At 40.0% G+C, this 72089-nt stretch overlaps 2 long non-coding RNA genes across 2 annotated transcripts; one reads left to right on the forward strand and one right to left on the reverse strand.

The window, feature by feature from the left end:
• Positions 1-26535: 26535 nt before the first annotated feature.
• On the forward strand, positions 26536-33140 carry LOC143138382 (uncharacterized). The gene is made up of 5 exons (XR_012990186.1): positions 26536-26895; positions 28068-28148; positions 28468-28500; positions 30638-30911; positions 32730-33140. It is a non-coding gene; the product is annotated as an uncharacterized LOC143138382 (long non-coding RNA).
• A 3273-nt stretch (positions 33141-36413) lies between these two features.
• On the reverse strand, positions 36414-46328 carry LOC143137531 (uncharacterized). Its single transcript, XR_012990006.1, has 5 exons — positions 45967-46328; positions 44713-44793; positions 44369-44401; positions 42004-42280; positions 36414-38148 (listed from the first exon to the last, which is right to left on the reverse strand). It is a non-coding gene; the product is annotated as an uncharacterized LOC143137531 (long non-coding RNA).
• Between the last annotated feature and the right edge of the window lie 25761 nt (positions 46329-72089).

A 72089-nucleotide genomic window follows, 5' to 3' on the forward strand; every position in this document is an offset into this window, starting at 1 on the left:
CTATACAGAGAATAACATGGTATTTAGAGCCACCTGAGGGATATGTTACAAAGTGGTTAGATGGTTACATAACCAGTATGATAATTCATGAATCCTATTTAGTGTTAAGTTCAAATAGTCCAGTGTAGGGGTAGGGGTGGGCGATATGGACAAAAAATAATATCTCGATATTTTTTGTGATTTTGACGATAACGATAATTAGTCGATATCCTTTAAAAAAATGTTTTGTTAAAGTCTGAGTTACTTTACCGCTAATTATTTATGAATAGCATCAATACAATAATAACCAATAACCTAACCTGTGCCTTTTTAACCAAATCAACCAATGCATTGTCACATTTCCAATTCTGCCCCAACTTGGGTGTGTGGCAATGACATGGTCTAGCCAGCTACATTAGAGAAGATGAATAGGCCTAACAGTTTCCCAAGAGAAAGTCTGAGGCTGAAGTTCCTTTCAAACCTTTACATAGGATTCACTGTAAAACTAAGCAGACCAACAGAGTACATATCAGTTATTTCCTTCTATGTTTTGTTTATGAGCACTAGCCTTCCAAGAGGCTACCATTCAAAGTTACAGAATAGAAACTAATGCGTTAGCTTATGGCTAATGTATATGAGAAATCCCATAGAGATGCTAACGTTAGCATAATCGGTAAACGTAGATATTTACAGCGAACTTCAGTCCATTTACAAAAGAGTTAGGCCTACTTGAGAATAGTTCTTTGTGTACAACTGACTATTAAAATACTCAAAGGCTAATGTTTTCTCTCCATATAATACCGTGTAGGAAAAAACGTGACTGTCTCAGCAATGCTACTTGAACAGATACTTGACAAAAGTAGCCGCATAAAATCCCAAGTAGGCTACCAGAGCCCTTCTAAGGAGAGCCTCCCCACTCTCTATTAATCCCATACAAACTGAATTTGGCTGCAGTTCACCAGAGTTCACCTAGATGGCGATCACGGGCGAGTCCAAAATACATGGGGTCCTATGGAGCTACATGGCTACATTTGTTGTTTTCACCTATTTAACAACTGAAACCCTCAGATTTTATTTTATTTTTCGCAAAATGGATATGGATTTTCAATCAAAAGTGAAATAATCCGGGAGTTATGTCCTTTCGTTTTCTTACAGGTTGGGTCATTGTTGCCCATCATAGATATATACACTAGATGTCGCCTTCTGCTTCTCAGCATGCGTCAACACCGCCGCCATCTTTGTACAGGGATCTGAATCGCTAAACTAGTTCTCCTGTATTGTCAGCGTTAACTATTTAGCGACGTTTGGCCATCCCCAGCGATAGAAAACCTTTTTAACGATTAGCGACAAATTTGGGAACTTCTCACAATGATGGCAGATCGGCTTCTTTGTTGTTGAAACGTAAGAAAATCATCTTTCTCATGGCTTTGTCATTTATGAATTCAGCTACATCTCGTTTGCCCATGGCACTGACCCATGATTATAAAAGTAACGACTGGCGTAGCCTATGTAGTAGCAGAGGTAAATGTTCTACAGATCTACAGCAACTTCTGGTGAGATTACAACTTACATGAGTAAACGAGACGAGGGGTATGTGGCCTCAACCAGAGCCTGTCTACGAAGAGCCTGTTTACTTTCATTGTATCGAACCTGGTTGCAGTTTACTCATTGTTCCTCTAGGGGCCGCCGCTAGCTAGTGCAGAATGAATGGGAGTCTATGGGGCTAGACGGGTAAAATGTATCTTTATTATCGTCTTAAGCTTAGTTTTCTGTAGACTCAACCATAAATACATGCCTGTCAGTTGGAACAACCCAAAAAGTTAGATAATTGCTTGAGATTTTGACGATTTATGGTGATTTTATTTTCGCTAGATCTTTGCCCAGATTGACGCTAATGCATTATAGAGGAGTGGATCACTGAAGCAAGATGGCGTCTCGATTGACGCATTCGTTCCAATGAACAGCAGTAGTCAAGGCGACATCTAGTGTATATATCTATGGTTGCCCATAACACGCTAGCATTGATGCTATGCTATGCTATGATCATGCTAATGAATGACGTCATTGGCACGTTTGAAAGGCTTTTTAGAACAATTAAGTGACTTTAAAAAATATAATACTCAACCAAGTGTATTGTCTTTGCCTCCCCTTTCGAATACAATATTCAAATTACTTGAAAAAAAATTATATCCCGAGAAAAGTGGATTTTGAGGGGTACAGCTCCATAGACCTCCATTCATTCTGGACTCGCCTGTGAGCAGTGACGGACTGGGATTAAAAAACGGCCCTGGCATTTTCACCAACCAGCGGCCCACACGGGGACGCGCATGCACGCGCATGGATGTGCTCGAAACACACAGATATAACTTCACATGCATGGACATAACACGTTTGTAGCCCCATTGGTGATGAACTCTAACTTTAATATGCATAAAGACTGAACCAAGAACATGGATATATCAATGCACAACTCCAAAAAAATGAATGCAATATGAAATATGAAAATGAAAAAAGAATAGCCTAGAATACATGGATTTCTATGTAACTTCACGAAAACATGCGTGCGCAAGAGGCAGAAAGCAGCATAGAACAGTGCTCTCCATGAAAAGAACAAAATAAGTTGTGCTGAAAATTGCACCAATTCGAAATCACGATGTTTAGAGAATGTTCAATATGTTCAATATTCCTAAAGGAATGCATGTCTTCGCCAAAAATGACAAAATACGATGTTAATGCAAATGAACGGCAAACTCTGAAATATAGCCTGAAATGAGATGCTATTATCATTGAGACAACAGGGGACCAGGGGTATATACAAAAATACGATTGTAGCTTACAGCAGCCGACTATTTAAGTCAAGTTTATAACGTTGTGGCACCAAGCGTCTTCTGCCCCACGGCTGCGCGCGAATGTAGTTTTGTTGATAAACGGGAAACCCATCAGAGCAGCCGCTCCACAAACGTGTCTTAATTAACGTCATGCATTATAGGACCTATTTCTCTGTCGCCATCAGCATAAAGGCCTCCAAATTATCCTGTGACAATCGTGTCCTTAGGCGATTCTTGATGAATTTAAGAGTGGAAAACTCCGTTTGCATGCCACTTGAGTGACAGTGTTAGTAGGAATTCATTTGGTAACCATATATAGTTGTAGGCACAGGTAAAGAGGTTTAACTGCTGGAGAAGGAAATAGCAACATATTGCACAATTCTTGCAGGTAGCACATTTCTTGCTCACCAGGTTTATTTCTGTATCTTCCTATATATCCGCGGCATCATCAAAGTCCGACGCTTTGACTGTATAGGCCTACTCGTTTAGAGGAGACTTTTTCAGGCTGTCCCAGTGCGTGGCGACATGTGTCAATTCCGACACAACACCTTCACTAAATTTAAGCAGACATTCTCTTATGTTTCGAAGTGCATTTGGGGGCAGTTTATTAGCTTTTATAAGGGGAAAATTCCGAGGATCAAGGCATGCTAGATCGGCAATTCCCGGTGCTGAAGGTAGTAGACGCATTCGGTTTTGAAATTCCCAGAAGTCCTTGCTTCATGTAGCCTAACTTTTTTAAACCAATAATAAAATAAAATATACAGGCAGCATATTTATTGTATTCCAATTTCAAACAATGCACTTTTAAATCATTTGATTGAATAAGGTTACAAAAGAATGTAGACTGATGTAAATATTGAGGGTCACCATGACTGTAGTGTAGAGACTCATGTCTGGTATAAATACTGATCAGTTTCCAGTTATGAAGGAGGAAAAGAGAGTTAGAGATAAATGGCTTATTCGAAGCCATGTAACACTATTGATGCTTGATAATGGGTCGAGAGATAAAACCGATAAGACGAGTAAAACCGTCTTTACGATAAATGGGCCGCATAAACCCAACAAACATGCCGCTTGTGATTGGCCGGCCCAAACGGCCCACGAGGGGCCGCGGCCCTTCTGGCATCTGCCCAAATGCCAGACCGTCCAGTCCGTCACTGCCCGTGAGCGCCCCTAGATGCAGTACCACACCGGAAAAGTTCCGAGAGTGAAGGTTCTCTCCTTATTATGACCACCGCGCAGCGAAGCGGCGGTCATATAGGTTTAGTCAGATTTTTTTTTTTTTTTTTTTCTTTTTCGCATGCCCAAATTTCTGTCAATGAGTCCCGGGACACTGAAAGACCGGGGTAGACGAAACTTGGTGGGCATGTAACCCCATATGGATAGCATGGAACCATCGTTTTTCGTTTTGATCTGTAGCCCCCCCGCTGGACTGCACCCCCCGAAAGGAGGGTAGGGCAGACACAGTTTTCTGTGAATATCTCGAGAACCGTAAGGTTTAGGAGGACCATTTTTTTTGGTAAGTTGATCTCAAGTGGCCATGTCAACCCATTCCATAACCACTCATTTCATGTATAGCGCCACCTAGTTAAACCCAAAAAAGTAAAAATGAGGTGTTGTAATCGCAGGTATCTGTGACCTAACATAGTCAAAACTGCACGAAATTGGAAGTGTAGGATCATTATGACACCCTCTGAATGCACGCCAAGTTTCGTGGAATTCCGTTCATGGGGGGCCACACAATAAATTAATTTATGTTACTATACACCAACTGGCCTGTAGGTGGCCGGAGACAGTTTTCTGTGAATATCTCGAGAACCGTAGGGCCTAGGAGGTCCACCTTTTTTTTGTATGTTGATCTCAAGGGGCCATGTCAACCCATCCCATTACCACTTATTTCATGTATAGCGCCACCTAGTTAAAAATTAAAAAGCAAAAATGTAGGTGTTTTCATCACAATATCTCTGGCTGACATGGTCAAAACTGCACGAAATTGAAAGTGTAGGATCATTATGACACCCTCCGAATGCATGCCAAGTTTTGTGTACTTTCGTTCATGGGGGGCCTTACAATAAAATAATTTATGTGTACATTTAGTGACGTACACCAACAAGGATTCCCGGGACACTGAAAGACCGGGGTACACAAAACTTGGTGGGCATGTACCCCCACATGGATAGCATGGAACCATCATTTTTCGTTTTGATCTGTAGCCCCCCCGCTGGACTGGACCCCCCGAAAGGAGGGTAGGCCAGACACAGTTCTCTGTGAATATCTTGAGAACTGTAGGGCCTAGGATGACCATTTTTTTCCCCTATATTTGCCTCCAGGGGTCATGTTAACCCATTTCATGTGCACACATGTGCACAAACAGATACACACGCACACACACACATTCACAGTAATCATACGTATGACATATACTCACACAGTAGACATATGTACGCTTCCATGCACAGGCACATACGCAGGCACACACACAAGCACGCACACACACACACACACACACTCACACACACACACACCCACACACATAACATAAACATAACACAAACAATCAAGAATTTCTCAGAATTATGAACAGGCAAGATGGAGGTGGGGTTGTATAAAATGAATTTTACATGTGAAATCTATGAACTAATCATGTTTTGGGACTTGTTGTCTAGCAGATACCAGTGAGAATTGAGTGTGGATAATGCAATTTAGTGAGACAGTTAGAATCATATAGGCCTTTCAGCGTGATTTCTTTTTGTGGAAAAAATGTGCTGGACTGGGCGGCGGTCATATTTTGTACCGCTCTGCGGTACATCTAGTTAGACATTAGGCTTGTTCGTCTTGACTGAGTCTGACTTTCGTCTGACTTTCTACGTAAACGTGATCTTCAGAGGCTAGCCGGGAGGAGCTACAACAGAGGGCAGCTCATCCCGGACAGAAAGGCTACAGTCTGCCTGACGTGACTCGCGGGAGATATCGCGGAATGTTGTTTGCAATAAACACAGCAGAACTTTCATTACTCATTAAAATGAGCATGATGACTGACGAAATAAATTCTTATGATGTAGTTTAAATAAACCACTGTTGTCATACAGTTAACAGGCCTGCATTGTAGCACATAAATTCAATATCAAGTGTTTCCCCTATATGTGTGTCTATCTATTTAGCCAACAGCAGAAAATAACAGAATATCCAAACGTTTTCAGTAGGCTAGCCTACCATTGTTGCAGAAATCACATATAAGAAGGTATCCCTTCGATTTCTGTTTATTTTCGCATATTCCAACATAAGGAAGCAGCATGAGACTGCCGTCAAAATCGTCATGAGATGGATGAGGACCTACTACAAGCCTACAAGTGTGTTAATGACATCATCATGACTTGATTGACTTGAAACAGAAACCTTTCCTTTCCCACGGGATAAACGGTAAATGGCGGGACAAACGGTTGTCCATCAATTTCCTGATAGGATAGGATACAATAGGATACCCAATAGGTCCACCGACTCTATGCACGATGTGATTGGCCGGACCGAAGTTTGTTTTTTCCACCTCACAAGCCAACGGAGAGTTGCTAGACTACCCTGGCTGCAAATTACATTTGCTGCCGCTAGGGTGCGTCAAGATTTCTAGGCTGAGATGTATCTTTTGTCGACGTTCTCCAGTGCCCATGATAATGAGACTGTCTTTGTTGGTGTCTGGTACCCTGCGAAGGGCAAGCACCAAGACATCTGTGTGACATATGTAGATATGTGGGGTTTTGCCAAAATTATTTACTGCTACTGCCACCTTTGTGTGTGTGAACTGTGACTGGCAGTTTACATAGTTCAACAGCTTTATGAGCAAGGTAGAGGACGAGGTTGGCTTTGGTTTCCTTTGATCCCAGGAAAGCTTTAAAGTCTTTGATTGATGTAGTCTTGTATTTTGTATTCCTTATCATGTGCTTTTCCCATTGTATGGACCTGTCTCGTCCTGTCTTTCATGGAGTTTGTGATGGCATAGTTGTTAAATAATAAGTAGCCTATATGTCATTGTAGCCTCGTGCCTTACTTTCAACATTTTCAAAGAAGCATTCTGCCAGATCTTAGCAACAGTTTATGTCACTTTTCCTGACAACCATCTCCTGAACAACAGCCATGCCATCTATTAAGATGCCATCAAATGTGTGTGTTAATTGCACTGAGCTACTCTCTGTAGATTGTTCAGATGATGCTGTTTCTGAAACCAGTCACAATTCATGGATGAAGGCAGACTTAGCTGTAGTGGGCAGCATTAGGCTTGCATATAATCAACAAATTCATATGTTCCCACAATTTCCTGCAAGTCCTGTTAACAGAATTATTGAAGACAAAAGAGCTCATTGTGGACTTCAGGAAGTCTAAAGCTAGCACACACCCCCATTCTCATCAATGGGACTGAAGTGGAGTGTATCACCAGCTTCAGATTTCTGAGTGTCCACATCTCTGAGGACCTCCCTTGGACCCTCAACACCTCTACCCTGATCAAGAAGGCTTACCAGCGTCTCTTCTGTCTGAGGAGGCTAAAGAAGGTCCACCGCCTCCTCAGATCCTGGTGAACTTCTACCCCTGCACCATCAAGCATATCCTTACCAACTGTGTCACAGTTTTGTATGGCAACTGCTCTGCCCACGACCGAAAAGCATTGCAGAGGGTGGTGAAAACTGCCCAACGCATCACCGGTTTCTCACTCCCCTCCATTGAGGCCATCCAGGGCAAGTGATGCTTGCATAAGGCGTACAGCAGGTTCAGAGGAAGCTTTCCTGCAGCTGAACTCTAGCTCTGCATCCCGGTGACAACCAACCTACAAAGCCCCCCCCGCCCAATGCCTCCTTGCCTGTGCCTGTTGAGGTGTCCACGACCATAGCAACCTTGACAGAGACAACAAAGAGGCAGACCCCCCCCCCCCCCCAATATATGTTGTTTATACATTGTTCACATTACATAGCCATATTTATTCTGCTCTTATAAGGTTACTGCTAATATACACTGCACATATTTATATTACTCTAAACCTCTCTACCTTATATAAATCAACTGTATACTACTGTCTACACTGCACTAAATTTGTTGACCTGTCTATGCACCACCTGTTTATACTTTCTATATCACATTGCACTTTTCTCCTTTTTTGCACTTCTGGTTAGACGCAAACCACATTTCATTGTCTTCATACTTGTACTCTGCAATGACAATGAAGTTGAATCTAATCTAATCTAATCTAATCTATTGTAGTGATTGCAGAACATTACTTTAATTCAAATGATTATTAGGTTATGTGAAGGAAATTTTTAATCAGTCAATGTGTTTTTCCGGGTATGCCAATAAATAGCATAATGGTGGTTACACCCATCACTGGTTGATAATCATGACATCTCATGTCACCCATGGTCATATTTATTACCTAAGCCATTAAATTCTATTAGAAAATGTATGTATATAATGATAATACCTCACATATATCCATTTAAAATGTTTAAAAAGGTGATTATTTGCAATTTTTGGTGATATATCCGCCATCTTGGATTTTGGACCTGTGCAGTCCGGGAAAAAATTGGAAACAGGTAGTTTTGCAAACTATAGGGTCTGAAGAAGTGAAAAGTCATACTTTGCAAAAAATCTATATGAAATGTTCCAAACACCTTTTTTTGCTACATATCGCTCTGCACTAACTTAGGAATTATTTCGTGTTGTAGACTCCCCTGTGCTGCAGCAGCCCTTTCACCAGCTAAGTGTGCCCTACTAATCAGCAATCAGAGTTTAGGGCCTGTGACTCAACGCTGTTACTCAGGTATGTTGCCACTCCACGTATCAGTTAAATGATTAATGTAAGGCACATTTTTAAATAGACATTTTATGTATTTCAGGGAGTGCTATTTAGCCGTGGTACGACCGCCAGTTGGCTACATTGGTGCTGAATGGCTGCTGCTTTGCTTAGACGTTTTCCACGCTACGCTTGGTCTTCGAGGGGCTTCATTGCGCCCGGCTGCTCGAGATGTCGTGGCTAGCTTAAGTTATCCGGTGGCTAGCTTGTTACAATTGCTTGCACTGTGTTGGATTTCTTATGCCTGTCCTTGTTGTGTATGTGTGTATGCGTGTAGAGTGTGTTTGATGGACTGTCACCACTTTATTTGTTTTGTTCTATTCTGCCTCGTTACATGTGCGTTGTTGTCTTTGTTTGTTTATTTATTTGAACCCTTGTCTAGAGGCCATCATGCTGTTGATATCCGGATTGGCCTGTTTTGTGATTGACTTTTTGTTTGAACTCTTTTGTTGCCCTGGGTTGTCCACACTGGCGGGAGACCCTTAGTGTGGCGGTTTTGTTTCTCTGCTTATTATTGTGTATTGTCTCTGTATGTTTATTTTGGTTTATTGTGTGATCGTTCACCCCTTGTTAGCCCTATACCCTGGGCTCTAGAACGGGTGGTCTACTAGCTACCCGGTTACTCCAACTTGTGCGTGTGTGAACATCTGTAACTTTCACCTGTTCCCTTTCTGTTTAGGTGCTGAGGGTTGCCAGTGGGAGCAGTGCCTTTGTGGTGGTGGGTCCCCTTTGGTGTGCAGTGGCTGTGTGTTCACCAAGTGTGGCTGTCTCCCTTGTGATTTGGGTTTGTGTGTGAACTCGGCATGTGTGAGTGGGGTGCTTTCTAGGGATGCTCATTGCTTGGGCCACAAGTCTCCCACCAGTAAGCTTCAGTCCTACTCTCCCTCTCTCTTCTGTGTGTGCGTCTGTGCGTTGTTTATGTGTTTTTGCCTCGTGTGATTTGGTGTGCAGTGCAATTGCAGGGTATATACAGAAATTCTTAAGTTGAATTTAATACCTTTTAATACCTTTTTTAATACCTTCACAATATTGTTTAATACCAACACGACTTCGAGCTGCATCTAGCGGCAACCTTTCGAAATTCAGTGTTGGGGGTAACTAATTATAAAGTAAGATTACTGTCATTTTTGTTACTTAACTTTCTGAGTAAGAAAGTGTAGCAATGCTTACCATTTAAATCAAGTAAAACATTTTACAGTTACTGGATACTTGGTTCCTTTTTTGCTTCAATAAAAACACTGGCCTATACACAATTATTTGTTATTTAATCCTAACCCAAGATAAAAAAGTTATTTCATTGTTATGTGTAGGAAGAGCACACACCACTTCTCCAGCACTCTTTCTTTCACTATCATTCTATCTCAATCAAGACAAAATGACAAATGAAAATAAGAAAAGGTATACTGGACTTTCTTCTAAAAAGGCCCACGACCATACGCAGTACACACACACACACACACCCTTGCTGTCTCATATAATTTGCCAGTCAAGGTATCACATTCAAAAATAGGCTGTCACATTTTACAAAAATACTAATTATTAATTGGGTGCTGCTGGAGAATGTGGGCCCCATGTGATAAAATACTTTTGGGCCTGCATGCTCCCTGTGACAAAACATTTGAAAAATAACCCCTTAAATGGTGACTTCTGGGGAATTTTGTGGAAACTAATACAATACATTACAATACAGCCTATACAAACCTACACAGGTTCTTATATTCAACTAATTTTAAGCAAGTCTATTGGGAATTTGATCTCATCACATACTACATCAAGGGAGTAACCCTATAGCTCCTGAGCAATCTTTGAATAATGTAAAGGTAACACCTGTTAAACTAACCTTAACATGACATTTACTGAGGGTAGAAAATGTTAAATCATATAGCCTAAACCTTATCTTATAGCCTAAACAAAGCAACACTGTCAGGCCTATATTTAACCTCTATTCTGTAGTCAAGGCAGGGGTAGCTCACTGCAAATAACCCCTTATAACATGTGCATATGTTTACATGTTATATTCTTGTTTTTTTCCCCTTTCATTTAATTATATATTTGTTTGAATGAAAAGGCCTTTTGCCTTTATGGGGAAATTTCTAAGGGCTATATTTTACAAACGTGTCACACAACGTTGCTGTCTGTGCGCTTATTCAGCTCATAGAGCTGCTGTTCAGTTACTAACCTATCGGCCAATCAGAAAATAGGATTTATCAACCAATCAGGAAATAGTTTTGCTTTGATGTCGGTCCGCAACGTGGAGACTGCTGGTCCGTGGAGTCGTGGAGTGAAATTAGGCCCGGTGCTTCGTCTGATAATTTGCTGCGCAGTTGATCAAGATACCACGGACCGACAAAAAAAGAAAACAAACGTTTCTGCTATCGATGTCATTAAACATGGAGCCATACAATAAAGTGGTGCTATGAGCGTTCATTCAATGCAGGCGTCTGCGCGAGAGAAACTGAAACTAATCGATAACGTTGGTATCAAAGCTCCGCTTCAACCTGTTGAATGCTATTTAATTGTTTAACCACACTTAATAGAACAACGTTGAGTATTGTATAGTCAAATTTGAATATAACATGGCCAAAAGCTATTGTAGCCTTCTTTCTATCTGTTAAAGATCAACAGATCAGTGATTTACGCCTATCTGCTCGCCAAAAAAGCTGGTATTGTGTTTCCTGAATCCTTACATTCAGGCATTCAAATTAAACTTCATTAAAAAAACATGTTTTTTTTTCTCCATTTCCTACCAATGTATGATGCTTGCATGAGGGAAACATCCCAAAACAATAGCACCCATATAATTGTTGCTGTTTTGAGAAGTATTTCTTTTCTTATGCAAGCATCATGCAACCATGCAAAAGCAATGAAAGTAATTATATCTTACATTAGTAAAGCAGTCCTCTGATGTGCATGTCACAAAACATTTAAGTGAAAGTGCATGTATAACAATATAGGCATAATAATGATTGTGATAATGATAATGACAATTTGATTTGGAGGGAGTGGGGTTGGGTACGTATAGATGAGCCCTATGACCCCAAAGTCTGCCATGACTGGGCCTCAGGTCAAAGAAGTTTGAGAAAGGCTGGTCTACATAACCTGCATCAGATTGAGGTTTGCAGTGATGCGCCTGAAGGCACGAGGAGGACCCAGTCAGTTACGTCACAATATGCACATTTGTTTAAATTCATACCTACGTAATCACCATGACCAAAATTGTACTTTTTTTTTACTTTGAATCTTGAAAAAATATATATTGACCTACCTACCGACCCATTTATTTATTTATTTTTTTGGCTGTTACTGCAAACAATAATATTTTTAAGGATGGCCTCATGACTGTGAAAATGGCTGACATTGAACCACAGTGCTTTAAATGGGAGCCCCCAGTATCACACTTACAACACCACTCAAACACACACACACACACACACACACACACACACACACACACACGGACAGAACCACCACTGTTCAAGAGACCATTTTGGGGCTAAATGTGCTTTTTCTCATTTGGTTGTTTTCTGTTTGTTGAGAGCAGAATGAGCCACTGCTGTTCAAAGGGCCCATTTGGGTGAAATTATTATTAGAATTTATGTTATTATTATTTATTATTATTTACTATAGGGTTCTAGAATAAATAAAACAGTGTGTTTGAAATAATGGAATTTGTGCTCTCTCATGAAGCTGGGTCGATGGGACATGGGGAGGGTGGGTCTGTTGATCGGGGGAGGGGGTGTGGCGCCACGAGTAGTTCAAGCAGACGTAGGACTTTCATGTACTTCGATCAGGGGGGAGGGGGCGTGGCACTGTGCCAATGCCACGCCCCCTCCCCCCTGAGAAACAAAGTCTCACTCCTTGCAAACTTCAAAACTTCAGCCCTGGCTGGTAGCGTAGACATACTGATAGCTTCAATGACGCATATTTATGTAGAGACAGAAGCCCTACGTGGCCAATGAGCCAGGCAGTCTTCCACCTCTGATTACGTCCCATTCTTGTTTGCTGGCTAGTAGACTCTAGAGCGGTGGAAAACGGCTCTGGTAGACTCCATGTGACCTGACGGATAGGCCTGCAATTAACACAAATGGAAAACATCATAGTTAGTGGTTCGAAAATGTAATACCTCGTCAGATGATGTTTATTACTTTTTAATACTTTTAAATGGCCTTAAATTTGGCTAATTTCATTTTGTGTTGCCCCCTGCAGGTAACCCCCAGAACCTAGTCAACGTCAGCCGTTTCTCAGACGTAACCCCAGGCCTAAGCGGTTAAAACCTACGATACCTCCCTGGAAGTTATTGTAGATGGCAGGGACCTACTGTCGAGTGCAGTCGCACGACTTCCCTCTGCGGCGCAGATAACCCAAAACTCCTATTATTAAATATCCCCCTTGGAAGTTGATCAGGCTTCCGTGGTGGATTTATTGAGATGTCTATGAAATAAGGAGCGACTACGCCTAGGTCTCGAACAGTTGGCTAACGTGCGAAGATGTTTGACCCTAGAGTTTATCTAGAGACACAGGTTATAGGCTACTTCTTGCTCAGGTTTTATAAGGATGGAGATTTAGTTACCGTCCAGCAGCACCTAAGTCCAACTAACCCAAGTCTTAGAAAGAGCAGATGAATAACCACAGAAGAAACCAGTTATCTTACCCTCCTGCTGGTATTCGTAGAAAAACCCAAGAAAAGACAAAAAATACTGCTTGAAGAATGAGATGCCAAGGTTAAATGAGTTCTTTACTTTTCAGCACTCTGGAGATGATAACAAAATGCGGCGTAATATCCACTTGCAGGTTACAATGTTGTAGAGAATATAAAAAGAGTAAATCCACAAAAGAGAGTACAATAAAAATAGTAATCCACAGATGGAGAAGAGAATACAATAGTAAATCCACAAATGGAGAAAAAGGTATAAAAAAGAGTAAGTCCTCAAAAAAAGGGAAAAAATCCGCTGATAGTCGTTCGGCAGTCTCTTTACTGTCGGAGTACAGTGCGATCCCGGCAACAGGTGGTGCGGAGTTCCGATCCGCGGCTTCAGCCTGGCACAAAGTTCCAACACTCGGTTTCTCAACGAAGTACGGACAACGAATCCTGACAATCAAGCGTAACAGCAAACAGCACGTAGCAGTAGAAGAAAAAAAGAAGAAGCAGCCCCGATTGTCTAGTTCAGCCCTTATTTATACTAGGTAGACTTGACCTCCCCCACACATTCCTGAGACAAATCAATCCTATTTTCCCACGACAGTTTAGAAACTTCTAGAAGTTCCCACGAGGGCTGGGAATATTCTCACGTTAGCTGGGAATATAGCTGGGAATATTCTCACGTTAGCTGGGAATATAGCTGGGAATATTCTCACAATAGCTAATACATTCCAAAAGTCACTGATCTTAACCAACTATTTAAAATGACACGCATTCACATCCTTCTCCGGGTTACATTTCGGAGATGATACATCACATTCAGGTTTACAGATAGTTTCCAGAGGTTACACAAACAGTTTACATTCAATGGCTATTATCCATGTGACACATTACATTTAGCAACATACACTTTACAGTCATCAAGAGATCGATTACATTCTTACAGGTTACAAACACTTATGGCATTAACCTTCACACAATGCAATCTGAATACATTCATTTAAACAGTTTAAGGCATTTTACTCATTTCACAGTTTTGAGACATACATAACTCTCTAGACTTTACAAAGTCATGCTACTAAAATACTTGTACTGATACATTTCATTCATCGCACTTTATTATTTATTATGAGGTCATTGTTTGCAGTTATGGTTCATCATCCATTCTTTTATTCACATTCAATAATCATCAAGTATTTCTGAGGTCAGGGTGATCTGGTTTAGTAATCCTGCACATTGTTCAACATCTGCTTCAACACATTCATTCACTTCCACGCTTTCAGGTGATCTTAATTCAAGAGTAGGTTGCAAAGTAATTGGTTTAACATTACGATTCAATTCCTGGTCAGTCTCTTTCCTAATTTGTCTAATCATATTTTCTAGATCATAGAGGTTACCTTGATAGCTAGCGCTGAATCTAGCCTTTCTGCGTTTTCGCCTTGTAAGACGTATTGGTTTTGTGCTACCGCTCTGTGGTCCATACGGTCGGTGTCCTGGCGACACGTCAATTTACTACCTTTTAATACTTTTTACAACCCCGCGGAGACCCTGAATTGGTTGCTGTGAATTCATATGTTTGCTGTGAAATCCAAACGCATGTTGAGTGAGTTACTGTGTGTGTGCTCCTTGGTTTTTATAAATAAAAAAATCTATATTTTTGTACTGGACTACTGTCTGGCTAATCCATCAACGAACCTGAGTGCCTTGCTTGAATAAAATAACATTCTTTGGGTGCATGTCCCATTGTGGCGTAGTCTGCTACTTGTCTGGGCCTGAGCCCTGTTACCTGTGTTACACCAAAGTCCTTTTAGGCAAGTCCCTCCACTCGACGGCCATTTGACAACGCTTTTTGGGCACTCGTCGGGCATCCATTTCGGCAGAAATGCGCGTGCGCAAGGATTCACGACACCAATCTTGCTCCAGCGGCGAGATCACAACACATGATTGGCACAATGTCTTTACAACACACCATATGATTGGCTCAATGTATTCACATGTCGACGTTTTGCCGAGGAAGGGGTGGGATATGTGTAGACAACGGCCATATTGGCATGACAAACTTGCCCCATGCATTTCTATGGAGTATTTTTTTGAGTGCTGTGTCTCCACATTAGAAAGTCTCTGGTTACATTTGCCACACTGACTAATGAACTATTAACATAGCTGGATTTGAAGCATGAGCGTAAAATTTCAGCACTGCTGACTGATATGGGGTCAGAAATTTTCCAGTACATCAAGTGTTTAAAAGGTAAATGTACACAAAAAAACTAAAGTAGTTATTTTACCATAACTTTTAATCTTCCCTCATTTTACTACACTGCTACACTGACGATGCATACCCAAAACACCTGACCTGTTGTCATGGGTAGGAGCTAGGGATGTAACGATTACCGGTATAATGGTAAACCGCGCTAAAAATGTTGACAACAATTACCGTTTTCTTTTCAAATATCATAATTATCACGGTTGATTACCGCGGTGTGGAAACCGTGTATTTAATCCTTCCCAGCTTCATCCGAGCCTGCATTTGACATACAGTAGGCCTGGTACAATGGAACAAAACTGGTACCCTACTGATTCTGTTGTCTAATTGATGGTTTTAACTACGATTCGGATTAGGCTACACCTGATTTTAAAAGGCGGAACTTTTTCACCGCAAAATGTGCACTGTATCATGTAGCCACTCTGCATCTTTATGTGCGCGTCCACATTAAATCCATTCCACTCATGTTATTAGGAGGAGAATACAGTAGCCTAAAGTTTTATTTCAAACGCTTACTTTGGTCTCACTCATTGGATCCAAATAACAGAAATAGCAAACCCAAGTTATGGTAGGATAAGTTAAGCTATAAGCATATAGCCAATTAAACATGAAGAAAAAAGTGAACAGGAAACTTTTTGAAACTATTTCAGCTTGTATAGGCCTATAAGTGCTTTCTGAACATATTGAACACACTTTTAGAAATACCGTGATAATACCGAAAACCGTGATAATTTTGGTTTGCTATAACCGTGAGGTTAAATTTTCATACCGTTACATCCCTAGTAGGAGCATAACCCTTTTTGGAGAAAAACTCCTACATGGTTTGTGAAAACAAACAAAAAAAATATTTAAAATAAGAATTGAGATTGAGATTGCAGGCTTGGGGTCCTGATGTTGATATGTGGATATGATTGTTGACTAGGGGGGTATTCCAAGTGTGTTGTTTAGTGATAAACCTGGGTAGGTTAACTCACAGTAAGTGGTAAACCTCCTACAACAAGAGCCCTGTGGCATTGTTTTGTTAGGAGAATGAAGCCATACAGCTCTTCAATAAGGAGGTTTACCGCCTACTCTGAGTTAACTAACCCAGGTTTGTCACTAAACCACATACTTGGAATACCCCCAGAACACTCTGACATTCAGAATATTGGCATTTCATCTGTTGTTGACCCAGAGCCATATAAAGGTAGAGTTGCGACAACTCCATTGACGCTAATGTTCCATTTTTTTCCAACAATGGCAGCTAATGGAAGCCTCAAATAGTTCCCGGAAGTTAACAATTAATAACAGCAGTGCAGTTACAGCAGTATAGACTGTTTGTAGCCAACATTTCAGACTCAGATTTACATTCCTTTGCCTCATCCGAATAATAATAATAGTAACAGTCATAGTAGTAAAGTAATAGTAGGCTATCAATAGCCTAATTATAATAATAAACGATTTATGTATCGACTATGACTTTTCTGCTGCTCAGTCTTTATCAGTTCCTCATCAAATAAATTAAAAGAGGCTAAAAGCCCAATAATTGTGCCACACGTAATAGCCGAATATAAGATAACCCTTGCCTATCCCATTTCAATTAGGCAGCACTACACCACCACGAACAAGCTGTCATTATGTGTTTGCGTTATAGGCCTACAACTTTCATGACGTGACATTTCTTGGGCATTTAGCTTCACCATCACGTCAAGTTGTAACGCATGCGCAATGCTCATCTAGGCTATGGATTTAAGTGGCTTAAAGTAGGGCTGAACGATTTATTGCATTTGCGATAATATCGCGATATGATGAAACACGATTTTCAAACCGCAAAGGCTGCGATTTGTAATATGTGACGTCACCAAAACGCATTTATACTTGCGCTTGCCGACGCGCCACCGACTCTTCTCACTGACCACTGAAGAAGCAAAAAGCGTAAACAAGAGGACCAGCTAACAGTGTCAAGAAAGGTCTGATCAGTAGAGCTACTTTGGTTAAAAATAAACCTCTTCATTACCTTTTGCTCGAACCTACCATGTCCCTGGTTCTAGTTCATAATTCCCCTGTGCTGCTACTCTGGCTGGTAACTTCGTTCACTTGTCCAGCTGACGATTAAAACTCCAAGACTGTTTAGGCTGCACAGCAGCCATTCACCTGTGCACTGGGGACTTTGTTTACTGGAGTACAGTGACAGTGGGGGCATTTGCGATATCCAAGGGGGTTGGCGGCACAAACATTTCATCTCACAGGTAAATTAATTGATGCATAATGTTATCCCAGCTGTTCTAACATTAGCTTACCAGCTAAGGCTCTAGGCTACATACATGCTGCTAACTGCTGCTAACTTTGCCTGTTTAAAGAGTTTTGTCTCCGCGATTGGCTTTATTGTGATATGAACAAACTAGTTAATTTGCATGCATGCGTATTGCGCTGCGGTCTTGATGATGCTAACCTTTAGTTAACACCGAGCCGAACGGTCATTCGGCCGCATTTATTTGCGCTACAACAATCTACAGTAGTTTGTTCCGATTCACGTGCAAGTAGCCTACAGAGGAGAGGAGCGGGTCTGTGTGTGTGTGGGTCAGTGTTGCGCGGTCTGCCCGAAATTAAGCGGTCGCCCGCGGATGACCGCGGTCACCCGCGGTTATGAGTCATAAACAAAATATTTTAATGATATTCGGGTCATTTGCGGGCGGGTCAGTTAAAATTAATTAAATATATATTTTCTACAAATAGGCCTACTTAAAATATCACGAGAAGGCTAGCATCAATACAGTTAAGCATCAATACAGTAAAGTCAACAGTAAAGAAGCTGAAGACGCGAGTTAAAATAATAAAGACACCCCTTCAGTAAAAGCGATATAGGCTATGGGAAATATTGGGAAAAGTTCTTAAAGAAGATGACAGTAGTACAAGTTATGGTCTATGTAGGCCTACTTCTTGTGAAGCCATTTAAAAGTATGACAGCCAAAACGGGCAGCCTGCAGGAATAAATGTTATGGCACAGACTACACAACCATATCTACCGGTATGTAGCGATCTCACCCTCAGACAAGATTCACCTTTGGCCAGGACGGCCATTTATTGGAACAGGAAGACTCAGACGTACTCAGACAACTACATAGGGCAACACAGGGGTAGTCTCAGCCGCACATGCTACACACAATAAGGGTTTACCACACACATCAACACGAGGATAAACACACGAGGTACAACTAAAGAGACTAACACGCTAACAAATACACAACATGGTAAACGCAACTACAACTATTATAATCGACATTACACATTCTAGCATTCACTCGCACTGCATTCTGGGAGACACTCATTCAACGTTAGACATGTACATCCACCGACGCTACAGGTATATATAGGTTCGCGCATGCATAAAAGTTACCTTAGTTCGTTGTGTTTGTGACTTTAAACAGTGGATGTGCTTTAGTAAATGTGCTTTGTGCTTCATTCAGCATTATAAACCAGTTATTACGCTAACGTTTTGACCAGCAATGTATCTCTCTTGCCTACCTTGCCTCACCATTTCTGTTTTCGAAAGAAAGATGTATGTCCATGGCCTTCAAATGTTATTCTAGTGTTCTAATCCTTGGTGGTTGCGTGCGTGCTAGCGCTCTTATTCTCATTCTCTCTCCTGCGCAAACATTAAGCGCTTTCAGACATACGTGTAAGACCGGAGGTTCTGCCGATGTTAAACGGTGGGGCCGTATATCTGAACGACATAACCGGTCATATGGAAGTCCGAATTCATCCGGTGTTTATACTACCCCCGACCTAGTATTTCCTCCGGACATTATGTAAATGTGCTGTGTCTGAACGAGGCGTAGAACATGCGGTTAAAATTCACACCTAGTGAGAGGGCGTGTTGGTGACGTTTCTTTCGTGCGTCCATGTGGTTAAATCTGACTTAAATGCCAGTGTTATGATGGAGTGGCATAGTGCTGTCCAGAAAATCTCCGACATGGAAAGATGCAGACATCACGGAGCTACTGTCCATGAGGGCATACAACATTTTGATAAAACACATGAAGGGAATGGCACGTTGTAGCCTACAACTGCATGGCAAGGCCAAACGAATTCAAAAGACTGAATCATCATAAGCAGAAGGCGCTGAAAAGGCAGTAGCCTACAGCGACGTCGTTGACGACAATAACAGGAGTATTTAATAAATTGTTAGCCAACACGGTTTTCTGTTCATTGATAGCCTTAGGCAGAATTAGGCTACAGAAAAGAATACAGGATTTTTTTCTCTCCCGGCAGTAAAGACAGTAGATTCGTGTTTAAAATTAAATGAAAACTAAAGGTAGGCTATAGGCTAAATGCATATGACCATCCAGAGGAGGCTGGTGATCTGTCAAGAATGATGAAGATCGTAAGATACAGATGGTTTTATTGTTGCTGTCATTATTACCACAAACACGAATTGACAACGAAACCATGGCGATCGTGGGTTATATCTTGCCTGTTTATTAGGCCATGCACAGCCCTGTCAGAACTCCGTGTAGCATGCATACTGGCAGTTTTCATAAACCATCACCAACTAGTTCGCACTTTGGATATATCGTTGGATTGTGAAAAGCCCAATTTCGAATAACTACAGTACAACAGATGAGGTAGGATGCATCTTTTGCAATTAGAATTTCGTGTTGGTGAGACCTGTTGCCTATCAGTAGACATGTCATCTCGAGTTCCACGACAGCTTAGCTAGTGCCACCGAAATATGACACTGAAATCCTCTCACTATTGGAGTCGCTCAGATAGAAACAGCTGTAACGTGGTTAGGACACTTTTGCTGTGGAGTGGAGACGCCATAAGTTAGGTGTGGTTTTGACAATCAGAAAAGCAATATACTGAAATAGTTTAATGATGTAAAGTCAAGTGCTGGTCTGGTGTGTGTGCATGCAGTTTTTATTGATGAGTCGGAGTGGCAAAGGCATTATAAAACTTCTCGCTCTTAGGCCTACTCATACACCGCGTTGAAATGGCGTAGCTGTCTAAATTCAAATCATATCATGCTAAGGGAGAAATCGTGGGACATCCATTATTTTGTTATTCAGCACCCATGGTCAAAAATATGTTCCCGCGCGCCTGCTTTACGTTGAAAACAGATAAATGTGTTTACTCGAAGCACACATACAAATACTGTATGTGCGCACTTACGTGACTATCCTACTTCAAGTATTAGCCTACGCACAATAGATTTCTCTTCTTTAGCCTATAATACATAGGCTACACTTTGTAAACAAAAAGCAGCTGTGACAGGCAGCGGCCGCATATATTCTGCGTCATATATCTCGCATCTTGTGAACTCTAAGCCCCCACCCCTCACTCGACAACCACACGGAGATTCTGTAATGTGCGTGTATGTCGTTCACACATACGTCCATATAAGGTCAGTATTAGGTCCGCAGGTTAGCATCATATCTGAATCATCCGAAGGGTAGGACCTCCGTTTGACAAACCTCCGCATGTACTCCGGAGGTTATATCTGAAAGCGCTTATTATGTCCTGCATGCCTACTACTGCGTGTTCTACTGCACAAAGTTTCGCAAATAAATTAGTTTGTTTTACAGAAATGGCCTACTGTCACACTGCATGCAGGCTATAACCAAAAGCACACATTTTGTAAATAAGCGGGTCGGGTATAATTTTGCAATTTAAAAATCCAACATAAATACAAGTACACACACAGTCACACACACGCACACACATATTAACCTTTTTTAGGCCCTCTTCATCAGTGGAGGTATCCTTAGGAAGAGCCTGAGGGCTGAGAAATTTAAGCAAAGCACCTTGAGGGAGAAAGAAAAGATATGTTAGCATTTCCATATTTTGATATTTAGAAGGGATGCAGCTGCTTTCACAACTACCAATTCTTACTGTAAAAACATCCCAAGCTAATGTTATAAATTGACCTAGGCCTACTTGTAGCTTAGCATTTAAGCATTCTGCTGTTTGAGAATTAGACAGACGCACCTGGTGCTTTAAAGACAGTAAACAGCTGGCTTGCATGAATACTACTAGACATGAAAGTTCCAGTCTGCTTTGATGCACGGAATTTATCGTGTGGTTTTCCTAACCCCCATTTGGTAAATAGATTATCACGGTGGAATAGTTAGTAGGCCTATAGCAGAGAAGCTATGCCACTTTCATCAAAACCTATTACAAAGCTATAGCAATGTTATGTCATTAAATACGATAAACAGTGATTCTGGAACAGATCTGCGTCTTCCTTATCCCGTTAATAAACTTATTACAGTAACCATATTCCGTCCGTTCGGGGAAAAAAGTTGCGTTAACTGTTCTAGTTTGTTACAAGCAGCATGGGCCGTCAGGCAGGTAGTTAACATAAACATTTTTTGCTAGGCTAGCCTTCCTGCTGCGACATTACACCATTTGTACAAGACAAGTAGAGCTATTTTATCCAGTGTAAGTTATCACTTACCACTATCTTGTTTTTTCTTGTCATCAGAGAATGTCTAATAAGGGTTGTCATCCTCTTCATTTCTCTGCTGGCTTCCGGACGCATAACTCCGCTTCATTATGACTGCTGAGGTTTTATATTTTCGCGGCAGCAACAGAGACCACAAACCTGGCTGGCTGGCTGCTATCAGCGACTACTGAGAGGGGCCCCCTTGAGGGGGATCCCGGTATTGCCGGTAACAGTGTCGTTGCACTTTACTGCATTGACTATCAAAGGGGCGCTCACAGTTTGTCGTTGCATTTTATTCTTAACCAGTCGTTGTCTTGGGGCCCCTGGCCAGCTCGGGGCCCCAAGCAATTGCTTGGTTTGCTTGCCTTCTAGCGACGGGCCTGGCAAGACATAGCGACTTCATTGTGACATACTCTTATCACACACACACAAAGACAGGGTGCAGTTCCTGTCTGTCTGGGTGCACACTTAACTTGTACTCTCTGTTCTTAGAACTCAGCACAACAATATTTCTGCTTACACAAATGGTTACAATGATAATAATTTCCTTACAGTAACGTAAATGTTTCTTCAGTTAGGAGCAGTAGCCTACTGTTTTTTTTTTTATGTTGCATTCATTTTCTTTGGCAAAAACTAGCCTAATATGCATGAGAACCTTTATAGATTTGAGGGAGCTGCAGCTGTAAGCATTAGCACGGTCATATTAACACAGCAGGCACTAGCCCAGTGAAGGATTGTGTAAACCCCATCCCCAGAAACCAGTTTCAAACCAAGCTTGCGCTGATATGATGCATGATCACTGATCAAATTGCTATTTTCTGACAGGATGAGCACAATCATGCAGGTTCTCTGAATCTCAAGCTCTTTAGCCCAGCATCTTAATGCTGTATTCACAGCACGGTGAATGACAAACGGTGACAAAATGCTGTAGTAGCTTACATGGTATACTATACAACTTACGTGATACACTAGGCGGGTCAATATATAAAAAAAACACCTAACCTCAAAAAAATGGATACAAAAGGTTTTTCAACTGATTATGATAACCTTTAGATGTACTTAATAACATATTAAAAATCTAGTAAAATCTGACCCCAGTAAAGGGGTCATTTTCAAGATGGCGTCCAAGATGGCCACCAGAAGCTAATTTGGGATATCTGAAGCATTAATCAGCCTAGGAAAGTGTTTTTTGCGTTTAATCAGATTTAGAGGTCACTGATTCATACATGTCACACTAAAGTATCAGTTCATAATTTTCAAAGACTTATAATTTTCAAGATGGCGTCCAAGATGGCCACCAGAAGCTAATTTTGGCTATATCTGACGCATTATTCAGCCTAGGAAAGTGTTTTTCGTGTTTAATCAGATTTAGAGGTCACTGATTCATATACATCAGGCTAAAGTATCAGTTCATCATTTTCAAAGACTTAGAATTTTCAAGATGGCCACCGGAAAATAATTTTGGCTATATCTGACGCATTTTTCAGCCTAGGAAAGTGTTTTTTGTGTTTAATCAGATTTAGCGGTCACTGAATCATATATGTCACACTAAAGTATCAGATCATCATTTTCAAAGACTTGTCCTTTTCAAGATGGCGTCCAAGATGGCCACCAGAGGCTAATTTTGGCTATATCTGAAGCATTATTCAGCCTAGGAAAGTGTTTTTCATGTTTTATCAGATTAAGAGGTCACTGATGACTCTTCATCTCCACCTTTTTTAGTGTTCTTATAGTAGGACCTGAGGATGCATGATGTTTTCTCTCTCAGTGTCACCATGCCTTCAAAACATTTCCCTTCTGTGAAACATATGTAATTCCCGTACCGCTCCCTCAGTTTAGCTTTCAGATACTGATTACCGAATGGAATGGAATCAACCTCAATCAAATACTCTTTCATGTTAGATCCAAGTACAGAGACAGTCAACTGTTCTTAATTGTGTGCATTTCTGCAAGACACTCCGCTGTTCGTGTAGAAGATATGGATTACCTTGCACTGCTGCCTGTGGAACGTGCCAAAATGAACAATGTGACAATCCACACAAGTTCCTTTCAGAGGAGTCAGAGGATGATGAATAATGATATAATAATTATTTCTGATCTACTTATAGTTTAAGTGATGATAGATGCCAACAATTATTGATCTACACAAATATACAATGCATGCCTATACAGTACATGGGTCATGGTTCATTAAAGTCATAAAACAGCCACTTACTCTCAAACTCTACTCTACATATGGTAAAAGCATATACCCTGTACATGAAATATAACATTAATCAACAAAATAACATTTCCATCTTCCTCCACACCAAGCATAATACATACTCTATTCTGTATAGACAAATATAGTGTAAAGCCGATACATTTTGGCATGTTAAGTCCAGGGAAAACAAATTAAACACCCTAAAATATGTATTTTCTGAAAGCATATAATCTGTAGATAAGATATAACACCATTTTAAATATGTCTCATCTTCCTCCATGAATGCACAATACAATGCCCTCTATTCTGTATAGGCGAATCTAGTGTAAAGGGGATATATGTTACAAGGATACAAGGATACAAGGACGTTTATTGTCACATGGATATAGTTACTGGAAGTAAGAAATGCAGTGAAATTATGTCTGGTGTCAGCCTATTTGTGTATTTATGGGGGGGGGGGGTAGAAAGTGCAGTAGAAGAGGGGTTTAGTAGATTAAGTGGCAAGGGCTGCATAAGAAAGGTGGGGGAGGATTGGGATTGGGGGGGGACACCAACAAGGAGCACCCAAGAGCAACAGGGGCAAGGAAAAACTCCCTTACCAAGGAAGAAACCTTGGGCAGATCCACGGCTCAAGGGGCTAACCCAACTGCCAGGGGTCTTGTTGTGTGTGTTGGGGGGATGACAGGGGAGATAGGATAGTGTGCTGTGTATGTGGGGAGAGGGCAGTGTGCAGTATGTCTGTTGGAGAAGCTTCCTCATGAGACAATGTGCTGTGTATTGGGGGGGGGGGGGGGGGCAGTGTGCTGTAAGTATGTTGGGGATGTGTGTTGGAGAAGCTTCCTGATGAAATAATGTGCTGTGTATGTAGGGGGGGGGGGGGCAGGGACTTACTATTGCAAGCAGAGTACTGTATGTATGATGTATGTGAGTGATGACAGGGAAGATGTGTGTGTGGGCGGGAGGGGAGTGGAGCAGTGACTGTGTGTGTGTGTGTAGTGTGTGTGGGTAGGTGGGGGCAGTGTGCTTTAAATATGTAGAGGATGTGTGTTGGAGAAGATCCTGAAGACAATGTGCTGTGTATGTAGGGGGGGGGCAGTGTGCAGCAAGTATGTAGAGGAGGCTTACTGTAGCAGTATGCTGTATGTATGTGAAGTGATGACAGTGATGATGTAAGTGTGTGTGTTGGGGATGGGGGTGGGGTGGGGGGGCAGAAAGGCTAGGCAATCAAGGACATGGGTAGATGGAGGAGAAAAATAATAAATAAAAAGTTCTATGGAGATGTGCAAAAGTTGGAGAAAGTCAGATATGTGTGTGTGTGTGTGTGTGTGTGTGTGTGTGTGTTTTGACGTGTGATGAAATAAGAAAATAAATAAAAGGTCTGTAGCATAGGGAGAGGGATGTAAAAGTGCTAAAAGTCTTGTAGGTGTGGGGGGGGGGGGGGGTCATGAGTGCTGAGTAGTGAATGAGTGCAAAGTCAGTATAGTGTGAGTTCAGAGTTGGGAAATGTTTGAGAGTGTCAAAGCGAGCATAAAAAGCATTAAGTTCATCAGGGAGGGCTTTACTCACATTCATCATAGGGGACTTTCTTTCAAAGCCAGTGATGGTTCGGAGTCCTTTCCACACTCGTGCTGGATCACCCTCCAAGAAATCAGCTTCAACTCTGTCTCTATAGCGCCGCTTAGCATCTTTAATAGCTCTACGTAAACTATAAGATGCTGCTTTGTAATCCGTCATATCCCCTGAAATAAGCCCAGCATTATAAGTCATGGTGCGTGTCTTTAATGCCGTTCTCACTTCTCTATCCACCCATGGCTTCTGGTTAGGGAAGCTTCGGATCTTTACAGTTGGGATGATGGAATCAGTTAGCATATTGATGTAACTCAATGATTCTATTTAACACTTATTGCAATTCTGAAACCGCAGCATCTGTGTTGGCTTGTGGAGGAATGTAGACAGCGTTGAATATTACCGAAGTAAACTCACGGGGCAGGTAGAAGGGTCGACAGACGATCGCTAGATGTTCTAGATGAGGCGAGCAGGACTTTGAGAGAACGGTGACATTTCTAGGATCACACCACTTGCTGTTCGTCATGATGCAAACACCGCCACCTTTCGATTTTCCAGATTCCTCAGTCCTGTCAGAGCGAGCAGCAGAGAAAAACGGGACATTCTAAAACGCTTAACGTGAAAAAGCTTAACGTGGCTTAAGGTAGGAAAACAACGATGAATCATCACCAAATTTCGCATGACCATATGTTGTCATGAACACTTAAGTCTGTCAAAAAAACTAAACCGAAATCCAACGACTATAGAAGATATCTCACATTAACGTTTTCTTCTTCATTGGCGCATATGGCGCAACCCAGTCTCACGTCTGAACGTGTCACTGTCACGTTAATTAATCTATTGGGACGTGTTGTGTAACACGTTTCCTTGTTAAAAAACGTGTTGAGCAAAACGTAATTATCGTGTTACTATCACGTTGTATTTCGCTTTCAACGAGCCAACAGAACCACGTCATCTGTCAAAAAAGCCTGACCTCACAAAATGGGGAGAATGTTATTTGATGCTTTTGACGTGCAGTTTCACACTCTTAAGCCTGTTTTGAGTTGTGGATTAGAAGGAGCCACCTTCTGGCTAGCAGTTTGAGAAGCCTGAACCCCAGAATCCAGAAACAATAACCGAGCAGGGACGGAGAAAAAAGAAGAATCCAAATGGGAAATGAGGTGAGCTTTGCTACTGCCGCTAGCATGATTATTTTGCTAGCAATTGAGCAAAACGTTTTAAAGTTGATTTAACATGAAATAGTAGCCTATGCATGGGCAATACTGTGAATTCAGAGTAGGCGTGCACAACTTATAATTTAGCTAACGTGCATGATGTAATGTTACATTAATCTGTAAAACAGCTGTTGTCTGTGTAAATTAGCGTAATATTGTTAGTGTGGGCTACAGCTAACAGCTGGGCCTATCAGCCAGGCATGTATAATCGATAATCATGATGAACGTGAATAGATTTCGTTGGGAAAACGCGCATTGTTATAGGCCACATATCAGGTATAAAACAATTGTATTCTGATACAGCAGTTCTCCAGATGTTAGATATACACTTATATTATAATATAATATTGTATTTCTTTAACCTGATTAAGAGAGGGGTTTAATTCAATAGAGAATTGCAATGTGTGTAGTATTATATTAGATAATAATATAGATATTAGATTAGGCTAGATTTAGATTAGATTCAACTTTATTGTAATTTAAAAGAGTAGGCTACAGGTACAGAGCCAATGAAATGCAGTTGACATCCAACCAGAAGTGTAGTTAGAAAAATAGGCAAGTTTTCCAGATGACATGTGTACAGAGACAGAAATAGCCTATACAGTGAATATGGAATGTGTGTCTAGCCTGTGTCTAGCCTGTCTTGTGTCTTGTCTAACAAAACAAATTGATAGTAATACATACAGTAATAATGATAATAGCAGTAATTACAGTAGGCCACTCGCACTGTTGTTGGTGACGTGTCTGTTTCCTATTGTTCCATGCCACTCTCCTACTGTCTCCTTTACTGTCCTGCGCCACTCGCCTACTATATTTTGCCTCTTGCCTACTGTCCAGCACCATTCGTCTACCGTCTCCTATGCTGACCCACGCCACTCACCTACTGTTTCCTAACTGTCCCATGCCACAAACTGTAACATTAAGCTGACACAATCTTGCTGCACGGTTACTTATCTGCATGCAATCACTATTGCCAGCTGTTATGAGTAAACATTATATTGGGACACCAATATATTTCTGATTCATGGGCAGTGTATTTGCTACTGAAGAAAAGGAGAACACATAGTAATTGTTCTTGGATGGGTATTTAGAGTAAGGTTTCTATTGATCTTTTTCAGATAAGGCCTCTTCATTTTCAACTGTGAAGGATCTACATGGACTTGGTCTGGATAGCCTTTCCTGTTTTGATGAGCCAGTCGGTATGTATTAGACATTCTTTAGGATAAAAGGATAAAAGGAGCCATATGTTATCAAAAATTCTACACCCATATGTAGAAAAGCTTTGTTGCTGTTTGTTATTGTTGTTGTTGAAAACTACGTTGAATGCAAAGAGATACATATGTCCCTTGAGAGGAGAGGGATGAGTGTGGATGGTTGAATTGTCCAACAGGCATAAAAATCTGATTGTGTATGATTGTGTTTGTGTCTGTATATGATTTTTTTGTACTTGTTGCATTTTAAGCATGCTTATATACTTTACGCCATGGTGGTCTAAATTGTCTTTATTGCCACTTGCAGGGTCTAGAGGAAAAACCCTATATGAGCCCCAGGGTGAGTAGTGTATAATTACTTTATCCCAAGCTTGATTTTCGTAGAAAGGTGTTCAAACCAAAGTCAAACCAAAATCTTCTAAAATAATAGATAGATAGATAGATAGATAGATAGATTTATTATTTGTCCTTTCGGAAAATTGTTCTGCGCCATACAGTAGACAGTTAGACAAGACTGAATACAAGACGGAATATAGACCAGAATTTCCCTCACCCCAACCGCCCCCACCCTACCACACCCCCACACATACACAACATCTGGGGCCGTATTCACAAAGAATTTTAAGGCTAAAAGTAGCTCCTAAGTGGCGAATTTAGGAGCAACTCCTAAAAATAATGGGCGTGTCACTCCTAACTTTAGGACTCCTAATTTTTTTCACTAAAAGTAATTCACAAAGCATTTTAGACCTAAAAGTAGCACCTAAGTCTGGGACAGCTTAAAAGTAGTCGAGAGGACTCCTAACTCACTAAGACCTATTCACAAACAGCTTTTTGTGGCATTTCACGTTGCGATGTTTTGAAATGCGTCGCCTATGCGGCAACAGGAGCTTCCAATCGCGAGGGAACAATTTTGCATTCATAAAAGGGATGCAATAACGCCACCAACAACAACCAAAACTACTCATTGTTAACATGTAAATTAAATGTAACGTTTCATTGTGAATCAAATTAAAATGGTCTCTTCTTTGCAAACGTAGGCATATGTGACATTCAATAATGTTGCAAAAGATACTGCATCAGTCCGTATGTTTCATTAGGCTACTACTGTAGGCTATTTGTTTTGCCTTACTCTTTATTCATTTAGGCTAGGCCTTTTTATTCAATTATTCATCATCTTCCGTCCTTCGAGCTACTTGTGTAGCGCACGCATTCTCAGACCTGTCACCTGTCACTCATCATCGTAAGGGAGGTGTTTGGAATCATTCCCGCGTTACAATCATCAGCCAATCAAGGTGGTCACTTCAGTCAAGCTCGTGCATGAGTAATGACGTCATCCATAGCAACGAAGACTCACTCTTAGTTTAGGAGTTGCCATTTTTCCTTACTAAGAGTAGGTCTGAAAGGCTTTGTGAATAACTTTTAAGAGAAAACTCCTAGCTAAAATCTTTTAGTGCGATTTAGGAGTACTCCTAGTGGTAAGATAAAAGGCTTTGTGAATACGGCCCCAGGACAGAAGGCATAGACTCCACTACACATGTATAGAATGATAAAGTGCAGTTGTGCATACTGTGATAGTCCAGCTGGAAAAAAAGTGCATGGTCCTGCAGGTAACGTCTTGTTCAACAATGTAATGCTAGTTGGAATGAATTACCTACTGGCTCAATTTGTTTGGAAAGAAGGTAGCCTGAACTTCCCTGATGGCAACACCTCATATGCCTGGTGTATGGGATGTGACATATCTCTATTAATTGCATGACCTTTCTTCAACACCCTTCTTTCACAGGTCGTAGCAATACTGTCTAGTTTTTTCCCCTCAACATTGCTGGCCATGTTAACTATCTTGTTTTTTTTTGTCACTGACAAAGAGAAATACCAGGTAACACAACAAAAAAGTAGCATGCTCTCCACGTTATGGTTAAATTATCGGAATGAGTGCGATGGTGATGCAATCCTGCTTTTCAATTAGTTGAGATGGTGTTTGACATTAAATTATAAGCAGGTCAGTTTCACATAATAAGCTATTTGTTTCTTTGGGTCTGGGTAATTCATGTGACAAAAAATTCTGTTATAGGCTTCTACCGTTTTTCTGAAAAACAAAGCAGTACAACAACATTTCTATCTCCAAAATAATGCATTGTACGCATGTGTGTACTACGTAGTGCATGCAGCTTTTAATGTCCAAAGTAGCCTATACTGATTTTCCTGCATAAGAACTACAAATACTCCTCCAAAACTACAGTCTTGACACTTGAAGTTGTGGAGTTATATTTTAGTAGCCTATTCTATAATAGAATAAATACCCACATCAGTTTTACCCTTGTCTCACCTGTATACAACATATGTCTATGAATTGCAGTAGTGATCAAATGAAAAAGGAAAGAAAGGTGTCCTGATGTGTTGTTTAGGGATGGTCCTGCAATGTTTTCTCGACATATTTTTATGTCTTTTTTTTCTCCCCTCTACTTATGTTTTCACAGATCCTTGCTCCTATCCTGATGTATGGGTTGCACTTCATTATATGACTCTAACAGAACACTCACAGAAAGGAGAGTGGTGTCAAACTACAAGACAGCCAGCATGTAAGCAAGGCCTTGTTTGTCCTTGTTTGGCTACTCATTTGTCTACTTCCTGAAGAGGCTGAAGCATGATGGCCTTGACACCTCAGTCCTTGCTTCCATTAACAGCTGTGTTATGGAGTGCATCCTCACATCATGGTCTACTGCAGCGGTGGATACAGAGGACAATTGGCAGGTATTTTACGTCACTTTTACATTACTTTTACTGTGATTTTGCTAGATATGGTTGTCGCTGTGCTGAATATAGGCCCATATTGTAGATCGAGAAACCGACTGTACAACTGATACATCTTGGGCTATACTATTAAGGGACAGCTGAATTGACCACCTAAACCATATATTTTCTGAAAGCAAATAGCCTCTAGAAGTCAATTAATATACATTAAGACATGTCCCACCTTCCTACTGACTTTGGTGCATCATAAGGCGTACATAGGCCCATATTGTAGATCGAGAAACGCATTGTACAGCGGATACATCTTGGGCTATACCATTAAAGGACAGCTGAATTGACCACCTAAACCATATATTTTCTGAAAGCCTATAGCCTCTAGATGTCAATTAATATACATTAAGACATGTCCCACCTTCCTACTGACTTTGACATATCATAAGGTGTACATAGGCCCATATTGTAGATCGAGAAACGCATTGTACAGCGGATACATCTTGGGCTATACTATTAAGGGACAGCTGAATTGACCACCTAAACCATATATTTTCTGAAAGCCTATAGCCTCTAGATGTCAATTAATATACATTAAGACATGCCCCAACTTCCTACTGACTTTGGTGCATCATAAGGTGTACATAGGCCCATAATGTAGATCGAGAAACGCATTGTACAGCGGATACATTTTGGGCTATACCATTAAGGGACAGCTGAATTGACCACCTAAACCATATATTTTCTGAAAGCAAATAGCCTCTAGGTGTCAATTAATATACATTAAGACATGTCCCACCTTCCTACTGACTTTGGTGCATCATAAGGCATACATAGGCCCATATTGTAGATCGAGAAATGCATTGTACAGCTGATACATCTTGGGCTGTACTATTAAGGGACAGCTTAGTTGACCACCTAAAGCATATATTTTCTGAAAGCCTATAGCCTCTAGATGTCAATTAATATATATTAAGACATGTCCCACCTTCCTACTGACTTTGACATATCATAAGGTGTACATAGGCCCATATTGTAGATCGAGAAACGCATTATACAGCGGATACATCTCGGGCTATACTATTAAGGGACAGCTGAATTGACCACCTTAATCATATATTTTCTGAAAGCCTATAGCCTCTAGATGTCAATTAATATACATTAAGACATGTCCCACCTTCCTACTGACTTTGGTGCATCATAAGGCGTTTGCAGGAAGGTGGACCATGTGCTAATGTATTATGTTAACTCACATGTATAAGTGACAAGCTTTAAGAAAATATATGGTTTGCATGGCTGAAACTGCTTTGCCTTTATGTTGGAGCTCAAAACCTATCATATGCCCCATTCATTTGCCAATATACAAAATAGTGCCATGTATTCATTTATGTCCTCCAACGTTTGCAGGAAGGTGGGCCATGTGCTAGTGTATTAAGGGACAGCTGAATTGACCACCTAAACCACATATTTTGTGAAAACCCATAGCCTCTAGATGTCAATTAATATTAATTAAGACATTTCCCACCTTCCTACTTACTCTGGCATATCATAAAGCATACATAGGCCCATATTGTAGATTGAGAAACAAATTGTTCAGTTAATACAATTTGGCGTACACTATTAAGGGACAGCTGATTCAACCACCTAAACCATACTAGGACTTGGTCCACCCTCTTTAAATACTTTTGCGCACTATATTAAAGGCATAGACCTGCATTTTATAAGTGGACTTTATAGTCATCAGTATGTTTGAACATGTCAAGAGAAACACTGAGATTGTAGTTTCTTTCTTTGTACACTTGTTTTATCTCTATTTCTAATTTCCAGGTTGTCAGCTGTTATCAGGCTCATCACCAAAGCAGAAAGACATGCCAGGAAGGAGCAAGGCACAGGCCAGGAAGGAGCAAGGCAAAGCCCGGGGATTTTTCTGCAGTTGTTGCTGCCCGTTATAGAAGGACTGCTCCTGAGAATAGATGGGTGTCTACATCGTTTTGCAAAATGGGTCTTCTACACATGATGTTTGTCAAGCACTGCTCATTGACTGGACAGGTGTCCTCTGTATTGTGACCATTGGTCATAGGCGCCACATGACTGTCTCAAAGTCCTCTACATCATTCCGGTGACGGGACTTCTGGCCTAGTCTGACAGGATGGGTCTTGTGTTAATCACCGCATCCTTCTCTCTATACTCGCTAACATGGGAATCTCCGGTTCTGCTCTCTCCTGGTTTGAATCCTACCTCACAGGACGCTCGTTTAACGTATCATGGCTTGGTCAGCTATCTGCACCTCACCATCTCACCACAGGGGTCCCCCAGGGCTCAGTACTGGGCCCCCTTCTCTTTGCTATCTACACCACCTCCTTGGGACAGATTATCCGTTCGCATGGCTTCTCATACCACTGCTATGCAGACGACACACAGCTCTATCTGTCCTTTCCACCTGATGACCCCTTGGTTTCAGCACGGATCTCGGATTGCCTCTCAGACATAGCTACATGGATGAAGGCACACCACCTCCAGCTGAACCTCTCAAAGACTGAACTGCTGGTCCTCCCAGCTAAACCTACCATACACCACGACATCAACATCAAATTTGACTCTCTGTCTGTTTCACCTACCAGGACTGCAAGAAATCTAGGAGTTGTTCTCGACAACCAACTAAACTTCTCAGATCATGTTGCCTCAGTCGCCCGGTCATGCCGTTTCGCACTCTACAATATACGGAAAATCAGGACTTACTTAACTCAACATGCCACCCAACTTCTGGTTCAGGCAATAGTCATCTCACGACTCGACTACTGCAACGCCCTCCTGACAGGTCTCCCAGCCTGCGCAGTGAAACCCCTTCAGATGATCCAGAACGCGGCAGCGCGCCTGGTCTACAACCAACCCAAGAGGGCACATGTTACCCCGCTACTCATCCAGCTACATTGGCTACCTATGGCGGCCCGCATCAAATTCAAGGCTCTAACGCTTGCCTACAAAGTAGTCTCCGGTTCTGCTCCCACCTACTTGAATGCCTTCATACAGACATACGCTACCTCCAGACCGCTGCGCTCCTCAGACGAACGACGTCTAGCTCTACCTCCGGTACGCTCAGGCCAATCAAAACTTACAGATTTTGATTGATCTTGATACACAGATGTGTGTTGTGCTGAAATAAACCCAATTTCACTTATCTTAGGTGCTGTGAGACTTTTGATGCACAAGAAATCTTAAGAAATGGCCGTTCAGAGAGCATTGTTTTGACAGATGTTGACCAACAAAGTTCTTAAATCATACACAAATCATTAAAACATCCATATTTTGATTGAATATGATGCACAGAAGTGTGTTGTGCTGAAATAAACCCAATTTCACTTATCTTAGGTGCGGTGGGAATTTTGATGCACAAGAAATCTTTAGAAATGGCCGTTCAGAGAGCATTTTTTGACAGATGTTGACCAACAAAAGTTATTAAATCATACACAAACCATTAAAACATCCATATTTTGATTGAATATGATACACAGAGGTGTGCTGTGCTGAAATAAACCCAATTTCACTTATCTTAGGTGCTGTGGGACTTTTGATGCACAAGAAATATTAAGAAATGGCTGTTCAGAGAGCATTGTTTTGACCAACAAAAGTTCTTAAATCATACACAAACCATTAAAACATCCATATTTTGATTGAATATGATACACAGAGGTGTGCTGTGCTGAAATAAACCCAATTTCACTTATCTTAGGTGCTGTGGGACTTTTGATGCACAAGAAATCTTAAGAAATGGCTGTTCAGAGAGCATTGTTTTGACCAACAAAAGTTCTTAAATCATACACAAACCATTAAAACATCCATATTTTGATTGAATATGATACACAGAGGTGTGCTGTGCTGAAATAAACCCAATTTAACTTATCTTAGGTGCTGTGGGAATTTTGATGCACAAGAAATCTTCAGAAATGGCCGTTCAGAGAGCATTTTTTGACAGATGTTGACCAACAAAAGTTCTTAAATCATACACAAACCATTAAAACATCCATATTTTTATTGAATATGATACACAGAGGTGTGCTGTGCTGAAATAAACCCAATTTCACTTATCTTAGGTGTTGTGGGACTTTTGATGCACAAGAAATCTTCAGAAATAACTGTTTAGAGAGCATATTTGACAGATATTGACCAACAAAAGTTCTTAAATCATAAACAAACCATTAAAACATCCATATTTTGATTGAATATGATACACAGAGGTGTGCTGCGCTGAAATAACCCCAATTTCACTGATCTTACCTGCCATGGCAAGTTTGATGCACCGGGCATACTCAGAAACTACAATTGAGACACCCATATGGCCAGACAGGCCTAGGTAAGTGTCACACCCATTATTTCATGAAATGTCAACATGTGGCACATATTTTGATACAGGTAATGATAACAAACTTGTTTGTCAAATTTGAGACCTCCAGCTGCTTGTATGTTGTCAGGAGGCGGAGCCAAAGATTGGAAAATGTAGATTTCTAGGGGGCGCTATAGAGTCTATGAATGTGTGAGGTGTGATTTTACATATCTCGTATATTTTATGTCATAGATAGATGTCACATGCCAAATTTAGTCTGTTTATGAGGTATGCAAGTTAGAAATGCTAACCCTAGGTTTAGATGGCCATAATTTGCATAGGTCAGACAGGCCTAGATAGGATTACACCAGTTAATTCAAGATAGTACCAACATATGGCACATATTTTGATATACGGGATGATAACAAACTAGTTTGTCAAATTTAGGACATCTAATGACTTGTGTGTTGCCAGGAGGCGGAGCCAAATATAGGAAATATTGGATTTCTAGGGGGTGCTATAGAGTCTGTGAATATGTGAGATGCGATTTAACTACACACTCAAATATAGCTGCTTGTGTGTTGTCAGGAGGCGGAGCCAAAGATTGAAAAAAAAAAGGATTTGTAGGGGGTGCTACAGAGTCTGAATATGTGAGGGTTGAGTCCATTTCACTATATTTTGTGTCATCCAAGGATGTTACATGTCAAATTTAATCAGTCATATTCTAGTTAGAAATGCAAAACCAATGTGTACATGTCCATAAATTGCAAAGGTCAGACAGGTCAGATAAACTTACACCAGTAATTTTCAACTAATAACATGTAGCACAAATTGATATAAAGGGCATAGAAATTGGCAACTGGTTTGCCGTATTTGAGACCAGTAGCTGAGTTTGTATTGCTGTAGCTTCCTGGATGCGTGAGGTCATTTCACTTTGAGGTTTCTGAATGTGTGAGGTAATTTCACTCCGATCCCATATTTACTAACCCTAGGTTAATAGGTCATAGGTTAGACAGGCCTTTGTAGGGTCACACCAATTACTTCACAACATTAGCACATATAATGCATGGGATGAAAACAGACTTATCTGAGGTTAATTTAAGCCTTGACCTTGCTGATGAAAACCAGAGTGCAGTCAATCAGTGGTCCAAACATATAGAACCAGTACAAGTGAAAGACAATTCAAGTAATTATTTACATGGAGAGTCCTTTACTATCAAAGATGCTTTAATGTACATTGATACATGAAGGGGATATTGAAGTACTCCCAAAGTCCCAAAGAAGGATGACAATACAATAGTATTATAGTCAATTAACATTATTCAATAAAGAATATGGTTACAATTTCAATCATGATTTAAGGAAATTGACTTTCAAAAACTATTGTAATCAGTTAGCGTTTTTAAAGTGATTATGGATTTTTATAGTCTAAGAGCAAAAATAGTAGTACTGCTTAAGCCTATATGATGCACCAAAGTAAATAGGAATGTTGGACATGTCTTAATTCATATTAATTGACATCTACAGACTATAGGCTTTAAGGAAATATATGGTTTAGATGGTCAATTCAGCTGTCCCTTAATAGTGTAGGCCAAAATGTATTAGCTGAACAAAATTCTTCTAAGTTACCCTAGCAACAACCTAGCAACCAACATAAGAACCATAGCAACAACCTAGCAACCATATTAATTACCCTACCAACAACCTCACAACTACCACCACAATGTCAACCGAGCAACCACCATTGCAACCAACATGATTAACCTTGCAACCAGCATAGCAACCACTTTATTTGGAATAGCAACCACCATATCTACTCTAGCAACATCCTAGCAACCACCTGTACAATGCCAACCTAGCAACCACTTTGATAGTCAACCAACATGACTAACCTCGCAACCATCTCAATTACCCTAGCAACCAGCCTAGCAATCACTTAATTTAGTATAGGCACCACCATATCTACTCTAGCAACACCCTAGCAACCTTCTCAGTTACTCTATCACCAACCTAGCAACCAACATGATTGCCCTATAAACCTGCATAGCAACCACCATATATCCCGTAGCAACACCATAGCAACCTTCTCAGTTACCCTAGCAATAGCTTAGCAACCACTACCATAGCAACCCCTATGTTTCACAAAATACCTTTAGAAAGCATCCAGGGTTTCCCGCAGAAAATTGGTTAGTCAAAGTGGTATGGTGGGGTGGGGTGTTCTTGTTTGTGCGATACAATAAAGACTCCACCATACAAACTATACCACACTATACACATTTTTACAAATACGAACAGTGAATTAATGTGTGCAACTTTAACAAACATTATACAAACTATACAACAATGAAGTGGAAAATAATGCAAAAGAAAGAAAAACAACATTTTCAAAATGTGCAAACATAATCACAGTCACTGCTTATGGCAGAGCTGACAGCATCGCTACAGCCATACTCCTTGGTTTAAAAAAACACAATTCAAGGGCCCTTTGATAATTGCACTTTTTAACAAGTGCGGACCATTTATGCTTTCATGCAGGCTATCAGACTGTTGCCCTGCAGCCTGTTCTGCAAGTCTATCTTGATCTATACATGGAGAGTGAATGAAGTTTAGATTATTTTAGACTTTTGTGTAAGATGTGTAAGATTTACACAAACAATGATAAATAAAGCGATGACACCACCCGCTGCAGACCATAGGATGTGAGAATGCGCTCCACAACACAGCTGTAAATGGAAGCAAGGACTGAGGTGTCAAGGCCAGCATGCTTCAGCCCCTTCAGGAAGTGGACAAACAAGGCCTTGTTTACATGCTCGCTGTCTTGTTGTTTGAAGAAAGACACTGCTTTAACAGCTCCTTTGTGTAGGTGTCCTGTTGGAGTCATATAATGAAATGGAATGCATACATCAGGATATCAGGAGCGAGGATCTGTGAAAACATAAGTAGAAGAGAGAAATTTAAGATATGTTTAGAACATTTTGAGCTCCAACACAAAGGCAAAGCAGTTTCAGCCATGCAAACCATATATTTTCTTAAAGCCTGTCACTTGTACATGTGAGTTAACAGACTAGTACATGGCCCACCTTCCTGCAAACTTTGGAGGACATAAATGTATACATGACACTATTTTGTATTGTCAAAGTCAGTAGAAAGGTGGGACATGTCTTAATGTATATTAATTGACATCTAGAGGCTATAGGCTTTCAGAAAATACAGTATATGGTTTAGGTGGTCAATTCAGCTGTCCCTTAATATTATAGCCCTAGATGTTTCAACTGTAAAATGCGTTTCTCGATCTACATTATGGGCCTATGTACGCCTTATGATGCACCAAAGTCAGTAGGAAGGTGGGGCATGTCTTAATGTATATTAATTGACATCTAGAGGCTATAGGCTTTCAGAAAATATATGGTTTAGGTGGTCATTTCAGCTGTCCCTTAATAGTATAGCCCAAGATGTATCAGCTGTACAATGCGTTTCTCGATCTACAATATGGGCCTATGTACGCCTTATGATGCACCAAAGTCAGTAGGAAGGTGGGACATGTCTTAATGTATATTAATTGACATCTAGAGGCTATTTGCGTTCAGAAAATATATGGTTTAGGTGGTCAATTCAGCTGTTCCTTAACAGTATAGCCCAAGATGTATCAGCTGTACAATGCGTTTCTCGATCTACAATATGGGCCTATGTATGCCTTATGATGCACCAAAGTCAGTAGGAAGTTGGGGCATGTCTTAATGTATATTAATTGACATCTAGAGGCTATAGGCTTTCAGATAATATATGGTTTAGGTGGTCAATTCAGCTGTCCCTTAATAGTATAGCCCAAGATGTATCCGCTGTACAATGCGTTTCTCGATCTACAATATGGGCCTATGTACGCCTTATGATGCACCAAAGTCAGTAGGAAGGTGGGACATGTCTTAATGTATATTAATTGACATCTAGAGGCTATTTGCTTTCAGAAAATATATGGTTTAGGTGGTCAATTCAGCTGTCCCTTAATAGTATAGCCTAAGATGGATCAGCTGTACAATGCGTTTCTCGATCTACAATATGGGCCTATGTACGCCTTATGATGCACCAAAGTCAGTAGGAAGGTGGGGCATGTCTTAATGTATATTAATTGACATCTAGAGGCTATAGGCTTTCAGAAAATATATGGTTTAGGTGGTCAATTCAGCTGTCCCTTAATAGTATAGCCCAAGATGTATCAGCTGTACAATGCGTTTCTCGATCTACAATATGGGCCTATGTACGCCTTATGATGCACCAAAGTCAGTAGGAAGGTGGGACATGTCTTAATGTATATTAATTGACATCTAGAGGCTATTTGCTTTCAGAAAATATATGGTTTAGGTGGTCAATTCAGCTGTTCCTTAACAGTATAGCCCAAGATGTATCAGCTGTACAATGCGTTTCTCGATCTACAATATGGGCCTATGTATGCCTTATGATGCACCAAAGTCAGTAGGAAGTTGGGGCATGTCTTAATGTATATTAATTGACATCTAGAGGCTATAGGCTTTCAGAAAATATATGGTTTAGGTGGTCAATTCAGCTGTCCCTTAATAGTATAGCCCAAGATGTATCCGCTGTACAATGCGTTTCTCGATCTACAATATGGGCCTATGTACGCCTTATGATGCACCAAAGTCAGTAGGAAGGTGGGGCATGTCTTAATGTATATTAATTGACATCTAGAGGCTATAGGCTTTCAGAAAATATATGGTTTAGGTGGTCAATTCAGCTGTCCCTTAATAGTATAGCCCAAGATGTATCAGCTGTACAATGCGTTTCTCGATCTACAATATGGGCCTATGTACGCCTTATGATGCACCAAAGTCAGTAGGAAGGTGGGACATGTCTTAATGTATATTAATTGACATCTAGAGGCTATTTGCTTTCAGAAAATATATGGTTTAGGTGGTCAATTCAGCTGTTCCTTAACAGTATAGCCCAAGATGTATCAGCTGTACAATGCGTTTCTCGATCTACAATATGGGCCTATGTATGCCTTATGATGCACCAAAGTCAGTAGGAAGTTGGGGCATGTCTTAATGTATATTAATTGACATCTAGAGGCTATAGGCTTTCAGAAAATATATGATTTAGGTGGTCAATTCAGCTGTCCCTTAATAGTATAGCCCAAGATGTATCCGCTGTACAATGCGTTTCTCGATCTACAATATGGGCCTATGTACGCCTTATGATGCACCAAAGTCAGTAAGAAGGTGGAGCATGTCTTAATGTATATTAATTGACATCTAGAGGCTATAGGCTTTCAGAAAATATATGGTTTAGGTGGTCAATTCAGCTGTCCTTTAATGGTATAGCCCAAGATGTATCCGCTGTACAATGCGTTTCTCGATCTACAATATGGGCCTATGTACGCCTTATGATGCACCAAAGTCAGTAGGAAGGTGGGACATGTCTTAATGTATATTAATTGACTTCTAGAGCCTATAGGCTTTCAGAAAATATATGGTTTAGGTGGTCAATTCAGCTGTCCCTTAATAGTATAGCCCAAGATGTATCAGCTGTACAATGCGTTTCTCGATCTACAATATGGGCCTATGTACGCCTTATGATGCACCAAAGTCAGTAGGAAGGTGGGACATGTCTTAATGTATATTAATTGACATCTAGAGGCTATTTGCTTTCAGAAAATATATGGTTTAGGTGGTCAATTCAGCTGTTCCTTAACAGTATAGCCCAAGATGTATCAGCTGTACAATGCGTTTCTCGATCTACAATATGGGCCTATGTATGCCTTATGATGCACCAAAGTCAGTAGGAAGTTGGGGCATGTCTTAATGTATATTAATTGACATCTAGAGGCTATAGGCTTTCAGAAAATATATGATTTAGGTGGTCAATTCAGCTGTCCCTTAATAGTATAGCCCAAGATGTATCCGCTGTACAATGCGTTTCTCGATCTACAATATGGGCCTATGTACGCCTTATGATGCACCAAAGTCAGTAAGAAGGTGGAGCATGTCTTAATGTATATTAATTGACATCTAGAGGCTATAGGCTTTCAGAAAATATATGGTTTAGGTGGTCAATTCAGCTGTCCTTTAATGGTATAGCCCAAGATGTATCCGCTGTACAATGCGTTTCTCGATCTACAATATGGGCCTATGTACGCCTTATGATGCACCAAAGTCAGTAGGAAGGTGGGACATGTCTTAATGTATATTAATTGACTTCTAGAGCCTATAGGCTTTCAGAAAATATATGGTTTAGGTGGTCAATTCAGCTGTCCCTTAATAGTATAGCCCAAGATGTATCAGCTGTACAATGCGTTTCTCGATCTACAATATGGGCCTATGTACGCCTTATGATGCACCAAAGTCAGTAGGAAGGTGGGACATGTCTTAATGTATATTAATTGACATCTAGAGGCTATTTGCTTTCAGAAAATATATGGTTTAGGTGGTCAATTCAGCTGTCCCTTAACAGTATAGCCCAAGATGTATCAGCTGTACAATGCGTTTCTCGATCTACAATATTGGCCTATGTACGCCTTATGATGCACCAAAGTCAGTAGGAAGTTTGGGCATGTCTTAATGTATATTAATTGACATCTAGAGGCTATAGGCTTTCAGAAAATATATGATTTAGGTGGTCAATTCAGCTGTCCCTTAATAGTATAGCCCAAGATGTATCAGCTGTACAATGCGTTTCTCGATCTACAATATGGGCCTATATTTAGCACAGCGACAACCATATCTAGCAAAATCACAGTAAAAGTAATGTAAAAGTGATGCAAAATACCTGCCAATTGTCCTCTGTATCCACCGCTGCAGTAGACCATGATGTGAGGATGCACTCCATAACACAGCTGTTAATGGAAGCAAGGACTGAGGTGTCAAGGCCAGCATGCTTCAGCCTCTTCAGGAAGTAGACAAATGAGTAGCCAAACAAGGACAATCAAGGCCTTGCTTACATGCTGGCTGTCTTGTAGTTTGACACCACTCTCCTTTCTGTGAGTGTTCTGTTGGAGTCATATAATGAAGTGCAATCCATACATCAGGATATCAGGAGCAAGGATCTGTGAAAACATAAGTAGAGGGGAGAAAAAAAGACATAAAGATATGTCGAGAAAACATTGCAGGACCATCCCTAAACAACACATCAGGACACCTTTCTTTCCTTTTTCATTTGATCACTACTGCAATTCATAGACATATGTTGTATACAGGTGAGACAAGGGTAATACCGATGTGGGTATTTATGCAATTATAGAATAGGCTACTAAAATATAACTCCACAACTTCAAGTGTCAAGACTGTAGTTTTGGAGGAGTATTTGTAGTTCTTATGCAGGAAAATCAGTATAGGCTACTTTGGACATTAAAAGCTGCATGCACTACGTAGTACACACATGCGTACAATGCATTATTTTGGAGATAGAAATGTTGTACTGCTTTGTTTTTCTGAAAAACGGTAGTAGCCTATAACAGAATTTTTTGTCACATGAATTACCCAGACCCAAAGAAACAAATAGCTTATTACGTGAAACTGACCTGCTTATAATTTAATGTCAAAGACCATCTCAACTAATTGAAAAGCAGGATTGTATCACCATCACACTCATTCTGATAATTTAACCATAACGTGTCGTGAACAATGATTTATTTGGCTAATTATCACGTATTTGTCCACGTCTTTTACCATTATAAGACATTGAATTGTACTAAGAAATTGCTCATTTCAATTACCCAGACCCAAAGAAACAAATAGCTTATTACATGAAACTGACCTCATTATAATTTAATGTCAAACACCATGTCAACTAATTCAAAAGCAGGATTGTATCACCATCGCATTCATTTCGATAAGACATTGACTAAGAAATTGCACTAATTTCGCGTGATTCTAGTTGTTTTACAGCATAAAGGAGTTTTAGTCAGGATAACTATCTCTATATTTTGTTCGAAACAACAAAAAACAACAACATTATTATTATTATTTACTAAATTTACGTAGTTTAACTTACCTTACCCCACACGGCCAGCTCTACGATGCGTTTCCACTTTCTTGTGGTGGCGTGTGTCACATGACAGCAACCAGCCTATCACACTGGGGCTCTTATACGGGGCTCTTCGGCGTTTTTCGAGCGTTTTCATACCTCATAAAATCTGCAGATGACACAGCAATAGTGGGGTTAATACAGAATAGCGAGGAGACCAACTACAGGGCCTGGGTGGATCAATTCGCGAAATGGTGTAGGTCCAGCTGTCTTCTTCTAAATATACAGAAAACAAAGCAAATAATAATAGACTACAGTACAGAACTGGGAGCCAGCCCCCCCAGTGTATGGTTAAAAATGGTGAGGATGTTGTGATTGTAGTCGAGTACAAGTACTTAGGCACAATAATAGATAATAAGTTGCAATGGGACAGTAATACCAACACCATCTATAAAAAGGGGCTGCAGAGGCTGCATTTTATGTGCAAACTAAGACAATTTAGAGTGGATAGAGATATGTTACTTTTCTATCATTCATTTGTGGAGAGCGTGCTATCTTTTTGTTGTGTAACCTGGTATTTCTCTTTGTCAGTGACCAAAAAGAAAACAAACTGAGCAAGATAGTTAACATGGCCAGCAAGGTTGAGGGGCAAAAACTAGACAGTATTGCTACGACCTGTGAAAGAAGGGTGTTGATGAAAGGTCATGCAATTAATAGAGATATGTCACATCCCATACACCAGGTTCAGGCTACCTTCTTTCCAAACAAATTGAGCCAGTTGGTAATTCATTCCAACTAGCATTATATTGATGAACAAGACGTTAACTGCAGGACCATGCACTTTCTTTCCAGCTGGACTATCACAGTATGCACAACTGTACTTTATCATTCTATACATGTGTAGTGGGGTCTGTGCCTTCTGCCCTGATGTTGAGTATGTGTGGGGGTGTGGTAGGGTGGGGGCGGTTGCGGTGAGGGAAATTCTGGTCTATATTCCGTCTTGTATTCAGTCTTGTCTAACTGTCTACTGTATGGCGCAGAACAATTTTCTGAAAGGACAAATAATAAATCTATCTATCTATTATTTTAGAAGATTTTGGTTTGATTTTGGTTTGAACACCTTTCTACGAAAATCAAGCTTGGGATAAAATAATTATACACTACTCACCCTGGGGCTCATATAGGGTTTTTCCTCTAGACCCTGCAAGTGGCAATAAAGACAATTTAGACCACCATGGCGTAAAGTATATAAGCATACTTAAAATGGAACAAGTACAAAAAATCATATACAGACATAAACACAATCATACACAATCATAAATTTTTCGCCTGTTGGACAATTCAACCATCCACACTCATCCCTCTCCTCCCAAGGGACATATGTATCTCTTTGCATTCAACGTAGTTTTCAACAACAACAATAACAAACAGCAACAAAGCTTTTCTACATATGGGTGTAGAATTTTTGATAACATATGGCTCCTTTTATCCTAAAGAATGTCTAATACATACCGACTGGCTCATCAAAACAGGAAAGGCTATCCAGACCAAGTCCATGTAGATCCTTCACAGTTGAAAATGAAGAGGCCTTATCTGAAAAAGATCAATAGAAACCTTACTCTAAATACCCATCCAAGAACAATTACTATGTGTTCTCCTTTTCTTCAGTAGCAAATACACTGCCCATGAATCAGAAATATATTGGTGTCCCAATATAATGTTTACTCATAACAGCTGGCAATAGTGATTGCATGCAGATAAGTAACCGTGCAGCAAGATTGTGTCAGCTTAATGTTACAGTTTGTGGCATGGGACAGTTAGGAAACAGTAGGTGAATGGCGTGGGTCAGCATAGGAGACGGTAGACGAATGGTGCTGGACAGTAGGCAAGAGGCAAAATATAGTAGGCGAGTGGCGCAGGACAGTAAAGGAGACAGTAGGAGAGTGGCATGGAACAATAGGAAACAGACACGTCACCAACAACAGTGCGAGTGGCCTACTGTAATTACTGCTATTATCATTATTATGTATTATTATCAATTTGTTTTGTTATAGGCTAGACACACATTCCATATTCACTGTATAGGCTATTTCTGTCACTGTACACATCATCTGGAAAACTTGCCTATGTATTTAACTGTTGTACATAATTAATCTTGATCGTCTACATAACTGCTTCTTTGCACTTCTGGTTGGATGTCAACTGCATTTCATTGGCTCTGTACTTGTAGCCTACTCTTTTAAATTACAATAAAGTTGAATCTAATCTAAATCTAGCTTAATCTAATCTCTAATATTATGGGCCACACACATTGCAATTCTATATTGAATTAAACCCCTCTCTTAATCAGGTTAAAGAAATACAATATTATATTATAAGTGAATATCTAACATCCGGAGAACTGCTGTATCAAAATACAATTGTTTTATACCTGATATGTGGCCTAAAACAATGCCCGTTTCGCAACGAAATCTATTCACGTTCATCATGATTATCGATTATACATGCCTGGCTGATAGGCTACCTCCCAGCTGTTAGCTGTAGCCCACACTAACAATATTACGCTAATTTACACAGACAACAGCTGTTTTACAGATTAATGTAACATTACATCATGCACGTTAGCTAAATTATAAGTTGTGCTAGCCTACTCTGAATTCACAGTATTGCCCATGCATAGGCTACTATTTCATGTTAAATCAACTTTAAAATGTTTTGCTCAATTGCTAGCAAAATAATCATGCTAGCGGCAGTAGCAAGGCTCACCTCATTTCCCATTTGGATTCTTCTTTTTTCTCCGTCCCTGCTCGGTTATTGTTTCTGGATTCTGGGGTTCAGGCTTCTCAAACTGCTAGCCAGAAGGTGGCTCCTTCTAATCCACAACTCAAAACAGGCTTAAGAGTGTGAAACTGCACGTCAAAAGCATCAAATAACATTCTCCCCATTTTGTGAGGTCAGGCTTTTTTGACAGATGACGTGGTTCTGTTGGCTCGTTGAAAGCGAAATACAACGTGATAGTAACACGATAATTACGTTTTGCTCAACACGTTTTTTAACAAGGAAACGTGTTACACAACACGTCCCAATAGATTAATTAACGTGACAGTGACACGTTCAGACGTGAGACTGGGTTGGGCGAGAAAAAGGCTTAACGTGGTTTAATGTACCTAATCAACGATCAATGATCACCAAATTTCTCTTTCATATTGCTCCTAATAAGCACATAAAACTGTCAAAGTGTCAAACCCAAAGTCCAATTATTATGGACGTTATCTAACATTAAGCGTTTCTGCTTCATTGAGGCCTATTGAAAGGAAAAAGCTTAACTCCATTCAATGTACCTAAACAACGCCCAGTGATCACCAAATTTCTCTCATATATTGCTTATCATATCCACTTAAGACTGTAAAAAAATCGGACCCAAAGTCCAATTATTATGGACGTCATCTGACATTAGTTTCTGCTTCATGAGGCCTATTGAAAGGAAAAAGCTTAACGTGGATCAATATACCTAAACAACGTTCAGCGATCACCAAATTTCTCTCATATATTGCTCCTCATAAGCACACGAAACTATCAAAAAATCGAACCCAAAGTCCAATTATTATGGACGTTATCTGACATTAAGTATTTCACAGGCCTGCTGGCTATAAGAAAAGGCTTAACGTGGTTTAATGTACCTATACAACGATCAATGATCTCCGAATTTCTCTCTCATTTTGCTCCTAATAAGCACATACAACTGTCAAAATATCAAACCCAAAGACCAATTATTATGGACATTATTTGACATTAAGCGTTGCTGCTTCATTGAGGCCTATATTAAAATAAAAAAGCTTAACGTGATTCAATGTACCTAAACAACGCTCAGTGATCACCCAATTTCTCTCATATATTGCTTATCATATCCACTTAAGACTGTAAAAAAATCGGACCCAAAGTCCAATTATTATGGACGTTATCTGACATTAAGCGTTGCTGCTTCATTGAGGCCTATATTAAAATAAAAAAGCTTAACGTGATTCAATGTACCTAAACAACGCTCAGTGATCACCCAATTTCTCTCATATATTGCTTATCATATCCACTTAAGACTGTAAAAAAATCGGACCCAAAGTCCAATTATTATGGACGTTATCTGACATTAAGCGTTGCTGGTTCATTGAGGCCTATATTAAAATAAAAAAGCTTAACGTGATTCAATGTACCTAAACAACGCTCAGTGATCACCCAATTTCTCTCATATATTGCTTATCATATCCACTTAAGACTGTAAAAAAATCGGACCCAAAGTCCAATTATTATGGACGTTATCTGATATTAAGCGTTGCTGCTTCATTGAGGCCTATTGAAAGGAAAAAGCTTAACGTGGATCAATATACCTAAACAACGTTCAGCGATCACCAAATTTCTCTCATATATTGCTCCTCATAAGCACACGAAACTATCAAAAAATCGAACCCAAAGTCCAATTATTATGGACGTTATCTGACATTAAGTATTTCACAGGCCTGCTGGCTATAAGAAAAGGCTTAACGTGGTTTAATGTACCTATACAACGATCAATGATCTCCGAATTTCTCTCTCATTTTGCTCCTAATAAGCACATACAACTGTCAAAATATCAAACCCAAAGACCAATTATTATGGACATTATTTGACATTAAGCGTTGCTGCTTCATTGAGGCCTATATTAAAATAAAAAAGCTTAACGTGATTCAATGTACCTAAACAACGCTCAGTGATCACCCAATTTCTCTCATATATTGCTTATCATATCCACTTAAGACTGTAAAAAAATCGGACCCAAAGTCCAATTATTATGGACGTTATCTGACATTAAGCGTTGCTGCTTCATTGAGGCCTATATTAAAATAAAAAAGCTTAACGTGATTCAATGTACCTAAACAACGCTCAGTGATCACCCAATTTCTCTCATATATTGCTTATCATATCCATTTAAGACTGTAAAAAAATCGGACCCAAAGTCCAATTATTATGGACGTTATCTGACATTAAGCGTTGCTGCTTCATTGAGGCCTATATTAAAATAAAAAAGCTTAACGTGATTCAATGTACCTAAACAACGCTCAGTGATCACCCAATTTCTCTCATATATTGCTTATCATATCCACTTAAGACTGTAAAAAAATCGGACCCAAAGTCCAATTATTATGGACGTTATCTGATATTAAGCGTTGCTGCTTCATTGAGGCCTATTGAAAGGAAAAAGCTTAACGTGGATCAATATACCTAAACAACGTTCAGCGATCACCAAATTTCTGTCATATATTGCTCCTCATAAGCACATGAAACTATCAAAAAATCGAAACCAAAGTCCAATTATTATGGACATTATCTGACATTAAGCGTTGCTGCTTCATTGAGGCCTATATTAAAAGAAAAAAGCTTAACGTGAAACAATGTACCTAAACAACGCTCAGTGATCACCACATTTCTCTCTTATATTGCTTATCATAACCACTTAAGACTGTAAAAAAAATCGAACCCAAAGTCCAATTATTATGGACGTTATCTGACATTAAGAGTTGCTGCTTCATTGAGGCCTATAAGGAAAAAGCTTAATGTGATTCAATGTACCGAAACAGCGATCAATGATCGCCAGATTTCTCTTTTATATTGCTCCTAATAAGCACATAAAACTGTCAAAATGTCAAACCCAAAGTCCAATTATTATGGGCGTTATCTGACATTAAGCTTTTCTGCTTCATGGCGAGAAAAAGGCTTAACGTGATTCAATGTACCTAAACAACGCTCAGTGATCACCAAATTTCTATCTCATATTGCTCATCATAACCACTTAAAACTATAAAAATATCGAACCCAAAGTCCAATTATTATGGACGTTATCTGACATAAGCGTTGCTGCTTCATTGAGGCCTATTGAAAGGAAAAAGCTTAACGTGGATCAATATACCTAAACAACGTTCAGCGATCACCACATTTCTCTCATATATTGCTCCTCATAAGCACATGAAACTATCAAAATATCAAACCCAAAGTCCAATTATTATGGACGTTATCTGACATTAAGCGTTGCTGCTTCATTGAGGCCTATTGAAAGGAAAAAGCTTAACGCTATTCAATGTTCCTAAACAACGCTCAGTGATCACCCAATTTCTTTCTCATATTGGTCATCATAACCACTTAAAACTATAAAAATATCGAACCCAATGTCCAATTATTATGGACGTTATCTGACATTAAGTATTGGCCTGCTGGCTATAAGAAAAGGCTTAACGTGGTTTAATGTACCTATACAACGATCAATGATCTCCGGATTTCTCTCTCATTTTTCTCCTAATAAGCACATAAAACTATAAAAATATCAAACCCAATGTCCAATTATTATGGACGTTATCTGACATTAAGCGTTGCTGCTTCATTGAGGCCTATTGAAAGGAAAAAGCTTAACGTGGATCAACATACCTAAACAACGTTCAGCGATCACCAAATTTCTCTCATATATTGCTCCTCATAAGCACATGAAACTATCAAAAAATCGAACCCAAAGTCCAATTGACATTAAGCGTTCCTGCTTCATTGAGGCCTATATTAAAAGGAAAAAGCTTAACGTGATTCAATGTAGGCCTACCTAAACAGCGATCAAAAAATCGGACCCAAAGTCCAATTATTATGGACGTCATCTGACATTAAGTGTTTCTGCTTCATTGAGGCCTATTGAAAGGAAAAAGCGGGGTACCTAAACAACGATCAGTGATCACCAAATTTCTATAGGCTAAGCCTAGCTCATCATAAGCACTTAACCATTACGTTCCCAATGCACATTCTTCATAGGCATTCTCTGTTACCATTAAATCTGCATTCTATGCAAACATTCTAAATGGCTAAACGCCATTTCAAGTAACCATTCTCCATTAGATTCTAAATACACATTCTAAGTCAACATTCTTCATAACATTCTCTGGCTAACTATTCAGCCACAATGAAGAAGAGTGGCGTTTCGGACGTTTTTTGTGTGCCTACTGAAGGTTGTTCGTTTTCTCTATGTCACACGTACTAAATCAAATGAAAGATGATTTCCTACATAACCTAAATAAAAATAGCAGTCATGGATAGTAGGCCTTTGATGAAAGATCCACATCTATGTAGGATAATGTGTGTATTTCGCTTATCTTAAAATGTTTTCTTAAATAGTGGAGTTGAGAGTTAAGAGGAAGTAGCCTATGCCGAGTGTAGCTCCACCCGGAGTCGTGTTAAGTGCTGGCTCCGCCCATCTTGAATGCCGTTGGTGAAGTCACTCCTCCAGTCAGATAACGTCCATAATAATTGGACTTTGGGTTCGATTTTTTTTACAGTCTTAAGTGGTTATGATAAGCAATATAAGAGAGAAATTTGGTGATCACTGAGCGTTGTTTAGGTACATTGGTTCACGTTAAGCTTTTTTCTTTTAATATAGGCCTCAATGAAGCAGCAACGCTTAATGTCAGATAACGTCCATAATAATTGGACTTTGGTTTCGACTTTTTGATAGTTTCATGCGCTTATAAGGGGCAATATATGAGATAAATTTGGTGATCGCTGAACGTTGTTTAGGTATATTGATCCACGTTAAGCTTTTTCCATATAGGCCTCAATGAAGCAGCAACACTTAATGTCAGATAACGTCCATAATAATTGGACTTTGGGTTCGATTTTTTTACAGTCTTAAGTGGATATGATAAGCAATATATGACAGAAATTTGGTGATCGCTGAACGTTGTTTAGGTATATTGATCCACGTTAAGCTTTTTCCTTATAGGCCTCAATGAAGCAGCAACGCTTATTGTCAAATAATGTCCATAATAATTGGACTTTGGTTTCGACTTTTTGATAGTTTCATGCCCTTATAAGGGGCAATATATGAGAGAAATTTGGTGATCGCTGAACGTTGTTTAGGTATATTGATCCACGTTAAGCTTTTTCCTTATAGGCCTCAATGAAGCAGCAACGCTTATTGTCAAATAATGTCCATAATAATTGGACTTTGGGTTTGATATTTTGACAGTTTTATGTGCTTATTAGGAGCAAAATGAGAGAGAAATTCGGAGATCATTGATCGTTGTATAGGTGCATTAAATCACGTTAAGCCTTTTCTTATAGCCAGCAGGCCTATGAAATACTTAATGTCAGATAACGTCCATAATAATTGGACTTTGGTTTCGATTTTTTGGTAGTTTCATGTGCTTATGAGGAGCAATATATGACAGAAATTTGGTGATCGCTGAACGTTGTTTAGGTACATTGGTTCACGTTAAGCTTTTTTCTTTTAATATAGGCCTCAATGAAGCAGCAACGCTTAATGTCAGATAACGTCCATAATAATTGGACTTTGGTTTCGACTTTTTGATAGTTGCATGCCCTTATAAGGGGCAATATATGAGAGAAATTTGGTGATCGCTGAACGTTGTTTAGGTATATTGATCCACGTTAAGCTTTTTCCTTATAGGCCTCAATGAAGCAGCAACGTTTATTGTCAAATAATGTCCATAATAATTGGACTTTGGGTTTGATATTTTGACAGTTTTATGTGCTTATTAGGAGCAAAATGAGAGAGAAATTCGGAGATCATTGATCGTTGTATAGGTGCATTAAATCACGTTAAGCCTTTTCTTATAGCCAGCAGGCCTATGAAATACTTAATGTCAGATAACGTCCATAATAATTGGACTTTGGTTTCGATTTTTTGGTAGTTTCATGTGCTTATGAGGAGCAATATATGACAGAAATTTGGTGATCGCTGAACGTTGTTTAGGTATATTGATCCACGTTAAGCTTTTTCCTTATAGGCCTCAATGAAGCAGCAACGCTTAATGTCAGATAACGTCCATAATAATTGGACTTTGGGTTCGATTTTTTACAGTCTTAAGTGGATATGATAAGCAATATATGAGAGAAATTGGGTGATCACTGAGCGTTGTTTAGGTACATTGAATCACGTTAAGCTTTTTTCTTTTAATATAGGCCTCAATGAAGCAGCAACGCTTAATGTCAGATAACGTCCATAATAATTGGACTTTGGGTTCGATTTTTTTTACAGTCTTAAGTGGTTATGATAAGCAATATAAGAGAGACATTTGGTGATCACTGAGCGTTGTTTAGGTACATTGGTTCACGTTAAGCTTTTTTCTTTTAATAGGCCTATAGGCCTCAATGAAGCAGCAACGCTTAATGTCAGATAACGTCCATAATAATTGGACTTTGGGTTCGATTTTTTTTAGAGAAATTTGGTGATCACTGAGCGTTGTTTATGTAGCCTACATTGAATCACGTTAAGCTTTTTTCTTTTAATATAGGCCTTAATGAAGCAGCAAACGCTTAATGTCAGATAACGTCCATAATAATTGGACTTTGGTTTCGATTTTTTGATAGTTTCATGTGCTTATGAGGAGCAATATATGACAGAAATTTGGTGATCGCTGAATGTTGTTTAGGTATATTGATCCACGTTAAGCTTTTTCCTTTCAATAGGCCTTAATGAAGCAGAAATGCTTAATGTTAGATAACATCCATAATAATTGGACTTTGGGTTCGATATTTGTATAGTTTTAAGTGGTTATGATGAACAATATGAGAGAGAAATTTGGTGATCACTGAGCGTTGTTTAGGTACATTGAATCACGTTAAGCCTTTTTCTCGCCATAGGCGTCAATGAAGAAGAAAACGTTAACGTGAGATATCTTCTATAATCGTTGGATTTCGGTTTAGTTTTTTTGACAGACTTAAGTGTTCATGACAACATATGGCCATGCGAAATTTGGTGATGATTCATCGTTGTTTTCCTACCTTAAGCCACGTTAAGCTTTTTCACGTTAAGCGTTTTAGAATGTCCCGAGAAAAACTCCACCGGAGTGATGGCACAGTCCGGTACAAGTTCAGTTAGCCATGTCTCAGTAAAGCATAGAATGTTACAGTCCCTGATGTCTCTCTGAAACTGTATCCTCGCTCTTAGTTCATCCATCTTGTTCACAAGAGACTGGACATTGGCTAGGAGAATGCTAGGCAGTGGAGGCCTATGAGCTCTATTCCTCAATCTGTTACGGGCCCCGGCTCGTTTTCCTCGGTGTTTTTTCCTTCTGCGCCGAGATGCGTCTCCATGGTTCCCTGATGCATCTCGGAGAATCTCAGCCAGGTAGAATCGTCAATTAAAACATCCCGAAACAAAAAAGGCAATTAATTTCCGATGTTTCGGAGTGTAACGCCATCATACGTAATCAGTGCAGTGGAAAAGTGCAAAAAATTAGGGGTTAATAAAAGGTAAAAGAGTAAATATAAGCACAAGTTAGGCGGAGCAACCAAAAAGGCGTCCGAACGCGGCGGCGCCATGGCAACCTGATAGGCGTATAGCCTACCGTCAAATTATGTTTCCCCACTGTAACTCTGCAGAAATGGACTCATACGCACACAAAACCATCTCAGGTGACTTCTCATACTCTCCCATGTTTATCCAAACAGCTTCCATCACTCCTGTGAACTTCAGCAGGACAGGTCACATATTTTGATAGGCATATTGCCTACTGTCAAATTAGGTTTCCCCACTGGAACTCTGCAGAAATGGACTCATATAACACAAAACCACCTCAGGTGACTTCTCTGAATGTCCCATGTTTAACCAAACAGCTTCCATCACTCCTGTGAACAGACTTCAGCAGGACAGGTCACATATTTTGATAGGTTTCCCCACTGTAACTGCAGAAATGGACTCACACACAAAAAACATTTCAAGATAGGGGAGCGCGGGGCACAAAGTAACGCGGGGTTAAATGTAACACAGACTTTTTCCCTATTTGCAGGGGGTTGATCGAGGCATGCTATTGGTCAGTTAATCACACTACTATGAGACGGTGTTCCACAAATTTTCAGTCAGTATGGACGTGTTTCCACGTAGATCTGCAGCAAAACGCCTTTTGAAGACATCAACGTAAATGTCTAAGTGGTACTTGTCTTTCCATTACTGAGTTGTGGGTGCAGCTCACTGACTCCAATCTTGTATCATCTTAATAACCGTCTTGTAGGCTAAAAATGAACACCGTTTTGAAACATGTAGCCAACTCATAGCAGGAGCTAGCTTATCTTATAACAAACGTGACCCAGCGGGGTTAGTTGTAACACGCTGTTACAACTAAGCCACTCATACTGTATAATGATGTTGCAATACAAAAATATGTGCGTATTAGTGTTAGGTTAGTTAGTTTTTGTGATGTTTTGCATTTTGCCTCATGTGTTTTCAGGTTTGAGGGCTTTTCTTGGCAGGATTGACCTTGGTTAGACTCTTAGCTTCCATTGGCGCATATTTCTCATGTTATTTCTCCGTAGAAAATAAAGTCAATTTTCGACACATGTCTGTTGTTAGTTCATGACTTATGTATCATAAATAGTCAGATCCTATTCTATCATACACATTCAGATACATTTATTGAATTAATTTCATTAAAAACAGCCTTTGGGATGAGTGTTACAACTAACCCCGCATATGGGGCAGGTTGTAACATTTCACCTATCGCCACTCTCGGTGGAATTGTAAAAGAACAGTAGCTCCTACAAACAAACTTCCAGTGCATATGTGTAACAGAGATATGTATGTTGCTTGTTAAAAAGTATAACTAGTGAAACTCAAATGATTTTAGAATTATTTAGCCATAACCAAAAAGTGTTACTTTGTGCCCCGCGCTCCCCTATAACTACATTTAATTGGTACACGCAGCACAACTAAAGGGATTGCTCCCGGGGCTGGCATGGTCCACGTATCCAACACACGTCATGTGGAACCACCGGTCACATGTGCCACATTGGACCTGTAACAACAAAGATAAAGACAACATAGCAACCATTTCAGAGTACATATTTGAAATACACAGTGAAATGCCATAATTGAAGTATCATGATGGAATCCTTTACCCATTTGGTTGTCTCTTTTGGTCCTGTGCACAAACATTTGTGCTCACCACAATGGTGGCACAGCTCACTAAGGTCATCTGGTCATCAGTGACAACAATAACACTTGACAACAATTGTACAGTACAATACAAATAGAAAAATACTTGTGAATATTTGTAGGAATGCATGCACCATGATTATAGACCAGAATAAAAGCTACATTACCAGACTTCTGCAAAAGTGCCCTGGCCACCTCCTTCCTGTACAGAGCCACTGCTGCTCTGCTATTGGAAAATAGCAGTGGCTCTTCCTGCAGTATCCTTTCTGCATACTAATGTGACATAAACTCAATTAGCTGTTTGGTCAACTGGTCATATGTTCCAACACTTTGTATTGTTTGGAACCACTCATGTAAGGCCACACAGAAGTAACAAACTCACCTTCAACACAAAGGCTCCACAGGAGTTGCCATCCCCCTGTAAGGTGTGTGGTACAGTGCCTGCTGTCCACCGTGACACATTGCACCCTTTCTTCCAGATGAATGCCCTGTTGGTACACCAACACCATGACATATGACAAATACATTCTCAAATATGTGTTTTTAAGGGGAGTTTTTTACCATGGGTTGTATGAGTTACCTTGCCGACTCCAGACATTGTTTGACCTTGCATAGGTCATTACCCAGGGGGTCCACCACAATACTGTGTCTTTCCTTGGGAAAGATCACCTAAAGAATCAGAAAGTCACATATGCTTACATTGTCCTCATCATATTTGCCTACCCTCAGTCTTGACCCCTTTCCTTCCCAAATCCTGGTCATTTCAAATGAGTCAATGCGCTTATGTGTTATGGTTTATATAATGTTGTTTTATTTTATTATTTTATTTTTATTGGGCTGTTAATTAATTTGACATTATTGTTTATTATTGATATTCTCCTTAATGTAGTCTTAGCATGTTATTGTTTTTATATTATTGATTGAATTGACATTATTGTTTTATTATTGCCTTTCCCCTTTTTTACATTGCTTTTTTTATTAGGCTATTGATTGAATTGATATTATTGTGTACTACAACTATTCTCCTTACTATATTTGACCTAGATTTTAATCTGTTCCCTGTTCATTTTTAAATATTATTATGTTGTTTTGTATTTATATGTCGCTTTGGACAAAGGCGTCTGCTAAATCCATAACCATAACCATAACCATAACCATAACAAGGCCTTCCTCTCCACCTTGTTTGTCTCAGCAATCATCCTACTGAGCAGTGTGTTGATCACCTGAAGTGCAAGAACAGGGTTGGGAAATTAATGTTGTCATGTGACGTATGAATTATAAAAGTGTTAATTAAGTTTTTTATTTTAACATTATTATACAAGCACATATCAGATGCCCCCTAAAGTGCAACACAACTTACCTCACTCTCCAACTCCTGTCCTGGAGCAGTCCTTGCAATGTCCCAATAAAATAGTTTGTAAGGTCCCATGCGGGACAACAGGACATGGGCTTTATTACCCTCCCAGGCATTTGTTATGCCTTTTGATGACATGACATTTGAATATAAATTACTTGCAAGCACATGGCATTAATTTGTCTTCATTGTTATTTTTTACGAATATGTATAGAGTTGCACAAAATTCAATAGGCTAACATGATTACAGTTAGTTATTTTGTCCACATACATTGCTCATGGAAACCAGGGTTTGAACTTTGGTTGACCTGGGGGGAGGCCTCATCCTCATCCATGGGGCCTGGGGAGGTAAAAAGGGTTGAGGTGGCAACAGGGTGTGGGGTTTGGGTGGTGTCATCCTCCTCCTTAACCTCATCCATGGGGCCTGGGGAGGTAAAAAGGGTTGAGGTGGTGTTATCCTCCTCCTTCTCCTCCTCCTCCTCATCATCACCCTTGTCACCATTCAAGGGGGTGGGAATTGTTGAGGAGCCTTAGGGTTGGGCCCTTTGCAGCCTTTTGGGCACTCTTGGGACCTCCTCCACATACAGTTTCAAGTGGTCGATGCTGACCCTGGGGAAAGTGCGGCCATTGGTGTCAATGAGGTCCACACTTTTCCCCTCGACCTTTGCAACTGAAAAAGGTCCCAAGTACTCAGGGTCGAGTTTCCCCCCTTTCCTCTTTTGGCTCCTCACATTCCTCCGCCACACCAAGGCCCCTACTGGCAAGACAAGACCCTTCTGAGTTGTCCTCCCCCTGATTCGATCCTGCTGCTTCTTGGTGTTGTCCTCCACTATTTTCATTATCTCCTCATGTCGCTGGATGTCAATAGCGACCTCTTCGGCAAGGAAATCCTTCTCCATTGACTGTTTCATCTGTGGAGACATATAAGTAAAGATGTCATCTATTCAACAGTTCAGGTTCAGTGGACATTGGCAAAGTCGGAAAATGTTATACTTCACCTTAAAACGCTTAGGGACCTGACATGGGTAACGGGCCTCCCTTCCAAACATCAAGTGGAAGGGGGAAAACTGTGTGTTAAGTTGATTTTTTGTTCGCAAGCCAAACATGACCGCATCCAAATACCTGTCCCAGGTATTGGGCTTGTCCTTCACAAGTTTCCCGAGAGCACTGAAAGAGTGATAGTGTAATTGTTACTGTTACACTGCTATGTTAATGGTGATGAACAGAACTGTAGAACACAACTAAAACTCAAAACTATAGAGGCCATGACTCTCTGGTGGAAGCCGTCAGACTGCAAAAAGGTGTTACATATGTGTGTGTGTGTGTTGTCATGATCACTCAAGTGCACATCTTTCTGATTGTCCTTTTTCTGAGTGAAGCTGACAGCAGCCGGCCAGGTTTGGGAGCCCAAAGTCTAATGCCAGTGCTTCAACCTCAAGCCACCCCCACATGACATAAGTAGCAATCACATCATATGTCATTTCTATATGATAACATTTTACTTCTGAATGGTGTCATTGAATTTCTCCACCAGCCCATTAGTCTGTGGGTGGTGGTAGGGGGCACACAGGCTCCTCTTTATCCTCAGCTTCTTGCATACCTCTGTGTTGATCTAAAGAAGACATGCAAGCATCCATGTAACTCTTGCCATAGCAAACCCTTGTATATTGCCATTCACATCAGCAAACACTTCACTTACATTATTAACAAACTCCCGGCCATTGTCTGTCAGTATCCTTTTTGGCACCTCAAACTGGTAGACAAACTTCAGGAGGCAGTTTGTTACCTCCTCTGCACTCTTTCGTGCCATAGGGTATGCCTGTGCCCATCGAGTTCTGTAATCTATCATCACACAGATGTACTGATTACCTTGCTCAGTTTCTGCCAACTGCCCAATTAGGTCCATTCCCACCAGTTTAAATGGAGCCCTGGTCTGTTAGCAGATAATAATGGACAATGTTCACATAATGAACCAAATAGATTGTAGCTATAACTACTCTGTTATAAATGAAATCTTGGAGTTCATACCGTAATTTCCGTGTACTCGGGTTACACCTCAGCTGTGCTTAAAACAGGAGGAACATAACAATGGAGGAAAGGCAGTTTATTATTAGTGTGGCCAGACAGTCCACACTTATAGTGCAGCTTCACCCTTACAAAAAATAACTGCAGTCTTCGACAGTGCAGTACAATATGTTCATGTCCAAAATATTGCATTTCTGCAGTAGAGTACAGTACTATGTAGGCTAGTGCAGTTTATTCATGGACAAAATATCATCTGAATGACGTAATTGCCGACTTGGGTGTAAGGGACCTACCACACTGCCAGTTCCTACAAGGGCAGGGACATCCCTCTCCCTCTGAAGACCCAGCTCTTTGGAGAACATCACCTTTCATAGAACTACTTACCACAACAAGTCTTGCTGATCCTAGCACTTACCACCTGTCTTGAAAACTGTGCACTATGTGTACATGCCTGTACACAATAAAGGATACTCAGTAAGCCTGTAGTCCTGATGGTTTTGGATGCTTGTTATATATGCCTCACCATGTTCCTGCCCCCGGTCGGTTACCCCCTCCCCCACCTCCCTCCAACATTGTAAATCATTTTTATACATCAGGTTGTTGGCAGTCATATTCAAGGCTCAAGATTAAAGATTCAAGACTTTTATTTGTCATTGAACAGTTACCAGTGTCACTTACACACACCCACACACAAAGCAGTAACCTCTCACACCAACACATACACTCACTCACACACACACACACACACTCACACACACACAGCAGACTGACTGTAAGAAGCAGTGTCAGTGGTGTGGTGCATTTAGAGTTCTGACTGCCCTGAGGGCAGCATTCTAATGAAGTGATGTTTGGGGTGAAGGTGGTCTTTTATGATCGCCCTGCCTCTGTGAGACACCTGGAGCTGGCGATGGGAGTCCAGGGAGGGGAGTGGACAGCCTTCTCAGCAGTTCTGGCACCAGCACACTCTCAGTTGTGGCTTGATTATACATCATTTGAAAGCCTTGAGACTTAGGAATCAATACATGACAATTATTTCATATAGAATATGTGTAGTGCTTTACATGGTCAGATCAGGGGCGCAGCTACAAATTTTTTGAGGGATATGCAACAACAAATTGCCCCCCCCCCCCCCCCCCCCAAAAAAAAAAAAAAAACCCACAAACAACTAAAGTAAAACAAAAGGCCAATAATGTATTACATATTATTATTTTTAAGAAATTCTGCCAATTTGAACTTGAAGTATTGTTAAATGTTGCATTGTCACTTTAAGAGAGTCTAAACAGTTCTCATAACGTCCTTTTGCCAGCTGTTGCTCACAAAAGATAAGGCTGATCCAACTCTAGCCTTTGTTTGCGCCACATTGACAGCACAATATTAAGTTGTTACAAGGAGTCTTCATTGTAAAACATGTAATGAGTTGTTGCTATTGTGACATTTCTGTTTACAGTTTGCCATTAAAAGTGCAGTATGAGCAGACGCGGCTCATTCACTTGGGCAGGAGGGGCAAAGCCCTACTAACGATTCATCCACTAGAAAAGTAGATCCACAAAATATTTTTTTTAAATAAAATGTTGTTTGTTTATTATTGTAATCAGTGGCAAAGTACTCAATCATGTTACATTTTTGTATGATTTGCAAAGAAATTTCGAAAAGATCGCAAAGATCTCGTTGATCATATCCATAGTTTTATTTTCTTATTTCATCTCACGTCAAAACACACACACACACACACACACATATCTGACTTTCTCCAACTTTTGCACATCTCCATAGAACTTTTTATTTATTATTTTTGTTTTCTCCATCTATCTACCCATGTCCTTGATTGCCTAGCCTTTCTGCCCTCCCCACCCCCATCCCCAACACACACACAAAAAACACACACACTTACATCATCACTGTCATCACCTCACATACATACGTACAGCACACTGCTTGCTACAGTAAGCCTCCTCTACATACTTGCTGCACACTGCCCCCCCCCCCTACATACACATCACATTGTCTTCAGGATCTTCTCCAACACACATCCTCTACATACTTACAGCACACTGCCCCCACCTACCCACACACACACTACACACACACAGTCACTGCTCCACTCCCCTCCCGCCCACACACACATCTTCACTTTCATCACTCACATACATCATACATACAGTACTCTGCTTGCAGTAGTAAGTCCCTTCACCATACTTGCAGTACACTGCCCCCCCCCCCCTCTCCCCTACATACACAGCACATTGTCTCATGAGGAAGCTTCTCCAACACACATTTTGCACACTGCCCTCTCCCCACATATACAGCACACTATCCCATCTCCCTTGTCATCCCCCCAACACACACACCAAGACCCATGGCAGTTGGGTTAGCCCCTTGAGCCGTGGATCTGCCCAAGGTTTCTTCCTTGGTAAGGGAGTTTTTCCTTGCACCTGTTGCTCTTGGGTGCTCCTTGTTGGTGCCCCAATCCCAATCCTCCCCAACCTTTCTTATGCAGCCCTTATTTTGATAAGCATTATTATCTTTGTTAACATAGTTAGCATAACTGCTAGCAAACATTATAGCCATTCCAACTGTCAGTTATCGTCAACTATCTACCTAAATAATTTAACCATTTAAACTATCCACCTATTTAACTGTTCAGTCATTCCAACTATATTAAACCTCATCTACAGCAACCAATATAGTTTGTTTTTACTCTGTATGAATATCATATTTTTGCATTTTCATGCACGGTATTTCCTTCAGGAAAGGCTTTTCTAGTCTGATTCTTCTTCTTCTTCTAATGCATTTAACACATCCTGTTCAACTGCTTCCTCTGCCAGAAACTGTTTCAAAATAAAAGTTCTCACTACAATATTTCACTGTTATACAATTTAAGCCTTTAAACTACTGAACTTTTTAACTGTTCAGCCATTGTAACTGTTACTTGTCATCAACTATGACTCCTACCCACTGTAGCTAGTTAGCATGGTTAGCATAGTTAGCATGCTAACATTTAGCAAAACTGCTAAAAATGATTATCTAAGTTAGCTAAGTAACATGGTTAACATAGTTAGCATTTTAACATTGTTACCATGCTAGTTAGCATAACTACTAAAAATGATTAGCTAGGTTAGCTAAGTCACATGGTTAGCATAGTTAACATGTTAACATTGTTAACATGCTAGTTAGCATAGTTAACATAACTACTAAAAATACTTAGCTAGGTTACTGAGACCATGAATTTCCCCTTGGGGATCAATAAAGTATCTATCTATCTATCTAACAAGTTCTTCACGCCTGACCAAGGCGCTGCATCGTGCACAAGAGATGTGCACTTTTAATGAATTGTATGTTTTCAATGAGCAAACACAATTGTGATAAAGGCATGGCAATGGACATATTGTGGAGTGCTGGCCATGCAATAGTCTGTAATGGCTCATTAACCGCACTTTGCCAGCAGTTGAAAACTCATATAGCTTACATTTCCACATTTTGTGAGCACCTGCTCCTGAGATAGCTGCTAATGCTAGAAGCTAATAAGAGTCCATCATTTTTAAGCTAATTATGTAGAATTCTAGCTAAAAACCATGCTCAACATAACCTGACCCTAGCCAGATGAATTTCGCTCCGCCTAGCTCCACTCATCCATCTGGAACCGATCCATTGAAATGTTGCTTCAGAAGGCTGGACCTAATCAAAAAATGCTTGCATATGATTGAATAAGCCACTTGTCCGTCATCTATTGACGTGCTACTTCAACCACTCTCATCGAAGCCAACCCGTGACACTGATAACAGTCTCACAGTCGCTTCTACGCTATGTCACATCTATGAAACTCCCGCCCTGCGTCCTGATTCGCTAAACCATAAAGTTGGTTGGAGAAATCACTCTCAATGGAAGAGGTTCCAGATGGATGTGAGTGAAGCTAGGCGGAGCTAAGCGGAACGACATTCATCTGGCTAGGGCCAGGTTATGCTCAACAAGCACATGGTGCAACTGGGCTATTGATAATGGTATCAAGCATGAGAACCCTATTACCACCAAAACCACCCACAACAAAAGGCTTTTGGATGATTAAAAAACAAAACCCGGTTTCGGTTGGCTAATCAAATGGAACAAAGGCCCACAAGTTCGCTAGAAAATAAAAAAAACAACAGCAACAAAAAGATGATAATAGTTTCTCAGCGAAATTAACATCAACTTGAGAGGGTAATGGACACGGAGAGTAGTGAAAATGAGACGGAGAAACACAAACCTTTGTAATGGAAGCATCTGTGAATGTTACGTGGTCGCGTGATGATCTTTCTTCGGGTCAGTCCCGCTGTGAGGAGAACCGTTGATGTTGAAAGTGGATACTGCTTGCCCGTCGACTCGAGAAGATCTAGCAGCCACCCGTAGCAAAGTCTTATGACACCTCCGATTTACACTCCTTCTTATGACAATGAAATAGACTAACGGTGGGTTTCCACACAGCGAAACACCTCACGATTTTCGGCCAGCGAAATTTCACCTCTGGGGCGTGACGGCGAAACAGCTAACCTTTTGACTGCAGTCAAAGATTGTTAAGGCTCCGCCTTAACAATCTTTGCTGCAGTGTCTAGCAAGTGGTGGCAAGCTAGCTAATTAGGCTAATCAGCTAGTTCAAACGTTTAAGTACTTAATGAAGATATTCAGGGGTCTTTATGCCTCGACTAAGTTGATGTTGCCTATAAACAACAATTCATGTTCATAGAAACAACAAGGTCAATAAGACATAATATATTTCATACCTGTGTTGCAGCATGTAGCCTAGCTGTCTAGCTAGGTTTACAATGCAATCCAATGTCCTAAAATACTAGCATTTCGCCTGTCAGCTAGCTAAAACGATCGAGTGCTTAAACTAACATATATAGTGGTCTATTTAGTGGTGTATGTGCTCTGACTAAGTTCGTGTGGCATATAAACCACAATTCGTGTTGATACAAGTGCCAATGTTCGTGTAGAAACATTTTAATCACATACAATTTTTTCGTGTTACAGCTCAGGTAGTCTCCGCCATCTTGGTCAGACTTTTTTGTAACTCCCGCCTCTAAACACAAAGACGCGGACCTGATTGGTTCTCGAATGGTCCTCATTTAAATAAAGTTAAACTTTGGCCAACTTTGTTTCGCCTGCCTCGACGATTCGCTTTCATTTTGCCCAACCAGGGCGAATTTCGTCTCCATTCAACCTTAATGAGAGTGAAGCGAAATTTCGGTGTGTGGAAACACACCGTAAGTCTGATTCTCTCTAGATTTTCTGCAAGGGTTAGTTCCAAATGCCTAATGATCTGCCTCACTCTCAGTCACCTTGCTCTGTCCTCGTCGAGATCTGCGATCCGATTGGCTGTTGACTTATGCTGCTAACTTTTCATCTTAAACTCTTTTTTTCACCATGGAATCGACTTAATGCTATTAATTTACTCCAACTCGAAAAATTATTATTTATCATGCCTACTTATTTTTTTTAAGTTATTATAACATCAAACCAAAATTGAGTTCACTACACTTTTAATGCTTAAGTAATGTAAACTTTCTGCTGTTTTTAAGTGATCTTTTGTTGAGATGGATCATTGGGTTTTACAGTGTAGTTATTCTACTGATCTTTATACTATTCATCCTGCACATAGACTTATTCTTACTACTCTTATAATGTTGTTTCTGCACTACAATGACACTGTTTCCACACTGCACATAGCTGTATGTTATGTACATATCTGTTATATATTTGTCATATTGAATATCCATATTTATTCTGTTTTATTATATTCTGTTAATCAGTGTTGGGCAACTTACTGAAAATTAGTAATTAGTTACAGTTACTAGTTACTTATTTTAAAAGTAATTGAATTACATTACCAGTTACTGTATATCAAAAGTAATTAGTTACTAAGGAAAGTAACTTTTAAGTTACTTTTATGTCTGCTTTTTAAATGTAAATATGAACAGTACTGAACAGAAACACAATAAACATATGTTTCAGACCTATTTATTGTAACCAACAGGGCAACAGGGCTTCAAATCAAGCAGTTGTACAAAATTCCCTTTTAATACTTGAAACAAAATAACTGTCTCAGTCATTTAACAGTGTTTTTTTTTTACCACATTAGGCCCAATTAAATAAAAGTGATTGGCCTACATTATTAACACTAATTAAAAGAGAAAACAAAGGTGAGGTGCTGCATATAATTGAATATGTGATTTAACAAAAGGGTAAAATGGTTTAACAAACATGCCTCATAAGGTAAAGCTAAATAGAGATGAGATTCTTAACAAACGTAAAAATGGGCTAACAAGTCTCATCTCTCACCTCTGACCAGTACCCACAACATTGCTAGCTCTCAAACCAGTTATTGTACCTCAAGAGGAGAAGCTTCTCAAACTTTTGATCTGAGAGCCTATTCCTCTTTGGAGAGAGAATCAGGTTTCCACCGGGGCACTGGATGGAGTAGCTGCATTATATTTAAGAGATACTCTCTTTATTATGGGAAACTGATTCAGAGCGTCCATCCCTGTGGCTCCTGATTTAAAGTAATCAGCTACTTCATTTTCAACAGAGACATAGGCGTCCTCCTCACTCTCATCAAAGCTAAAGAATTCATCCTCTTTGGTAGATGGCCGGCACTGTGTTGTTGGGGTTTCCCCTGGGAGCTCATCCTGCTCTGGGACATATTTTCTGCATTCTGCTAGTAGACATGCTTTTACCAGGTCCTTCCTCTCTTGGTCACGCAGCCAACGTAGCTTGAACTTGGGCAGGGTCGCAGCAGCCAGTAGAGCATCTTTATCCTCAAGAACACGTGCAAATCGTGTTTTGATTGCCTGAAATACATAACAACAAAAGAAAAAGACATAACAAGAGTATTAAAACAAGTGTATTATACAATAAGCATATTTGGCATAGCATAAATCTGACTACAGAGCAATCTCTACTAAATTGACCTGCACTTATAAATACTTCACATTATCTAGACACAAATAAATGCAACTGAGCTATTGATTGTATACATATAATTGCAAAATAAAATAGCAGCTCTTACCTGAACAATTGCCTCTGGTAGGCCATCAAGGATTGCAAGGTGTTTTTTTAATTCCTCTTGGACATCAACGTCTCCAGAGTGGGCAAGAGTGTTCCGTAAAAACAATTGTCCTCTCCTTGCAGAATGTCAAGAGCCACAGTAAGTGGCTTCATCACAACACAATACTCTTTAAGGACGTGATGTTCCCTTTCACTGATGCATTTCAGCTGAAGTTGGGAAGATATTGAATTCAATTCGGCCACAGGTATCTCAGAAATTCGAGCTACCGCATCATAGAACGAATTCCACCTGGTGGTGCAAGGTACAAGCAGCTTCTTAGCAATAACGTCGTTGACAATCTCCGAAGCCACCGTTGACCGAATTGCCTTGTTCCACAGCCCTGCGCATTTTGTGGTAGCATTTCTGTAGATAGATTTCGTTTCCGGCTTTGACATTAGCCACTTATCGACATCAGTGCATGAGATGAGGTTCAATGTGTGCGATGCGCATCTGTGATGCCGGGGTAAAACCACGTCATTGAACTCGACAGCATTATCTAGCACATCCCCAATGTTTGTAAAAGTCGCCTCATCCTCCTCCAATAATCTTCAGTGTCTGACTCAGGTGGCTGGTACATTTGAAACGCCTTGACAAAATTAGAACCATTGTCAGTAACAGTTGCTGTCACTTTGTACTTTGTAACGCGTTACTCCCAACACTGCTGTTAATACACTGCATATATCTATATTATTATTTCTACTATTATAATGTTACTGCTACATCTACATACATTATTCTACTTATTGTATGAGATAACTGCTAATACACTGCACATATTTATATTTAATTCATATTACTCTAAACCACCTTCTGTAAATCAACTGTATACTACTGTCTACATTGCACTATATTTCTTGACCTGTCTCTGTATATTTCATCACCTTTCTATACTTTGCATCACATTGAATGCATACTGTAGGCTACATGAATCACAGCTAAGATCTTTGGTTGCTATGAAGGCCAGTCGTTCTAAATGGATGGTTGCTATGGCTAAAGGCCAGTTCTATCTCTGCCGTTGTCAAGCGGGCATATCCTAACCTTATCTTATTTGAAGCATCTCTATTTTATTTTGCCTACTTCCATACAGCGAGTCCCATTAAGAAGTGGCCACTTCATTCACACTTACCGTGATCCACGCAGCAATATTATTATGACCGCCGCTAGCGAAGTGGTCATATAGGTATTGTCAAAGTTTTTTTTTTTTTTTTTTTTTCATCTACTTCCTGAATTTTTGGTCAACGATACCCGGGACACCGAACCACCGGGGCACATGAAATTTGGTGGGTATGTAGCCCCACTAGACTTTTACGGAAAATTTTTGTTTCGTCCCCGGGGTCCACTCCCCCCACCGTGCTGGGCCCCCCGGACCGCAAAAAAAAGCAGTTTTTCCTAAATAACTACCTGAACCGTGGCACCGAGGATGAAGAATATTTTATGGTATGTTGGTCTCAAGGGCCCACATCAATCTGGCCCATAATCACTCATTTGTGATTTGCACACCCCCCGGTAAAAAATGAAAATGCAATATTATTCTGCTTTAATCGCCCCTATCTTCAGTTAAGATGTTCAGAACTGCACCAAATTTTACGTGTATGATTGACCTGGCATTCTCTGGGGGTATGCCCAGTTTCGTATAATTTCATCCATGGGGGGGTCTTTTAAATTAGGTTGTGTACATTTAGTGACTGTACACTCATTGGCCTGTAGATGGCGGTGCACACATATACACATGCACACACACACAGGCACCCACATACTATCGGTATTAGAACAGCCGATACATAATTACAAATTCAGTAGGATTAAAAGAAAGCCAAAATAAATATTCATCATCATCATCATGGCTGCATTTCTAGTATTGGCGATAAGTAGTCGTTTGTCCACTAGATGGCGCATCGTTGCAGTGAGACGTAATTTTGTTGGAAGTTAAAAGTGGGTTGGAAAAACAATGGACGCTTCCTACAAGGACTGTTTACCGCAAAGAACGTCTAATAAGGATAGGACAATGTTCACATGAAATGTAATTCCCATTTCTTCTTGAAGCCGAAATAAATCTGAGGATGTTTATCGGACATGCTTGGTTTTTACTGCAGGTACGTTAATCTTATAATATCAATAAGGACCTAGGTAATGTTACCGTTAGCGTTGGTTGAGTGATGGAGGCCAATTTGATTGATTGCATTTGTAGAAAACTATAAATGCGGTTATACCAAGCAAATTAATAGTAGCACTGTAATTGTATCTTTCGACTGTCATTTGTTGCACGTGCTACAAAAATCATTCTGTGCAATGGAAGATTTACCAACGCTACACTTTTGCCTATACATGCGTGAGACTGAGACGCCTGTTTATTTTGTTTTAAGTGCGTGCAGAGTGTGAGAGGGGAATCAATGTGCTTTGATTCCAGCTTGGTAGTTGTAGTCTGTGAAATTAAAAAGCATGTGTGTGTGAAGTATCCAAACACCTTCATTTCATTATGGCTGCTTTAGCAACACACCTTAAGCTACTGTGTAGTGGGTCCCATTTAGAAGTGGCTACTTCATTCGCGCTTTCTTTGACTCATGGAGCTGCGTGAATTTTATTACAACTTTTCGCCACGATATGGCAGTTTAAGTCCGCTTGATACTGTAAGGCGTAAGCCATTGGTTTCCAAAGGAGATTTTATTTGTGTCGCCAGCATAGCCTATTGACAATTTATGTTGTAAATAGGCCTACCTTATAAGCCTACCTGTAGCTTAGGGAAGCTAACAGCTTTCTATTAGGATCTAGTTTGTTAGTTACAGTTTTGTCATAACTCCCTGATGCATTTTTGCATTTAGAATAGCCAGAGCGTGGATATCTCAATCGGAAAATTAAACAATATCGGGTGCCTATGGACTAGGCTGGGTGAACCCAGCCTGATCTGCCCGCTATTTATTTTTTGATTTCTTAAAAGATTGAGCTTGGTCTGGTGAAAGCCAGACTAGCCATGGACCTCAGTTACACAATGCAAGGGAACATGAATCGGCCTATATTTGCACGAACAATAACGGACAACAGCTCTTCAACTTTGGCCCGTTAAAATGTGTATGAACAGTCTAGAGACGCATTTCATCAAGGCCCATTTGGACATGTCAGTTATTTGCACCACGGGTTAGATGTAAAACAGCATTTCGTTTCAGACTACTGTTACTTAATTTGTGCATTAACAATAACGTTTCAGACTACTGTTACTTAATTTGTGCATTGACAATAAAGTATTACATGAACTAAAGATGACTAAAATCTTATGTAGAAGAAGAAACATTCACAAAAAATCCATCCATCCAAAAATGACCTTTGTTTTTGATAGCTGTTGAAAACGGCATGGAACTGACAGAGATGTTTTTGTTTATAAATAAATAAATAAATAAATAACATTATGCTGATACTTTTTGCTTTTCCCAAATACAATGTAGCCTACAGGTGTAAGTGACCTTTCATCAATCCAGTTGCAATGGATGAACTGTGATGAACTGCCCTACTTCTCTAATTTTGTAATTACTTTTGCAATCTCTTCCCCTGTCCTTCCTGTTCGTTCGTGCTCAGCAGTCGACTGATCGCGACTTCATTACAAGATGGCGGCCAGCGGAGAGATTCTCTGAAGGTACTGCTTGTATAAACAGTCTTTTTTAATAAACTTCCTGTGCACTTCCTGTGCAAGTTCTCAGTATATTGTTTTAAATGTCAGGACCCTCAGAAGTCTACCAATGCAGTGTGGAGTTACTTGGAACATTTGGTGGTGTAAAAAATAGCGATTTAGCTGCATAGGCTACGCTATGCCCCCACAGCTAGCTGAAAACCTTATGCAAGTTCGGCGAAAATCGGCGCAATTCGGAATACTAGGGGGTGACCGAAGGTGCCTATTGGACACATGTAAGTACTCGGCAACATCTTTCAGTGCAGCTAAGGTCAATTTCACACCGGAATTCTCCTTTAAAGACACTGAACCAGTGAAACACACTTACATATCAGGGCCTAGCCCCCTGTACCAGGAGATGAAGAGCTACCTTCATGACTTAATAGCACAGGGCTGGGTCCGGAAGTCAAAATCGCCGTATTCATCACCTGTTGTGTGCGTTCGAAAAAAGGATGGCACGCTTAGACTGTGTATAGATTACAGAGACTTGAACAGAAAAACACAGCCTGACGGCTGAACAATATGATGAATGATGAGAAATTTCAAAGTGATCACTACATTATGGTGGGAGATTATAATGTTGTCTTGAATAGTCAAATTGATAAAAAAGGACAGAAGACAATAAACTATCATCCACAGGCCTTAACAACAATCAAAACTATCATGGATGAAAATGACCTGGTGGATATTTGGAGATTTAAAAACTCAGAACTCCAAAGATACACATGGCACAGGCAAAATCAAGCAAGCCGAATAGTTTTTTTTCTCATATCTTTTTCCCTGTTACCAAAAGTAAAAAAAAAAACACAATTGAAGATAAAATCAGGTCTGATCATCAGCTTATATCACTCAACCTAACCTTAACTGAATATCCAAGAGGAAAAAATTATTGGAAATTTAATCAAAAACTTTTAGATGACACAATAAAGATGGCATCTAGAAGGAAAAAACAAATATCACAAAAATTGAGAGACTAATGAGATATGTAGAACATACAGATGCCACCCAAGATATAATAGACAAGCTTGATCACAAGCAGAAGGAAATAGAACAGATTATATATAATAAAGCTGAAAAATCATACTTAAAAGAAAAAGCAAAATGGATGGGGAAAGATGTAATAACTTTTTTCTGCAAGAAATATCTCAAATAGCATTAGGCAATTATTAGAAATAGTCGAACATTATGACTCTACCAACAAAAAAGGTCTTGTGTTTGTGGCTGATTTTGAAAAGGCCTTTGACAAAATAAATTGGGAATACATATACAAAACTTTAACTTTGGAGACTCACTAATAAAGTGGATAAAAGTTATTTATAAAAACTCTTCAAGTCGGATTATAAATAATGGATACCTTTCGGGTCCGATTAAATTGCAAAGAGGGGTTAAACAAGGTTGTCCCCAATCATCATATCTTTTTATTATCTCAATTGAAATACTAGCAATGAAAATAAGAAATAATAATCAAATTAAAGGTTTGACCCTTCAAGGTATAAACACAAAAGTATCTATGTATGCAGACGATACAACTTTTCTACTGTCACCAGATGTTGCATCCTTGCAAAACTTAATAACAGAATTGAATAACTTTTCAAACATATCTGGTTTAAAACCAAACTATGAAAAATGTTTCTTGCTGCGACTTGGTCAACTAAAATATACACATTTTACTCTGCCATGCAGTATACCAATTCAGTGGACTAATGGAAATATAAAGGTATTAGGTATCATTATACCAGACAATATAAAAAATGTAACAATACTTAATTATAATGAAAAACTAAGTAGGGTCTCAAAAATCCTTCAACCTTGGCAAGGAAGTAAATTATCTATCTATGGGAAAACAACACTAATTAATACAATGATTGTCACCCAATTCATATTTCTGATGTTAGCCTTGCCAATACCTGGAGAAGATTTCTTTAAGGAATATGAACGGCAAATATTTAAATTTATATGGAGCAACAAAAAAGACAAAATAAAACGTTCATACCTGTATAATGATTACAGTATGGGTGGAATTAAGCTTTTGAATCTGAAGGCTTTAACTCTATCAGTGGCGCAAAAAGTGGGTATGCGCTATATGCGGCGCATGGGGACGCAGAACCATGGGGGCGCCAAAGCGATGGTAAAAATAATAATAATAATAATATATTTGGTATATTCTATATGTAGCTACTGTTGTACGTTTCTAAATCATTTCTGCATTTCCTCAATGTTAAATAAAATTTTAGAGGACTAACAGGTTAGAGTAGGCGCCCTATCTCATAACATTCTATCATAGAATTTTGACATAGAAGAGGGAGTGGGTACGAGTAGTGAGTTTTCGTCTATGGAAAAAGATGGATACAGCAAAAAAGCTGTCGGGGGCTAAAATAGAAAAAGAAAGGGAAAATGAGATGGCATGTCAAGGGATGCGACAGTAGTTAAATAAGTGGATGGTGAAAAGCAACAGGTAGGATTTAAAGTGTGACGTCTGTGCTTGGAAGCACACGTTTCATGTACATGTTATTCATGTTACCAGACTAACTAGCGTTTGCTAAGCATATGCCGATTGAAACAGCCTATTCCATTCAGATAGCTAGGTGGCTACCATGCTCATACTGCACTTTTAAAACTGCAAAAGAAATATCACACTAGCAACAACTCATTACATGATTCCATTTCCTAACAATGAAGACTCCTTGTAATAACTTAATATTGTGCTGTCAATGTGGCACAAACAAAGGCTAGAGTTGGATCAGCCTTATCCTTTGTGAGCAATTTGTGGCGCCAATTTGTTGTTGCATACCCCTCAAAAAATGGGTAGCTGCGCCCC

The sequence above is a fragment of the Alosa pseudoharengus genome, unplaced genomic scaffold (assembly GCF_046254945.1).
Source record: "Alosa pseudoharengus isolate Yale_2024_CS ecotype anadromous, Long Island Sound unplaced genomic scaffold, YU_APseudo_1.1 YU_APseudo_1.1_scf_21, whole genome shotgun sequence".
NCBI lineage: Eukaryota > Metazoa > Chordata > Actinopteri > Clupeiformes > Clupeidae > Alosa > Alosa pseudoharengus.